We start from the raw sequence: 71068 nt of genomic DNA, 5'->3' as shown, positions 1-71068 counted from the left end.
CCAACCTCGCTGAAACCATCTTTGGAGTCCTGCTGGCGCTGCCGCGGCCTAACCTCGCTGAAACCATCCTTGGAGTCCTGCTGGCGCTGCCGCGGCCCAACCTCGCTGAAACCATCTTTGGAGTCCTGCTGGCGCTGCTGCGGCCCAACCTCGCTGAAACCACCTTTGGAGTCCTGCTGGCGCTGCCGCGGCCCAACCCCGCTGAAACCACCTTTAGAGTCCTGCTGACGCTGCCGCGGCCCAACCTCGCCGAAACCACTTTTGGAGTCCTGCTGGCACTGCCGCGGCCTGACCTTACGGAACCCCCCAGCTCGAGGATTGAGAGCTGTGCGTAGGGTATCCCCGTACCAGGCTGGTACTAAGACTGTCCCGCTACCCCTTTCCCCCCAGAACCAAGACTTTACGGATCCCTCGATCAGCTTGTACATATTGCCGAAAGAACCAATCTTTACTGTTGATAAAGACCCTAAGAAGTTATCCTTTTGTGTGGTGTACCTTTGTAGTGGTGTGATTGCTCTGCTGTTACGATTCGAGGAGAGGGACCTCTCCCAGGAGGCCTCTCTACAAGCGCTCGGTCATCTCCCAAAGGAGAGGGGGGTCCAGGGGTGGTCAGTCAGACATCTTCTGCCCCCCCCCGGAACCGCCTTTCTAACATATAGGTAAGACCTTTAAAAAGTCAATATACTGTCAGACCAACTGAATACACTGAAAGCCACAGTGCCCAAAAGAGGAAAAATGAAACAAAAATGCCAAATTGTTTACAGCACACGGGAGAGACAAATATTTATGTGTCGTGTGCGGGAGACGCAACATCACTGTTGCCTGCCTGCGCAGACAACAGTCCCTGTAACACCTCTTGGATTAGATCAATGGAGCAAAGGTGATCTTCTCTGGTTCCCACAGCCATTGGTGAGGAAGCTTTTGGTGCCTGTAAGCCTGGTGCAGAGCTGGTGTCCATGCCAACAGGAGCTGAAGTATCCTGTGGTGGATCTAAGAATGCCAACATCAGGATTGGAATATTCTGAGGATACTGCACGACGCGTTACTTTAACGGGTCCAGCAGTGCATCCACGTCCAGAGGCGCAACCGATAGAAGTGTGAGACAGATGTCTAGCATACATTCTTGTCTGCAGAATACGCAGCGGAGTACAGGCGAGACGCAGTCGACCCAGACTGATCTGAATGACGTAAACCAATGCTTGCTTAGGTCCCGAAGTCTAGTTGTGCCTAGATAGAGTAATATGCATTCACTGCAACATCGCTCCAAGATTGCTTTTTACATCTCCTTGGTTTTTAGGACGTCCATTGCTTAGCAAAACAAGAATTGGCATAGCCAATAGGTCTCACTTTTGGGACCTTTTAAGTATTTAGTTATGCAGCACAATATCCTTGATGCAACCACATCAAGTGTAAATAATCACTTATAAGGTCTCAAAGGCGAGACCTATTGGCTATGCGAAAGCTTGGTGTGGTTGTGTGTGTGGTTGTCGTTGTGTGTGTAGTTGATTGTGTGGTTGTGTGTGTGTGTGGTTGTGGGTGTGGTTGTGGGTGTTGTGTGTGTGTGTGGTTGAGTGTGTGGTTGTGTGTGGTTGCGTGTGGTTGTGTGTGTGTGGTTGTGTGTGTGTGGTTGTGTGTGGTTGTGGTTGTGTGGGTGCGGTTGTGGGTGCGGGTATGGTTGTGGGTCTGAGTGTGGATGTGTGGTTGTGTGTTTGGTTGAGTGTGTGGTTGTGTGTGTGTGTGGTTGTGTGTGTGGTATGTGGAGTGGTTGTGTGTGGTTGTGTGTGTGGTTGTGTATGTGTGTGGTATGTGGTGCAGTTGTGGTTGTGTGTGGTTGTGTGTGTGGTTGTGTGTGTGGGTGTGCTTGTGTGTGTGGTTATGGTTGTGTGTGGTTGTGTGAATGGTTGTGGTTGTATGTGGTTGTATGTGGTTGTGGTTGTGTGAGGGTACAGTTGTGGGTGCGGGTTTGGTTGTGGGTGTGGATGTGTGGTCGTGTGTTTGGTTGTGTGTGTGGTTGTGGTTGTGTGTATGTGGTTGTGTGTGTGTGGTTGTGTGTGGTTGTGTGTGTGGTTGTGTGTGTGTGTGGTTGTTTGTGTGGTTGTGTGTGTGACGCTGTGTGTGTGGCAGTGTGTGTTTGGCTGTGTGTGTTTGGCTGTGTGTGTGTGTGGATGTGTGTGTGTGGCTGTGCGTGTATTTAGTTATGCAGCACAATATCCTTGATGCAACCACATCAATTGTAGATAAACACTTATAAGGTTGCAAAGGCGAGACCTATTGGCTATGCCAAAGCTTGGTGTGGTTGTGTGTGTGGTTGTGGTTGTGTGTGTGGTTGATTGTGTGGTTATGTGTGTGTGGTTGTGTGTGTGGTCATGGGTGTTGTTGTGTGTGTGTGTGTGGTTGAGTGTGTGGTTGTGTGTTTGGTTGTGTGTGGTTGCGTGTGGTTGTGTGTGTGTGGTTATGTGTGTGGTTGTGTGTGGTTGTGGTTGTGTGGGTGCGGTTGTGGGTGCGGGTATGGTTGTGGGTCTGAGTGTGGATCTGTGGTTGTGTGTTTGGTTGTGTGTGTGGTTGTGTGTGTGTGTGGTTGTGTGTGTGGAATGTGGTGTGGTTGTGGTTGTGTGTGGTTGTGTGTGTGTGGTATGTGGTGTGGTTGTGTGTGGTTGTGTGTGTGGTTGTGTGTGTGGGTGTGGTTGTGTGTGTGGTTATGGTTGTGTGTGGTTGTGTGTGTGGTTGTGGTTGTGTGTGGTTGTGTGAGGGTATGGTTGTGGGTGCAGGTTTGGTTGTGTGTGTGGTTGTGTGTATGTGGTTGTGTGTGGTTGTCTGTGGTTGTGTGTTTGGTTGTGTGTTTGGTTGTGTGTGTGGTTGTGTGTGTGGCTGTGTGTTTTTGGCTGTGTGTGTTTGGCTGTGTGTGTGTGTGTGTGGCAGTGTGTGTGTGTGGCTGTGCGTGTGTTTGGTTGTGTGTGTGTGGTTGTATGTGTGGTTGTGTGTGTGGTTGTGTGTGTGGGGTTGTGTGTGTGGCTGTGTGTGTGGTTATGTGTGTATTTGTGGTTTTGTGTGTGTGGATGTGTGTGTGGTTGTTTATGTGTGGTTGTGTGTGTGGTTGTGTGTGTGGTTGTGTGTGGTTGTTTGTGTGGTTGTGTGTTGGTGTATATGGTTGTGTGTGTGGTTGTGTGTGGGTGGGGTTGTGGGTCTGTGTGTGGTTGTGTGTGTGTGGTTGTGTGTGTGGTTGTGTGTGGTTGTGTGTGTGGTTGTGTGTGTGTGTGGTTGTGTGGTGTTGTGGTTGTGTGTGGTTGTGTTTGTGGATGTGTGTGGTTGCGTGTGTGTGTGGTTGTGTGTGTGGTTATATGTGTGGTTCTATATGTGGTTGTGTGTGGTTGTGTGGGTGGTTGTGTGTGTGTGGTTGTGTGTGTGGTTGTGTGTAGCTGTGTGTGTGGGTGGGGTTGTGTGTGGGTGCAGTTGTGTGTGGGTACGGGTGTGGTTGTGGGTCTGTGTGTGGATGTGTGGTTGTGTGGTTGTGTGTGTGTGTGTGTGGTTGTGTGTGTGTGTGGTTGTGTGTGGGTATGGTTGTGTGTGTGGTTGTGTGTCGTTGTGGTTGTGTGTGGTGCTTTTAATTATGACCTGGTGTTAGTGATTTTTAGTTTCTGCGCACTTTAACACTGTGTCCCAGGGTAACGCGCGTGTGTGTGGTAAGGTTGGCCTGCCCTTCGATAGGAATACATGAGGAATGTATGTGTCCCTGGTAGTTGCTGATGCGTGGGGAGTGCAGGTGTGAGTTTGGTATGTGCGGACTCGTGTGATCAAATGCTGTGCGATGATGTGTGCGGCATAAATGTGTCTAGTGTGGAAGTGCCACTTCTAGAAGTTGGTGTGCCTGTGCAGTGAATTTGCTGGCTTGTAATTGGCTGGAGCTGGCTGGTGAGCCTGGCTCCATGAGTCAGGATGGGTCTGCCCCGGTGTTGAATGGGAGATCTGCATGTCGATGGCTGGGGAGGAGTGCACCTGGGACCTGAATAGGGCTGGCTTCCCCCACACAATGCTGGCTCTGCCCCCTGTGGTGAGTCTGATGTCCCTGACCCATCCTGTGAATAGGGCTGAGCAAAACAAAGTGCTCAGGAACCAGTTGTATCTGGTTCGCCCCTTGTTGGACACGGCCTCGTGGCGTGGTCCGACCCCGTCCGCATGGAGGGCCCAGGACGACATCGGCCCTCCATTTACCTACTATCGACCCCCCTGACACGCACATTCACGAACCATCGGCGCGAGCAGCCTCCCCGGCCACCTACAGCTCTCCCCCTCCCGGGTACCCCGGCAGAACCTGCTCGCCAACGCTGCCAGCCTGGCACCCTGACCAGGCCACCCTTTCCGGCCCGACTCCATCTTGGGACCCTCACGCCCCGAACACGTGGCAACAGCCATCCCGGGCCCGGCCCCAGCGAAGCCCAGACATTGAGGCACCAGGATCCTCCTAGGTGGTAAATTGGCCACTCGACCAGATCCCGGAGGAGGAGAGTCTCGATGGGCCTTCCACCGCCCCCGGACGCCTGGTATCGATCGCTCTCCCGGCTCCCTGGGCGCTGGCTCCGCCCCCTGCTGGGTGTCTGGACCCCTTCATCCCGGCCCCTCTGACCCCCAGGCGCGAGGGTCCGGACATCAAAGCCCTCCAGTCCTATATCTGGGCCAGCCCTGGATTAGGGCGGCAGTTGTATCTTGGAGTCGAAGCCCTGCTGACCTCGTCGCGGCTGATCCTGATCCGAACTCTTGCACCTGGAACTACCTTCGAGGCCCTGCTGACTCTGTCGCGGCCTGACCAAGCTGAACCACCTTCGAGGCCCTGCTGACTCTGTCGCGGCCTGACCAAGCTGAACCACCTTCGAGGCCCTGCTGACGCTGTCGCGGCCTGACCAAGCTGAAACACCTTCGAGGCCCTGCTGACGCTGTCGCGGCCTGACCAAGCTGAACCACCTTCGAGGCCCTGCTGACTCTGTCGCGGCCTGACCAAGCTGAAACACCTTCGAGGCCCTGCTGACGCTGTCGCGGCCTGACCAAGCTGAAACACCTTCGAGGCCCTGCTGACGCTGTCGCGGCCTGACCACGCTTAACCACCTTCGAGGCCCTGCTGACGCTGTCGCGGCCTGACCAAGCTGAACTATCTCCGAAGCCCTGCTGACGCTGTCGCGGCCTAAACCCTTGAACTATCCACGCACCAGTGGGTGCCAAGACTGTCCCGCTACCCCCTTTCCCCGAGACCACGACATTATGGATCCCTCGATCCTTGCTGCTACCCTGCCAAGAACTTGCGTTGATTACTTATATAAAGATTCTTGTGAATATCCTTCCTGTGTGGTGTCTATCTGTAAGTAGTGTGATTACTCTGCTGGTACGATTGTAGGAGCGGAGCCTCGCCAAGGAGGCCTCCCTACGGCGCTCGGCCTATTCCACAGAGAGAGGTGGGACTCGGGCGGACAGTCAGACACCTTCTGTCTCCCCTGGGGTCGCCTTTCCAACATTGGTGGCAAGCGACGGGATCCGAGCCCACGCAAATCGTACAGCGAGTAACACGTCACTACTGACAGAGACCCACAGCCACGATGACTACTAAGGAAGCCGGAACGACCGCAGAATTCCAGAAAGACCTGTTAGAGGAGTATACCCATAAAGAACTTAAACAATTTTGCAAAGACTTGGGTATCGCTACCACCGGACTAAGCACAAAGGACGATTTCAAAGAAGCGCTGCAAACCTGGGTGGAGACCAGAGAGACCCCACCCCAAACGGACGATGACATTGTCCGAGAAGTACCCGTGAGTACCGTCATAGACCCCATAGAGGAAAGAACCGCCAACAGGGACCCGGGCCTCTCCCACGAAGACGCCCGGGAGCGGGAGAGGAGTCGGCTCCATGAACTAGAGCTCGCCCGACTCCGGCTGGACAGAGAACTTCAATTAGCCGAAAAGAAAATGGCACTTGAACAACTGCGATTAGAGGGAGATCTGGAAGAGAGGCGGCGGCAAAGAGAGTTAGAAGAAAAAAAACTCGCATACGAACACGAGCGTGGCCTCAAAGAACTCGAAATCAAAGCCAAACTCGAAGAGGCTGGCGCCACGGTAGCCCGGAACCCCCCACCTCCTGCCGACACAAAGGTCCACATCCCGAAGGATATCGTCAAGGAGTACTACAAGAATGACGATATCCAGCAATGGTTCAAGGCGTACGAAGTTGCCATGACCGCGCACCGCATTCCGCGAAAGGACTGGGGTGCCGGCTTATGGGGGAGATTCGTCAGCGAAGGAAGAGACACCCTGCTGGAGCTGGCCGATGACGTAATGTCCTCCTATGACCACATGAAGGACGCCCTGCTTGTCCGGTATGGCCTCACCCCCGAGATGTACCGGCAGAGATTCAGAGATTGCAAGAAAATCCCCGGTACCACGTGGGTCGAGTACGTGAACTTTTATAGCAGGGCCCTGGAAGGATGGATAAAGGGCAGCAAAGTGTCCACCTACGAGCAGCTGTTCGACCTCATCGTTTGGGAACACCTCTCCAACAACTGCTTTGTCGAGCTCAGACAGCATCTACTCGACAGCAAGCTAACCGAGCCCCGGAAACTCGCCGTCGAGGCGGATCGATGGGTGAACACCCGGGTCCCCCGAACACCGATAGGAGAAACCGGTCCGGGCGGCCGGGGGCACCCCCGCCAGCGGGGAGGCGGAGGAGGACAGAACCAGAGCCGAAGCTTCCCGCCGGCCTCGGGCCGGGGCCCCCTTCCAGGGTCCCCCCCGAGTAACACGTTGCCGTCCCTGAAGAGGGACACCCCGGCCCGGCCGGGGCCCCACCCGAACATTACTTGCCACAGGTGCCAGCGGACCGGTCACTATGCCAGTGACCCCCTCTGCCCCATGAACCAGCGTCCCGGCACCACTGGGCCTCCGACCCGTCAGTTCGCTGCTGCAGCTCTGGGAGAAGAGGGAGAAGAAGACGTAGGGATCTACGAAGAAGATCAAACCGAGTATGAACCGGCCGCCATGGCCCTAGCCTGCCTGGGCAGTAGAGACCTGGTCCCCCAGGCCCCGCTACCGAGCAACACTCGTAAATACCGTCAGTGGGTCCACATCAATGGACAACGGACCGAAGCCCTCCGAGACACGGGAGCCAGTGTGACGGCCGTCCGCGGCCACTTGGTGACCCCCGAACAGATCATCCCGAACATACGCTGCCCCGTGAGGGCCGCCGACAACTCCGAAACTCTATGCCAGATGGCCCGAATTCCCTTCGAATGGGGGGGAGTGTCGGGCACCCTCAAGGTAACCGTCCGGGACGACGCCCCCGTGGACTGCCTCCTTGGGAACGACCTCGAGAGCTCTCCCTGGGCCCAAGTCGAGCGGAGAGAGCACCTGGGAATGATGGGATTACCAGAGTGGGTCTGTGCAACGACCCGATCTATGGCGGCCCGAGCCCCGGCGGCGACCGAGGCCGCCCCGACCGAAGAGCCGGAGTGGCCCGAGCCACCACCCTCTGCCATCCATGAAGAATGCGACTCCGAGACCAGGCCCTCGGAGCCCGGAAACCACCACGAGCTCAGCGACATCCCCGAACTCGCCCAATGGCGCCAAGAGGGTGGTCCCACCCGAGAACAGTTTCGGCAGGAACAGAAGACCTGCCCTTCCCTCGAGGGGACCCGCCAACAAGCCGCTGCCCAAGCTACCGGGGACACCTCAGGGTCCCACTGGGTCTACTGGGACCACGACCTCCTATATAGTGAACAGAAAATTGCCGAGCTGGGGGCCAGCCGAGTGTTAGTGGTTCCCCTGCGATTCAGAGACTTCCTTTTGAACCTGGCGCACGATGTGCCCCTCGCAGGGCACCTGGGACAGGACAAAACTTACAGCCGCCTGGTGACCCATTTCTACTGGCCGAAAATGCGCAACGATGTGCATAACCACTGCCGCACCTGCCCGACATGCCAAGCCAGCGGAAAGAGCGGGGGGAAGGTGAAGGCCCCGCTCCAACCTTTTCCCGTAGTGACCACCCCCTTCGAGCGAGTGGGAATAGACATTGTGGGGCCCCTGGACCCTCAAACCTCGCAAGGGCATCGCTTCATACTTGTCCTGGTGGACCACGCCACCCGCTATCCTGAGGCCATCCCCCTCAGAACCATAACCGCTCCCGTGGTGGGGCGAGCCTTGATGGGGATCTTCTCCCGAGTAGGATTCCCCCGGGAAGTCGTGAGCGATCGGGGCACGAACTTTATATCTAAGTATATGCGGTCCCTGTGGCAACAGTGCGGGGTCACATACAAGTTCACCACCCCGTATCATCCCCAAGGGAATGGACTTGTGGAGCGGTTCAACCGGACACTCAAGGGGATGATCCAGGGTCTAGAAGAGCCACTACGACGCAAATGGGATGTCCTGCTGCCCTGCCTCCTGTTTGCCTATCGGGAGGTACCACAGAAATCCCTGGGGTTCAGCCCCTTTGAACTCTTGTATGGACACCCTGTCCGAGGTCCGCTCAGCCTAGTCAAAGAAGGCTGGGAAACTACCGTCCAAGGCGCACCACCGGATGTCTACCGGTACCTCCTGACCCTCCGAAACCAGACTCGGAAGTTCCGGGCCCTTGCAGAGGCCAACCTGGAGGCCAGTCAGGAGGACATGAAACGCTGGTACGACCAGCACTCCTCCTCCATCGAGTTCGAGCCGGGCCAGCGGGTCTGGGTCATGTCCCCGGTCGAACCATGTGCCCTCCAGGACAAATGGTCGGGGCCCTTCAAGGTGATCGAGCGCAAGAGCCCCGTCACTTACCTCGTGGATATGGAGTCTCCCCGGAACCCCCTCCGGGTTCTGCACGCCAACCGGCTCAAACCTCATTTTGCCCGCACCGAACTGAGCCTGCTACTCGCTACCGACGATGGGACCGAAGACGACTCCGAGCCCTTGCCCGACCTCCTAAAGTGCACTGAGAAGGACGGCTCTGTCGAAGGGATCTCTCTCTCCCCCGACCTGACCCTCGCACAGCGCCGAGACTGTCAAGAACTGTTGGGACAATTCACAGATCTGTTCTCCCTCACCCCCGGGGTTACCCAATGGTGTGTCCACGATGTCGACACCGGGGACAGTCAGCCAGTACGACACCGGGCCTACCGGGTCCCCGACCGAGTTCGGGCCTGCATCCAGAGGGAAGTCACCAAGATGCTGGCCCTGGGGGTAGTCGAACCCTCCGACAGTCCCTGGGCCAGCCCAGTGGTCCTGGTCCCCAAGGCCACCGCGCCTGGCACCCCGCCAGAACTCCGGTTTTGCGTCGACTACCGGGGGCTGAATGCTGTTACGAGAACCGACGAACATCCCATCCCCCGGGCCGATGAACTGATCGACCGCCTGGGGGCCGCCAAGTACCTCAGTACCTTCGACCTCACCGCCGGGTATTGGCAGATCGGCCTCACCCCTGGCGCCCAGGAGCGCTCAGCCTTCTCCACGCCCGACGGCCACTTCCAGTTCAAAGTGATGCCCTTCGGCATGAAAAACGCCCCGGCCACCTTCCAGAGACTAGTAAACAAAGTACTGGCGGGGCTAGAAGAGTTCAGTGCCGCCTACCTAGACGACATTGCGGTCTACAGCCTCCACTGGGCTGAGCACCTGAAACACCTCTGGGAAGTCCTGACAGCCCTCCGCCGGGCCGGGCTAACTGTGAAGGCCAGCAAATGCCAGATAGGCCAAGGGTCCGTGACCTATCTGGGACACCAAGTGGGGAGCGGCCAAGTGGCTCCCCTCCAACCCAAGATCGACGCCATCCTAGCCTGGGAACCTCCTGTCAACCAGACCGCCGTCCGAGCCTTCCTGGGGCTCACGGGGTACTATCGGCGTTTTATCAAGGACTATAGGAGCATTGTGGGGCCCCTCACGGAACTGACCTCGAAGAACCGGCCACAGAAAGTGCAGTGGACACCCTCGTGTCAGGTGGCCTTCGAGACCTTGAAAGCAGCCATGTGTACCGCCCCTGTGCTCCAGGCCCCCGACTACAGCCGAGAGTTTGTGGTCCAGACCGACGCCTCAGAACACGGCATCGGGGCGGTCCTATCGCAATTGGACTCCGCGGGAACTGACCATCCTGTGGCCTTCATCAGCCGGCGGCTGCTGGCCCGAGAACAGCGATGGAGCACCATCGAGAGAGAAGCGTTCGCTGTCGTGTGGGCCCTCAAGAAACTCAGGCCCTACCTCTTCGGCACCCACTTCCGGGTGCAGACTGACCACCGGCCCCTCAGATGGCTGATGCACATGCGTTTGCCGAAAATCCCAAACTGCTGCGATGGTCCATCTCCCTCCAAGGCATGGATTTCACTGTGGAGCATCGCCCTGGCAGTGACCACGCCAACGCGGACGGCCTGTCCCGGTTTTTCCGCCTCGACGAAGAGAGCCCCCAGGAAGATGGGTGACTCTCCCCGCCTTCAGCTGGAGGGGACGTGTGTTGGACACGGCCTCGTGGCGTGGTCCGACCCCGTCCGCATGGAGGGCCCAGGACGACATCGGCCCTCCATTTACCTACTATCGACCCCCCTGACACGCACATTCACGAACCATCGGCGCGAGCAGCCTCCCCGGCCACCTACAGCTCTCCCCCTCCCGGGTACCCCGGCAGAACCTGCTCGCCAACGCTGCCAGCCTGGCACCCTGACCAGGCCACCCTTTCCGGCCCGACTCCATCTTGGGACCCTCACGCCCCGAACACGTGGCCACAGCCATCCCGGGCCCGGCCCCAGCGAAGCCCAGACATTGAGGCACCAGGATCCTCCTAGGTGGTAAAGTGGCCACTCGACCAGATCCCGGAGGAGGAGAGTCTCGATGGGCCTTCCACCGCCCCCGGACGCCTGGTATCGATCGCTCTCCCGGCTCCCTGGGCGCTGGCTCCGCCCCCCTGCTGGGTGTCTGGACCCCTTCATCCCGGCCCCTCTGACCCCCAGGCGCGAGGGTCCGGACATCAAAGCCCTCCAGTCCTATATCTGGGCCAGCCCTGGATTAGGGCGGCAGTTGTATCTTGGAGTCGAAGCCCTGCTGACCTCGTCGCGGCTGATCCTGATCCGAACTCTTGCACCTGGAACTACCTTCGAGGCCCTGCTGACTCTGTCGCGGCCTGACCAAGCTGAACCACCTTCGAGGCCCTGCTGACTCTGTCGCGCCCTGACCAAGCTGAACCACCTTTGAGGCCCTGCTGACGCTGTCGCGGCCTGACCAAGCTGAAACACCTTCGAGGCCCTGCTGACGCTGTCGCGGCCTGACCAAGCTGAACCACCTTCGAGGCCCTGCTGACTCTGTCGCGGCCTGACCAAGCTGAACCACCTTTGAGGCCCTGCTGACGCTGTCGCGGCCTGACCAAGCTGAAACACCTTCGAGGCCCTGCTGACGCTGTCGCGGCCTGACCAAGCTGAACCACCTTCGAGGCCCTGCTGACTCTGTCGCGGCCTGACCAAGCTGAAACACCTTCGAGGCCCTGCTGACGCTGTCGCGGCCTGACCAAGCTGAACCACCTTCGAGGCCCTGCTGACGCTGTCGCGGCCTGACCACGCTTAACCACCTTCGAGGCCCTGCTGACGCTGTTGCGGCCTGACCAAGCTGAACTATCTCCGAAGCCCTGCTGACGCTGTCGCGGCCTAAACCCTTGAACTATCCACGCACCAGTGGGTGCCAAGACTGTCCCGCTACCCCCTTTCCCCGAGACCACGACATTACGGATCCCTCGATCCTTGCTGCTACCCTGCCAAGAACTTGCGTTGATTACTTATATAAAGATTCTTGTGAATATCCTTCCTGTGTGGTGTCTATCTGTAAGTAGTGTGATTACTCTGCTGGTACGATTGTAGGAGCGGAGCCTCGCCAAGGAGGCCTCCCTACGGTGCTCGGCCTATTCCACAGAGAGAGGTGGGACTCGGGCGGACAGTCAGACACCTTCTGTCTCCCCTGGGGTCGCCTTTCCAACACCCCTTGCCTGCCTCTTTAGGCAAAGGAATTGTGTGTATAAAAAGAGGCTGTGACCTCTTGTAAAATGTTCTTGTTTCTGACTGGAATCTATCAGGGGCGTGCTGCTGCTGGGGCCCAGGGGAAGACTTGCCTCCCTGGGCCCTGCCCAGCCCCTGGATTGCTGATGGACTTTGTTTTGGAACCCCTCTGCCTTGCCTTGGTGCTGGAGGACTTCCTTTGGACCCTCCTGCCCTCTGCTCCTAGGAGGACCTTGTTGCTGGGGCCCTGGTTGCTTAAGGGGGTCATTCCTGAGGGGCCTGGTGCTGTCTGTGCCCCCAGCGCCTTGAGAGCGCATTATCTTTTTATCCCTGGGCAGAGCGCTGTCGTTTTCACTCAGAGGGAAGCGCTCCTGCCCTTTGTGTGCCCCGAGTGCGCAGGTGCCCACCCTGCGTCTTTATTTGCATTTTTATTATTATCACAGGTGCCCACCCAGTGTTTGTGTGCCTTAGCGAGTGCCCACCTCGCTTCTACATTTTACTTGCCTACCGAGTGTGCCCACCCCTCATTTGCCGCCCCGATTGCTGCCACCGTCCTCGGCCCGCCTGGTTGTGGGCTGGGCCGCTGGATGTAAGTGACACCGGCACCAGGAAGTGCGGCCGGAAGTTGTTGCCTCAATGGAGGAGTGCAGGAGCCCACCCCGCCCCCTCGAGCTCCGGAGAAGAAGACAAGTCCTCCCGCGGCCCAGGGCTCCCGTGAGCTGTGGAGAGCCCCGGGGCCGCCAGCACGGAGGAGAAGCCTGTGTCCCGCCTTTCTGGTTGCGCGGCCGGAAATGGAAGCAGGTGTTGCGTGGGGAGGCCGGGAGCCTCCCCCACCTCCCCGAGTGGCAACAGACAGACCTGGAGCCTTGCGGGCTCCATTGGAAAAAGCCCGGTCCCGAGATGGGGACCGGGTGAAGCGGGCCGGGTGCATTGTGAAGGCAGGGCTCTCATGTGGTGAGAGAGCCCCGCAAAGCGCTACGGCCGCCCAAGGAAGAGGAGCCTCCCCTAAAGCCCGGTGAGTGTTTAAAGGCTGAAGGGGGAGGAAGCTCTTTGCGTGTGTTGGTGCCTGTGTAAGGCACAGCGTCTTGGTACATTTAGGGCAGCCCCAGATGGCAGTGGGCCGCCCCAATGTTTTGTTTAACGATTTTGCCGAGCCTCAAATGGCTCCAACGATGGGGGCATTCTTATTCAAGGAGCTAGGTAGCTCCCCCGCCCCCCCATGAGTTGTTCAGAGCACCATGGCTTCAAAGTCCTGGGGGCAGTTTGTTTCAAGCCCCCGAGGCTCCAGATGGGCCCGTGTTCTGCCCCTGAGGGCCCCCATTGTTTTTAGAGCCTGGAGGGCTCCCAAAAATGCACATGTGTGTGCAGAGCCTAAAGGGCTCCACCGTTTGCATCCTATGCATTGTCAGAGCCCCGTGTGGCTCCCAGTTGGCGCAGTTTTGGTTCCTGAGGGGCTAGTGAGAGCCCCTGTCACAATTTGCTTCCCAGCTGCCCACCAAGTAGTGGGCAGCTGCACCGTTTAGGCTTTTATTTCTATGGACTTGTACTTTGGACTCAGGAGTGAGTCGCACTCCTTCAACCCTACATTGGCCTTCCCCAGCTGCGCAGCACTTAGTGCCAGCTGCAGGGTTTAGGCCCCTTGCTAGTGTCCCCAGCTGCCCAGCAAGTAGTGGGCAGCTGCTACGTTTAGGTTTTGGCACAGTGACGCAACCTGGACTTTGAGGTGAGTTATGTGCTACATGTGATTTCTGCGCTAAAATGTGATTTATGTGCTTCCTAGGGTGCTAGGAAATGTACTACGTGTAGAATGTTCTGCGCATCTTGTCCCTACACCGCTGAATGTGTTTAATGCATCATGTGCTTTACCTACACCGCTGAATGTGTTTTTATGCATCATGTTCCTTTCCTACACTGCTGAATGTGTTCTTATGCATCATGTGTGAAGCCTCTGATTGTTATATGTTCTAAGTGCTAGTTCTACCAAGTGCTCATTCCTGACAGTGGTCCATGTGGCCCTGTCCTATATGTACCTAATCCCCTGTAAATTCTGCCCATGCTTCTGGCACATTGTAAAGTGTGTGTTTACTATCTAGTGTGTTTTGTAATACAAAGGCTATTTTTACATATACCTTGTGTGGAGTTCCTTTTGTGGGGGCCCTCGGATGTTGTTGCTGGAGGTGTGTGCGCAAATGCTTTACACATTGCCTCCGAGATAAGCCTGATTGCCAAGCTACCAAGGGGGTGAGCAAGGGTTATCCTTGGCGGGTGACTTCCTTGCCCTGACTAGAGTGGTGGTTTCTGCCTGGCTTTGGCGCAAGCCTTAGCCAACCAGAAATCCCATTTCTAACATTGGTTGTCAGCGGTGGGAAATGGACGTGTGTTTGCGCAGTACCACAGCGACAACTGGCCTCACTACAAAACTCTGCATTTTAGATAGTCACATGGAAAGGGATTATTGTTTTTTAAGTTTGTTCTAAAAATTTCATTTCTTTGGAAATGTGCTTCTTGTGCACTCTGAGTTAGGTATCCCTAGCTCAGGAGGGTAGATCATCCCCTAAGTGCAGTGTGTTTTCTGGATTCACCAGTGTGTGGGATCCAGTGGTGGCAGCGAAAATGTGTCCAGTGCATGTGTTCCATGTCCCTTTCCCGGAGTGATGGTACCTGTGTCACGTGTGGTCTGGGTGAGAAATCAGGGGTGGTAGAAACTGCCTTACCAGTCTGGGGGGGTGAGTGTGTGGATGAATGTTGTGTTGCACTGGACAAGTGGTGTGAGTCCTCTGGGGTGGGGAGCTTGCTGAATACGTTGTGAATTGTGGACTACTGTTTTAGCTCAGACACCTAGGTTCCTTGTGTTAAACTTTTCCCAAGAACGTCTGCATAAGTGGAGCCTGCTTTTGATTTCTGTGGTCTGTTTAGATACAGTATGTTGGAGTTGGTAAGGTTCTGGGAAGAGAGGGACATAGGGGATTGAGTGATTCCAAAAGGAGTGTCTGAGGTGTCTTCCAGCCCAGTGTGGTGGATGAGGTTCAGTGTAGCCTAGCTAGGTCTCGGTGTAGGGGCTCATGTCCTGTCTCAGAGGAAAAGGAGTGGGTGGGACTGCGTTTCTAAAGGTGCCCGAAACCCAGTCTCAGGGCCTGGAGTGTTTCTGAAGGGAACATCAGGTCGGGGGCCTAGGCTGTACTAATAGGCCATTTGAGGAGGATCTCCCAGAGTGTCTAAATGACGTGGAACATCTGTAAACAGAGTTTCAGTAGTTCTGGTGTCTGGCAGTACCGCTCCAGTTGGGAGGGTGCAAAACTCTGGAAGGGGGTCAGAGGGAAACTGACCCCTGTGCATCCGGTGAATTTGGATCCCAGGTGGTAGACCAGTGGAGGGAGAGAGGTCCTGAACTGGTGGGAGAGTTGTGTTCTGGAGGGTGCTTTTCCTGGGAGAGTGCGCAAACCCAGAAGTAGAGGTAGGGTGGGGCATTCTTGCCCGTGACCTCTGGTCAGCCTGAGGGTACGGACCCTAGGTTGAAGGATCAGTGTTAGTTAGGAACTACACTGAGAAAGGGAGTGGAGAATGTTTATTGTATGCCAGGGGTTACCACCCCCCACTCTGGATTGGCAAGGGCCAGTGGTATCTGGGTGGCCTAGGGCCTGGTCCTAGCTCTGGACAGCTAAGGAGTACCTGTGGGGTAGCCTAGTTGGGCCTGAATATGTTTTTTAAGTGTGCTTGTTTATGGATCAATGTTGGAAAGGCGACCCCAGGGGAGACAGAAGATGTCTGACTGTCCGCCCGAGACCCACCTCCCTTTATAGAATAGGCTGAGCGCCGTAGGGAGGCCTCCTTGGCGAGGCTCCTCTCCTACAATCGTACCAGTTTGAGCAATCACACTACTTACAGAAGGACACCACACAGGAGGAATGTTCACAAGAATCTTTATATAGGTAATTAAGGCTAGTCCTTGATCGGTGAGCAGGTAAGGATCGAGGGATCCGTAAAGTCTTGGTTTCGGGAAAAGGGGTAGCGGGACAGTCTTGGCACCAACTGGTGCTTGGATAGTTCAAGGGGTCAGGCCGCGACAGCGTCAGCAGGGCCTCGGAGGAGGATCAGCGTGGTCAGGCCACGACAGCGTCAGCAGGGCCTCGAAGGTGATTCAACTTGGTCAGGCCGCGACAGCGTCAGCAGGGCCTCGAAGGTGGTTCAGCTTGGTCAGGCCGCGACAGCGTCAGCAGGGCCTCGAAGGTGGTTCAGCTTGGTCAGGCCGTGACAGCGTCAGCAGGGCCTCAAAGGTGGTTCAGCTTGGTCAGGCCGCGACAGCGTCAGCAGGGCCTCGAAGGTGGTTCAGCTTGGTCAGGCCGCGACAGCGTCAGCAGGGCCTCGAAGGTGGTTCAGCTTGGTCAGGCCGCGACAGCGTCAGCCGGGCCTCGAAGGTGGTTCAGATTGGTCAGGCCGCGACAGTGTCAGCAGGGCCTCGAAGGTTCCAGGTGCAAGAGTTCGGATCAGGATCAGCCGCGACGAGGTCAGCAGGGCTTCGACTCCAAGATGCAACTCCCGTCCTGATCCAGGGCTGGCCCAGATATAGGTCTGGAGGCATTTGATGTCCGGACCCTCGCGCCTGGGGGTCAGAGGGGCCGGGATGAAGGTGTCCAGACACCCAGCAGGGGGGTGGAGCCAGCGCCCAGGGAGGCTGGGGGCGATCGATACCAGGCGTCCGGGGACGGCTGGAGGGCCCTCAAAACTTCCCGCCTCTCGGATCTGTTAAGTGGCCACTCGCCCACCCGGGAAGCTCTTGGTGCCTCGATGTCGGGGCGTCGCTGAGGCCGGGGCCAGGGATGGCTGCGGCCACGTGTCCGGGACGTGATTGGCCCAAGATGGAGTCGGGCCGGACATGGTGGCCTGGCATGGTCGCCAGACCGGCAGGGATGGCGAGCGGGGTCCGCCGGTGTCCCAGGGGGGGAGAGCTGGAGGTTGCCAGGGGGGCTGCTCTTGTCAAGGTTTCGTGAAGGTTCGTGTCAAGGGGGTCGACAGCGAGTCGACGGAGGGCCGATGTCGTCCTGGGCCCGCCATGCAGGAGGAGTAGGCCCACGCCACGAGGCCGTGTCCAACACACGTCCCCTCCAGCTGAAGGCGGGGAGAATCACCCATCTTCCTGGGGACTCTCTTCGTCGAGGCGGAAGAAGCGGGACAGGCCATCCGCGTTGGCGTGGTCGTTGCCAGGGCGATGCTCCACAGTGAAGTCCATCCCTTGGAGGGAGATGGACCAGCGCAGCAGCTTTGGGTTTTCGCCACGCATGTGCATCAGCCACCGTAGTGGCCGGTGGTCGGTCTGCACCCGGAAGTGGGTGCCGAAGAGGTAGGGTCGGAGTTTCTTGAGGGCCCATACGACGGCGAAGGCCTCCCTCTCGATGGTGCTCCATCGCTGCTCTCTGGCCAGCAGCCGCCGGCTGATGAAGGCCACAGGATGGTCAACCCCCTTGGGGTCAATCTGGGATAGGACCGCCCCGATGCCATGCTCCGAGGCGTCGGTCTGGACTACGAACTCCCGGCTGTAGTCAGGGGCTTGGAGCACAGGGGGGGTGCACATGGCGGCTTTCAACGTCTCGAAGGCCACCTGACAAGCTGGTGTCCATTGCACTTTCTGTGGCCGGTTCTTCGAGGTTAGTTCTGTGAGGGGCACCACAATGCTCCCATAGTTTTTGATGAAGCGCCGATAATACCCAGTGAGCCCCAGGAAGGCTCGGACGGCGGTCTGGGTGACCGGGGGCGCCCAGGCTAGGACGGCGTCAATCTTTGGTTGGAGGGGAGTCACTTGGCCGCTCCCCACTTGGTGTCCCAGATAGGTCACGGACCCTTGGCCTATCTGGCACTTGCTGGCTTTCACAGTTAGTCCGGCCCGTCGGAGGGCCGTCAGGACCTCCCAGAGGTGTTTCAGGTGCCCGGCCCAGTGGAGGCTGTACACTGCAATGTCGTCTAGGTAGGCGGCACTGAATTCTTCTAGCCCCGCCAGCACTTTGTTCACTAGTCTCTGGAAGGTGGCCTGGGCGTTTTTCATGCCGAAGGGCATCACTTTGAATTGGAAGTGACCATCGGGTGTAGAGAAGGCCGATCGCTCCTGGGCGCCCGGGGTGAGGCCGATCTGCCAATACCCGGCGGTGAGGTCGAAGGTACTGAGGTACTTGGCGGCTCCCAGGCGGTCGATGAGTTCGTCGGCCCGGGGGATGGGGTGTGCGTCGGTTCGGGTAACAGCATTCAGTCCCCGGTAGTCGACGCAAAACCGGAGTTCTGGAGGGGTGCCCGGTGCGGCGGCTTTGGGGACCAGGACAACGGGGCTGGCCCATGGACTGTCAGAGGGTTCGACCACCCCCAGGGCCAGCATCTTGGTAACTTCTGTCTGGATGCAGGCCCGAACTCGGTCGGGGACTCGTTAAGCCCGGTGTCGCACTGGCTGGCTGTCCCCGGTGTCGACATCGTGGACACACCACTGGGTAACCCCGGGAGTGAGGGAGAACAGGTCAGTGAACTGCCCCAACAGCTCTTGGCAGTCTCGGCGCTGTGTGGGGGTCAGGTCGGGGGAGAGAGAGATCCCTCGACGGAGCCGTCCAGCTCCGCGCACTTTAGGAGGTCGGGCAAGGACTCCGAATCGTCTTCGGTTCCATCGTCGGTAGCGAGCAGCAGGCTCAGTTCTGTGCGGGCAAAATGCGGCTTGAGCCGGTTGGCGTGCAGAACCCGGAGGGGGTTTCGGGGTGACTCCATGTCCACGAGATAGGTGACAGGGCTCTTGCGCTCGATCACTTTGAAGGGGCCCGACCATTTGTCCTGGAGGGCACATGGTTCGACCGGGGTCATGACCCAGACCTGCTGGCCCGGCTCGAACTCGATGGATGAAGCGTTCTGGTCATACCAGCGCTTCATATCTTCCTGACTGGCCTCCAGGTTGGCCTCGGCAAGGGCTCGGAACTTCCGGGTCTGGTTGCGGAGGGTCAGGAGGTACCAGTAGACATCCGGCGGGGCGTCTTGGATTGTTGTTTCCCAGCCTTCTTTGACCAGGCTGAGGGGACCTTGGACAGGGTGTCCGTACAAGAGTTCGAAGGGACTGAACCCCAGGGACTTCTGCGGTACCTCCCGATAGGCGAACAAGAGGCAGGGCAGCAGGATGTCCCACTTGCGGCGGAGGGGCTCTTCTAGGCCCTGGATCATCCCCTTGAGTGTCCGGTTAAACCGCTCCACAAGCCCATTTCCTTGGGGGTGGTACGGGGTGGTGAACTTATATGCGACCCTGCACTGTTGCCACAGGGACCGCATATATTTCGATATAAAGTTTGTGCCCCGATCACTCACGACCTCTCGGGGGAATCCTACTCGGGAGAAGATCCCCATCAGGGCTCGGCCCACCACGGGAGCCGTGATGGTTCGGAGGGGGATGGCTTCAGGATAGCGGGTGGCATGGTCCACCAGGACAAGGATGAAGCGATGCCCCTGCGAGGTTTGGGGGTCCAGGGGCCCCACAATGTCAATCCCCACTCGCTCGAAGGTGGTGGTCACTACTGGAAAAGGTTGGAGCAGGGCCTTCACCTTCCCCCCGCTCTTTCCGCTGGCTTGGCATGTCGGGCAGGTGCGGCAGTGGTTATGCACATCGTTGCGCATTTTCGGCCAATAAAAATGGGTCACCAGGCGGCTGTAAGTTTTGTCCTGCCCCAGGTGCCCGGCGAGGGGCACATCGTGTGCCAGGTTCTAAAGGAAGTCTCTGAATCGTAGGGGGACCACTAACACTCGGCTGGCCCCTAGCTCGGCAATTTTCTGTTCACTGTATAGGAGGCCGTGGTCCCAGTAGACCCAGTGGGACCCTGAGGTGTCCCCGGTAGCTTGGGCGGTGGCTTGTTGTCGGGTCCCTTCGAGGGAAGGGCAGGCCTTCTGCTCTTGCCGGAACTGCTCTCGGGTGGGGCCACCCTCTTGGCGCCACTGGGCTAGTTCGGGTATGTCGCTGGGCACGTGGCTGCTTTCGTGGTCGGGCTCCGATGGCCTGGGCTCGGAGTCGGCCTCTTCATTGTCGGCGGGTGGTGGGGGCGCAGGCCACTCTGGGTCTTTGGTCGGGGCGGCCTCGGTCGCCGCCGAGGCTCGGGCTGTCATGGATTGGGTCGTCGCGCAGACCCACTCTGGTAGTCCCATCATCCCTAGATGCTCTCTCCGTTCGACTTGGGCCCAGGGAGAGCTCTCGAGGTCGTTTCCGAGGAGGCAGTCCACGGGGGCGTCGTCCCGGACGGTCACCTTGAATGTACCCGACACTCCCCCCATTCGAAGGGTATTCGGGCCATCTGACACAGAGTCTCGGAGTTGTCGGCGGCCCTCACGGGGCACTGCACGTTCGGTATGATCTGTTCGGGGGTCACCAAGTGGCAGCGGACAGCCGTCACACTGGCCCCCGTGTCTCGGAGGGCTTCGGTCCGTCGTCCATTGATGAGGACCCACTGACGGTATTTCCGAGTGTTGCTTGGTAGCGGGGCTTGGGGGACCATGTCTCTTTGGCCCAGGCAGGCCAGGGCCATGGCGGCCGGTTCATATTCGGTCTGATCTTCATCAAAGACTTCTTCATCCTCTCCTCCCCCCTCTCCCAGGGCTGCGGCAGCGACCTGGCGGATCGGAGGTCCAGTGGTGCCGGGACGCTGGTTCATGGGGCAGAGGGGGTCACTGGCATAGTGACCTGGCCGCTGGCAAGTAATGTTCGGGCGGGGCCCCGGCCGTGCTGGGGGGGTCCCTCTTCTGAGCAGGGATGGTGAAGTGTTATTTTGGGGGGACCCCCGAGGCGGACTCCGGCCCGGGGCTGACGGAAAGTCTCGGCTCCTGTTCTGGCCCCCTCCGCCGCCACGCTGGCGGGGGTGCCCCTGGCCGTTCCGCCCCGCCTCTCCGATCGGGGTCCGGGGGACCCGGGTGCTCACCCATCGATCGGCCTCGATGGCGAGTTTCCGTGGCTCGGTCAGCTTGCTGTCAAGGAGATGCTGTCGGAGCTCGACAAAGCAGTTGTTGGAGAGGTGCTCCCAAACGACGAGGTCGAACAGCTGCTCGTAGGTGGACACTTTGCTGCCCTTTATCCATCCTTCCAGGGCCCTGCTATAAAAGTTCACGTACTCGACCCACGTGGTACCGGGGATTTTCTTGCAGTCTCTGAATCTCTGCCGGTACATCTTGGGGGTGAGGCCATACCGGATGAGCAGGGCGTCCTTCATGTGGTCATAGGAGGACATCACGTCCTCGGCCAGCTCGAGCAGGGTGTCTCGGCCTTCGCTGACAAATCTCCCCCATAAGCCGGCACCCCAGTCTTTTCGCGGGATGCGGTGTGTGGTCATGGCCACTTCATACGCCTTGAACCATTGCTGGATATCGTCATTCTTGTAGTACTCCTTGACGATATCCTTTGGGATGTGGACCTTCGGGTCGGCAGGAGGTGGAGGGTTCCGAGTTACTGTGGTGCCAGCCTCTTCGATCTTGGCCTTGATCTCTAGTTCTTTGAGGCCACGCTCGTGTTCATACGCGAGTTTTTTCTCCTCCAGTTCTCTTTGCCTCCGTCTCTCTTCCAGATCTCCCTCTAATCAGAGTTGCTCAATGGCCATTTTCTTTCCTGCTAATTGAAGTTCTCCGTCCAGCCGGAGTCGGGCGAGCTCCAGTTCATGGAGCCGACTCCTCTCTCGTTCCCGGGCGTCCTCGTGGGGGAGGCCCGGTTCTCTGTTGATGGCTCTTTCTTCCACGGGGGTTATGATGGTACTCACGGGTACCTCTAGGACAATGTCCTCGTTGGCTGGGGGTGGGGTCGCTTCGGTCTCTACCCATGTCTGTAGAGCCTCTTTAAAATTTTCTTTGGTGCTTAGTCCGGTGGAAGCGATACCCAGGGTTTTGCAGAACTGTTTGAGTTCTTTATGGGTGTACTCCTCTAGTCGCTCCTTCTGGAATTCTGCGGTCGTTCCGGCTTCCTTAGTACTCATGGTTGCTGTGTGTCTCTGTTAGTAGTGGCGAGTTACTCGCTGTCCGATTTGCGCGGGCTCGGATCCCGTCGCTTGCCACCAATGTTGGAAAGGCGACCCCAGGGGAGACAGAAGATGTCTGAATGTCCGCCCCGAGACCCACCTCCCTTTATAGAATAGACCGAGCGCCGTAGGGAGGCCTCCTTGGCGAGGCTCCTCTCCTACAATCGTACCAGTTTGAGCAATCACACTACTTACAGAAGGACACCACACAGGAGGAATGTTCACAAGAATCTTTATATAGGCAATTAAGGCAAGTCCTTGATCGGTTAGCAGGTAAGGATCGAGGGATCCGTAAAGTCTTGGTTTCGGGAAAAGGGGTAGCGGGACAGTCTTGGCATCAACTGGTGCTTGGATAGTTCAAGGGGTCAGGCCGCGACAGCGTCAGCAGGGCCTCGGAGGAGGATCAGCGTGGTCAGGCCGCGACAGCGTCAGCAGGGCCTCGAAGGTGATTCAACTTGGTCAGGCCGCGACAGCGTCAGCAGGGCCTCGAAGGTGGTTCAGCTTGGTCAGGCCGCGACAGCGTCAGCAGGGCCTCGAAGGTCGTTCAGCTTGGTCAGGCCGCGACAGCGTCAGCAGGGCCTCGAAGGTGGTTCAGCTTGGTCAGGCCGCGACAGCGTCAGCAGGGCCACGAAGGTGGTTCAGCTTGGTCAGGCCGCGACAGCGTCAGCAGGGCCTCGAAGGTGGTTCAGCTTGGTCAGGCCGCGACAGCGTCAGCCGGGCCTCGAAGGTGGTTCAGCTTGGTCAGGCCGCGACAGCGTCAGCAGGACCTCGAAGGTTCCAGGTGCAAGAGTTCGGATCAGGATCAGCCGCGACGAGGTCAGCAGGGCTTCGACTCCAAGATACAACTCCCGTCCTGATCCAGGGCTGGCCCAGATATAGGCCTGGAGGCGTTTGATGTCCGGACCCTCCCGCCTGGGGGTCAGAGGGGCCGGGATGAAGGTGTCCAGACACCCCGCAGGGGGGTGGAGCCAGCGCCCAGGGAGGCTGGGGGCGATCAATACCAGGCGTCCGGGGACGGCTGGAGGGCCCTCAAAACTTCCCGCCTCTCGGATCTGTTAAGTGGCCACTCGCCCACCCGGGAAGCTCTTGGTGCCTCGATGTCGGGGTGTCGCTGAGGCCGGGGCCAGGGATGGCTGCGGCCACGTGTCCGGGACGTGATGGGCCCAAGATGGAGTCGGGCCGGACATGGTGGCCTGGCATGGTCGCCAGACCGGCAGGGATGGCGAGCGGGGTCCGCCGGTGTCCCGGGGGGGAGAGCTGGAGGTTGCCAGGGGGGCTGCTCTTGTCAAGGTTTCGTGAAGGTTCGTGTCAAGGGGGTCGACAGCGAGTCGACGGAGGGCCGATGTCGTCCTGGGCCCGCCATGCAGGAGGAGTAGGCCCACGCCACGAGGCCGTGTCCAACAATCAACGTGGCGTAGAACCGGAGGGTGTCCCTGCTGTGCGGGCCCGTGTCCATGTTCTATCGCCCAAAGCCGGGAAGTCCATCACAATGGTGATTGGTCTGTCCTGCGTTTTGTCTGGAAGGGGGTTGTGTTGGACTTGGCCCTTCTGGCAGGTTCACACCTGAACTTTTTGCTTTTAAGTATGACCTGGTGTTAGTGATTTTTGGTTTCTGCGCACTTTACCACTGTGTCCCAGGGTAAAGCGCGTGCGTGTGGTAAGGTTGGCCTGCCCTCCCATAGGAATGCATGGGGAATGTATGTGTCCCTGGTAGTTCCTGATGCGTGGGGAGTGCAGGTGCGAGTTTGGTATGTGCGGACTCGTGTGATGAAATGCTGCGCGATGATGTGTGCGGCTTAAATGTGTCTAGTGTGGAAGTGCCACTTCTAGAATTTGGTATGCCTGTGCAGTCAATGTGCTGGCTTGTAATTGGCTGGAGCTGGCTGGTGAGCCTTACTCCATGAGTCAGGATGGGTCTGCCCCGGTGTTGAATGGGAGATCTGCATGTTGATGGCTGGGGAGGAGTGCACCTGGGACCTGAATAGGGCTGGGCTTCCCCCACACAATGCTGGCTCCGCCCCTGTGGTGAGTCTGATCTCCCTGACCCATCCTGTGAATAGGCAGAGGGGCTGAGCAAAACAAAGTGCTCAGGAACCATTTGTTTCTGGTTCGCCCCTTGCCTGCACCTTTAGACAAAGGAATTGTGTGTATAAAAAGAGGCTGTGACCTCTTGTAAAATGTTCTTGTTTCTGACTGGAATCTACCAGGGGCGTGCTGGGGCCCAGGAGAAGGCTTGCCTCCCTGGGCCCTGCCCAGCCCCTGGATTGCTGATGGACTTTGTTTTGGGACCCCTCTGCCTTGCCTGGGTGCTGGAGGACTTCCTTTGTACCCTCCTGCCCTCTACTCCTAAGAGGACCTTGTTGCTGGGGCCCTGGTTGCTTAAGGGGGTCATTCCTGAGGGGCCTGGTGCTGTCTGTGCCCCCAGCAACTTCAGAGTGCTTTATCTTTTTATCCCTGGGCAGGGCGCTGTCGTTTCCCCTCGGAGGGAAGCGCTCCTGCCCTTTGTGTGCCCCGAGTGTGCAGATGCCCACCCTGCGTCTTTATTTGTATTTTTATTATTATCATGGGTGCCCACCACTTGTTTGTGTGCCTTAGCGACTGCCCACCTCGCTTCTACATTTTACTTGCCTACCGAGGGTGCCCACCTCTCATTTGCCGCCCCGATTGCCACCGCCATCCTCGGCCCGCCTGGTTGTGGGCGGGGCCGCCGGATGGAAGTGACACTGGCACCAGGAAGTGCGGCCGGAAGTTGTTGCCTCAACGGAGGAGGTTGGGAGCCCAGCCTGCCCCCTCGAGCTCCAGAGAAGAAGACAAGTCCTCCCGCGGCCCGGGGCTCCCGTGAGCTGTGGAGAGCCCCGGGGCCGCCAGCACAGAGGAGAAGCCTGTGTCCCGCCTTTCTGGTCGCGCGGCCGGAAACGGAAGCGGGTGTTGCGTGGGGAGGCCAGGAGCCTATCCCGCCTCCCCGAGTGGCCACAGACAGACCCGGAACCTTGCGGGCTCCATTGGAAAAAGCCCTGGTCCCGACATGGGGACCGGGTGAAGTGGGCCGGGCGCATTGTGAAGGCAGGGCTCTCATGTGGTGAGAGAGCCCCGCAAAGTGCTACCGCCGCCCAAGGAAGAGGAGCCTCCCCCAGCAGCCCGGTGAGTGTTTAAAGGCTGAAGGGGGGAGAAGCTCTTTGTGTGTGTTGGTGGTTGTGTAAGGCACAGCATCTTGGTGCATTTAGGGCGGCCCCGGATGGCAGCGGGCAGGCCCAACATTTTGTTTAACGATTTCGCCGAGCCTCAGATGGCTCCAACGATGGAGGCATTCTTATTCAAGAAGCTAGGTTGCTCCCCCGCCCCCCCATGAGTTGATCAGAGCCCCATGGCTCCAACGTCCTGGGGGCAGTTTGTTTCGAACCCCCGAGGCTCCAGATGGGCTCGTGTTCTGCCCCTGAGGGCCCCATTTGTTTTTATAGCCTGGAGGGCTCCCAAAAATGCACATGTGTGTGCAGAGCCTAAAGGGCTCCACTGATTGCGTCCTATGCATTGTCAGAGCCCCGTGTGGCTCTCAGTTGGCGCAGTTTTGGTTTCTGAGGGGCTAGTGAGAGCCCCTGTCGCAATTTGCTTCCCAGCTGCCCAGCAAGTAGTGGGCAGCTGCACCGTTTAGGCTTTTATTTCTATGGACTTGTACTTTGGACTGAGGAGTGAGTCGCACTCCTTCATCCCTACATTGACCTTCCCCAGCTGTGCAGCACTTAGTGCCAGCTGCAGGGTTTAGGCCCCTTGCTAGTGTCCCCAGCTGCCCAGCAAGTAGTGGGCAGCTGCTACGTTTAGGTTTTGGCACAGTGACGCAACCTGGACTTTGATGTGAGTTATGTGCTACATGTGATTTCTGCGCTCATATATGAGATTTATGTGCTTCCTAGGGTGCTAGGAAATGTACTATGTGTAGAAGGGTCTGCGCAACCTGTCCCTACACCGCTGAATGTGTTTTATGCATCATGTGTTTTACCTACTCCGCTGAATGTGTTTTTATGCATCATGTGTCTTTCCTACACCACTGAATGTGATCTTATGCATCATGTGTGAAGCCTCTGATTGTTATATGTTCTAAGTGCTAGTTCTACCAAGCGCTTATTCCTGACAGTGGTCCATGTGGCCCTGTCCTATATGTACATAATCCCCTGTAAATTCTGCCCGCGCCCCTCGCACATTGTAAAGTGTGTGTTTACTATCTAGTGTGTTTTGTAATACAAAGGCTATTTTTACATATACCTTGTGTGGAGTGCCTTTTGTGGGGGGGCCTGGGATGTTGTTCTTGGGGGTGTGTGCGCAAATGCTTTACACATTGCCTCCGAGATAAGCCTGACTGCTCGTGCCAAGCTACCAAGGGGGTGAGCAAGGGTTATCTTTGGTGGGGGACTTCCTTGCCCTGACTAAAGTGCTGGTTTCTGCCTGGCTTTGGCGCAAGCCTCAGCCAACCAGAAATCCCATTTCTAACAGGGTGCAGTTGTGGGTGTGTGTGGGTGTGTGTGGGTGTGTGTGGATGTGTGGTTGTGGTTTGATTGTGTGTGTGTGTGTGTGTGGTTTTGTGTGTGTGGTTGTGTGTGTGTGGTTGTGGTTTTGTGTGTGTGGTTGTGTGTGTGTGGTTGTGTGTGTGTGGTTGTGTGTGTGGTTGTGTATTGGTTGTATGTGTGGTTGTGGTTGTGTGTGGTGCTGTGTGTGGTTGTGTGTGGTTGTGGTTGTGTGTGGGTGCGGGTGTGGTTGTGGGTGTGTGTATGGATGTGTGGTTGTGTGTTTGGTTGTATGTGTGGTTGTGTGGTTTGTGTGTGGTTGTGTATGTGGTTGTGTGTGTGTGGTTGTGTGTGTGGTTGTGTGTGTGTGTGGTTGTGTGTGTGGTTGTGTGTGTGTGCTTGTGTGTGTGTGGTTATGTGTGTATGGTTGTGTGTGTGGTTGTGTGTGGTTGTGTGTGGTTGTGGATGTGTGTGTGGTTTTGTGTGTGTGGTTGTGTGTGTGGTTGTATGTGTGGTTGTGTGTGTATGGTTATGTGTGTGGTTGTGTGTGTGGCTGTGTGTGTAGTTGTGTGTGATTTTGGATGTTTCTTTGTGTGGTTGTGTGTGTGTGTGGTTGTGTGTGTATGTGGTTGTGTGGTTGTGTGTGTGTGTGGTTGTTTGTGTGGTTGTGAGTGTGTGTGGTTGTGTGCATTTGCGTGTGTAGTTGTGTGTGTGGTTGTGTGTGTGGTTGTGGGTTTGGTTGTGGGTGTGGTTGTGAGTGTTTGTGTGTGTGGTTGTGTGCATGGTTGGGTGTGGTTGTGTATATGTGGTTGTGTGTGTGTGTGATTGTGGTTGTGTGTGTGGTTGTGTGTGTTTTTGGATGTGGGTGTTTGTGTGTGTGGTTGTTTGTGTGTGGTTGTGTGTTTGGGTGCGGTTGTGTGTGTGTGTGGTTGTGGTTGTGTGGTTAGGTGTGTGTGTGGGTGCGGTTTTGTGTGTGTAGTTCTGTGTATGTGTGGTTGTGTGTGGTTGTGGTTGTGTGTGTGGTTATGTGTGGTTGTGGTTGTGGTTGTGTGGTTGTTTGTGTGTGGTTGTGTGTGTGTGGTTGTGTGTGTGTGTGTGTGTGGTAGTGTGCATTTATTTGTGTGTAGTTGTGTGGTTGTGTGTGTGGTTGTGTGTGTGTGGTTGTTTCTGTGTGGTTGTTTGTGTGTGGTATTGTGTGTGGTTGTTTGTGTGTGGTTGTATGTGTGGTCGTATATGTGGCAAAATGTGTGGTTCTATGTGTGGTTGTGTGTGTGGTTGTGTGTGTGTGTAGTTGTGTGTGTGGTTGTGTGTGTGGTTGTGCTTGTGTGTGGTTGTGGTTGTGTGTGGTTGTGGTTGTGTGTGGGTGCGGTTGAGGGTGTGGGTGTGGTTGTAGGTTTGTGTGTGGATGTGTGGTTGTGTGTGTGGTTGTGTGTGTGTGGTTGTGTGTGTGTGGTTGTGTGTGTGTGTGTGGTTGTGTGTGTGATTGTGGTTGTTTGTGGTTGTGCTTGTGTGTGTGTGGTTGTGTGTGTGCTTGTGTGTGTTGTGTTTGTGGTTGTGTGTGTCATGTGTGGTTGTGTGTGTGTGCAGTTGTGTGTGTGGTTGTGGTTGTGTGTGTGCTTGTGGGTGTGTGTGTGTTTTTGTCTGTGTGGTTTGTGTGTGTGGTTGTGGCTTTGTGTGTGTGTGGTTTTGTGTGTGGTTGGGTGTGTGGTTGTGGTTGTGTGTGTGCTTGTGTGTCTGTGGTTATGTGTGTATGGTTGTGTGTGTGGTTGTGTGTGGTTGTGGTTGTGTGTATGGTTGTGGTTGTGAGTGTGGTTGTGTGTGTGTGGTTGTGTGTGTGGTTGTATGTGTGGTTGTGTGTGTATGGTTATGTATGTGGTTGTGTGTGTGGCTGTGTGTGTAGTTGTGTGTGGTTGTGGATGTTTCTTTGTGTGGTTGTGTGTGTGTGTGGTTGTGTGTGTATGTGGTTGTGTGGTTGTGTGTAGTTGTGTGTGTGTGTGGTTGTTTGTGTGGTTGTGAGTGTGTGTGGTTGTGTGCATTTGTGTGTGTAGTTGTGTGTGTGTGGCTGTGTGTGTGGTTGTGGGTTTGGTTGTGGGTGTGGTTGTGTGTGTGGTTGTGTGTGTGGTTGTGTGTGTGGTTGTGTGCATGGTTGGGTGTGGTTGTGTATATGTGGTTGTGTGTGTGGTTGTGTGTGTGTGATTGTGGTTGTGTGTGTTTGTGGTTGTGGGTGTTTGTGTGTGTGGTTGTTTGTGTGTGGTTGTGTATTTTGGTGTGGTTGTGTGTGTGAATGGTTGTGGTTGTGTGGTTAGGTGTGTGTGTGGGTGCGGTTTTGTGTGTGTAGTTCTGTGTATGTGTGGTTGTGTGTGGTTGTGATTGTGTGTGTGGTTATGCGTGGTTGTGCTTGTGGTAGTGTGGTTGTTTGTGTGTGGTTGTGTTTGTGTGAGTGGTTGTGTGTGTGTGTGTGTGGTTGTGTGTGTGGTAGTGTGCATGTATGTGTGTGTAGTTGTGTGGTTGTGTGTGTGGTTGTGTGTGTGTGGTTGTTTGTGTGTGGTTGTTTGTGTGTGGTATTGTGTGTGGTTGTTTGTGTGTGGTTGTATGTGTGGTCTTATGTGTGGCAAAATGTGTGGTTCTATGTGTGGTTGTGCGTGTGGTTGTGTGTGTGTGTAGTTGTGTGTGTGGTTGTGTGTGTGGTTGTGCTTGTGTGTGGTTGTGGTTGTGTGTGGTTGTGGTTGTGTGTGGGTGCGGTTGAGGGTGTGGGTGTGGTTTTAGGTTTGTGTGTGGATGTGTGGTTGTGTGTTTTTTGTTGTGTGTGTGTGTGGTTGTGTGTGTGTGTGTGTGGTTGTGTGTGTGTGATTGTGGTTGTTTGTGGTTGTGCTTGTGTGTGTGTGGTTGTGTGTGTGCTTGTGTGTGTTGTGTTTGTGGTTGTGTGTGTCATGTGTGGTTGTGTGTGTGTGCAGTTGTGTGTGTGGTTGTGTGTGGTTGTGTGTGGTTGTGGTTGTGTGTATGGTTATGGTTGTGAGTGTGGTTGTGTGTGTGTGTGGTTGTGTGTGTGGTTGTATGTGTGGTTGTGTGTGTATGGTTATGTGTGTGGTTGTGAGTGTGGCTGTGTGTGTAGTTGTGTGTGATTGTGGATGTTTCTTTGTGTGGTTGTGTGGTTGTGTGTGTATGTGGTTGTGTGGTTGTGTGTGGTTGTGTGTGTGTGTGGTTGTTTGTGTGGTTGTGAGTGTGTGTGGTTGTGTGCATTTGCGTGTGTAGTTGTGTGTGTGTGGTTGTGTGTGGTTGTGGGTTTGGTTGTGGGTGTGGTTGTGTGTGTGTTTGTGTGTGTGGTTGTGTGCATGGTTGGGTGTGATTGTGGGTGTGGTTGTGTATATGTGGTTGTGTGTGTGGTTGTGTGTGTGTGATTGTGGTTGTGTGTGTTTGTGGTTGTGGGTGTTTGTGTGTGTGGTTGTTTGTGTGTGGTTGTGTGTTTGTGTGTGTGGTTGTGTGTGTGTGGTTGTTTGTGTGTGGTTGTTTGTGTGGTCTTATGTGTGGCAAAATGTGTGGTTCTATGTGTGGTTGTGCGTGTGGTTGTGTGTGTGTGTAGTTGTGTGTGTGGTTGTGTGTGTGGTTGTGCTTGTGTGTGGTTGTGGTTGTGTGTGGTTGTGGTTGTGTGTGGGTGCGGTTGAGGGTGTGGGTGTGGTTGTAGGTTTGTGTGTGGATGTGTGGTTGTGTGTTTTTTGTTGTGTGTGTGTGTGGTTGTGTGTGTGTGTGTGTGGTTGTGTGTGTGTGATTGTGGTTGTTTGTGGTTGTGGTTGTGTGTGTGTGGTTGTGTGTGTGCTTGTGTGTGTTGTGTTTGTGGATGTGTGTGTCATGTGTGGTTGTGTGTGTGTGCAGTTGTGTGTGTGTGGTTGTGTGTGGTTGTGTGTGGTTGTGGTTGTGTGTATGGTTGTGGTTGTGAGTGTGGTTGTGTGTGTGTGGTTGTGTGTGTGGTTGTATGTGTGGTTGTGTGTGTATGGTTATGTGTGTGGTTGTGAGTGTGGCTGTGTGTGTAGTTGTGTGTGATTGTGGATGTTTCTTTGTGTGGTTGTGTGTGTGTGTGGTTGTGTGTGTATGTGGTTGTGTGGTTGTGTGTGTGTGTGGTTGTTTGTGTGGTTGTGAGTATGTGTGGTTGTGTGCATTTGCGTGTGTAGTTGTGTGTGTGTCGTTGTGTGTGGTTGTGGGTTTGGTTGTGGGTGTGGTTGTGTGTGTGTTTGTGTGTGTGGTTGTGTGCATGGTTGGGTGTGATTGTGGGTGTGGTTGTGTATATGTGGTTGTGTGTGTGGTTGTGTGTGTGTGATTGTGGTTGTGTGTGTTTGTGGTTGTGGGTGTTTGTGTGTGTGGTTGTTTGTGTGTGGTTGTGTGTTTGTGTGTGTGGTTGTGTGTGTGTGGTTGTTTGTGTGTGGTTGTTTGTGTGTGGTATTGTGTGTGGTTGTTTGTGTGTGGTTGTATGTGTGGTCGTATGTGTAGCAAAATGTGTGGTTCTATGTGTGGTTGTGTATGTGGTTGTGTGTGTGTAGTTGTGTGTGTGGTTGTGTGTGTGGTTGTGCTTGTGTGTGGTTGTGGTTGTGTGTGGTTGTGGTTGTGTGTGGGTGCGGTTGAGGGTGTGGGTGTGGTTGTAGGTGTGTGTGTGAATGTGTGGTTGTGTGTTTTTCGTTGTGTGTGTGTGTGTGGTTGTGTGTGTGTGGTTGTGTGTGTGTGTGATTGTGTGGTTGTGTGTGTGTGATTGTGGTTGTTTGTGGTTGTGCTTGTGTGTGTGTGATTGTGTGTGTGCTTGTGTGTGTTGTGTTTGTGGTTGTGTGTGTCATGTGTGGTTGTGTGTGTGCAGTTGTGTGTGTGGTTGTGGTTGTGGGTGTGCTTGTGGATGTGTGTGTGCTTTTCTCTATGTGGTTTGTGTGTGTGGTTGTGGCTTTGTGTGTGTGTGGTTTTGTGTGTGTGGTTGTGTGTGTGTGTGGTTGTGTGTGTGGTTGTGGTTGTGTGTGTGTGCTTGTGTGTGTGTGGTTATGTGTGTATGGTTGTGTGTGTGGTTGTGTGTGGTTGTGGTTGTGTGTGGTTGTGGTTGTGTGTGTGGTTGTGTGTGGTTGTGTGTGTGTAGTTGTGTGTGTATGGTTATGTGTGTGGTTGTGTGTGTGGCTGTGTGTGTAGTTGTGTGTGGTTATGGATGTTTCTTTGTGTGGTTGTGTGTATGTGTGGTTGTGTGTGTATGTGGTTGTTGTTGGACCTGGCCTCGTGGCGTGGTCCTACCCCTCCCGCATGGTGGGCCCGGGACGACATCGGCCCTCCGTCGACCCGCCGTCGACCCCCCTGAACACGAACCATCGACGAGAGCAACCCCCCTGGCAACCCACTCCTCGCCCCCCTGGAACCCCGGCAGACCCTGCTCGTCAACCCTGCCGGTCTGGCGACCATGCCAGGCCACCATTCCCGGCCCGACGCCATCTTTGGCCCGTCACGTCCCAAGCACATGGCCGCAGCCATCCCTGGCCCCGGCCCCAGCGAAGCCCCGACATCGAGGCACCAAGATCCTCCCAGGTGGTAGAGTGGCCACTTGATAGATCCCGGAGGAGGGGAGTTTCGATGGGCCTCCAGCCGTCCCCGGACGCCTGGTATCGATCGCCCTCCAGCCTGGGCGCTGGCTCCACCCCCCTGCTGGGTGTCTGGACACCTTCATCCTGGATTAGGACTCCAGTTGTATCTTGGAGTCGGAGCCCTGCTGACCTTGTCGCGGCTGATCCTGATCCGAACTCATGCCCTGGAACTTTCGAGGCCCTGCTGACGCTGTCGCGGCCTGACCAAGCTGAACCATCTTTGAGGCCCTGCTGACGCTGTCGCGGCCTGACCGAGCTGAACCATCTTCGAGGCCCTGCTGACGCTGTCGCGGCCTGACCAAGCTGAACCATCTTCGAGGCCCTGCTGACGCTGTCGCGGCCTGACCGAGCTGAACCATCTTCGAGGCCCTGCTGACGCTGTCGCGGCCTGACCAAGCTGAACCATCTTCGAGGCCCTGCTGACGCTGTCGCGGCCTGACCGAGCTGAACCATCTTCGAGGCCCTGCTGACGCTGTCGCGGCCTGACCAAGCTGAACCATCTTCGAGGCCCTGCTGACGCTGTCGCGGCCTGACCGAGCTGAACCATCTTCGAGGCCCTGCTGACGCTGTCGCGGCCTAAATCAACGCTGAACTACACCAAGGCCCTGCTGACGCTGTCGCGGCCTGACCCCTTGAACTATCCACGCACCAGTTGGTGCCAAGACTGTCCCGCTACCCCCTTACTCCCGAAACCAAGACTTTACGGATCCCTCGATCCCTGCCTGCTAACCTGCCAAGAACGTGCCTTCATTTTATTATATAAAGATACTTGTGAATATTCCTTCGTGTGGTGTCCATCTGTAGTAGTGTGATTGCTCAGCTGTTACGATTGTAGGAGAGGAGCCTCGCCGAGGAGGCTTCCCTACGGTGCTCGGCCTATTCCATAGAGAGAGGTGGGTCTCGGGGTGGACAGTCAGACATCTTCTGTCTCCCCTGGGATCGCCTTTCCAACATTGGTGGCAAGCGACGGGATCCGAGCCCGCGCAAATCGTACAACGAGTAACTCGCCACTACTAACAGAGACCCACAACCACGATGACTACTAAGGAAGCCGGAACGACCACAGAATTCCAGAAGGAATGATTAGAGGATTACACCCATAAAGAACTCAAACAATTCTGCAAAGCCCTGGGTATCGCTACCACCGGACTAAGCACGAAAGACGATTTCAAAGACGCGCTGGAAACGTGGGTGGAAACCGGAGCGACCCCACCCCAAGCTAACGATGACATTGTCCTAGAAGTACCCCTGAGTACAGTCATAGCCCCAGTGGAAGAAAGAACCGCCAACAGAGAACCGGGCCTCTCCCACGAAGACGCCCGGGAACGAGAGAGGAGTCGGCTCCATGAACTAGAGCTCGCCCGACTCCGGCTGGATGGAGAATTTCAACTAGCAGAAAAGAAAATGGCCATTGAGCAACTAAGATTAGAGGGAGATCTGGAAGAAAGGCGGAGGCAAAGGGAATTGGAAGAAAGAAAGCTCACGTACGAACACGAGCGCGGCCTCAAAGAACTCGAGATCAAAGCCAAGATCGAAGAGGCTGGCGCCGCGGTAACCCGGGACCCCCCACCTCCTGCCGACCGAAAGGTCCACATTCCCAAGGATATCGTCAAGGAATACTACAAGAATGACGATATCCAGCAATGGTTCAAAGCGTATGAAGTGGCCATGACCGCGCACCGCATCCCGCGAAAAGATTGGGGTGCCGGCTTATGGGGGAGATTTGTCAGCGAAGGAAGAGACACCCTGCTCGAGCTGGCCGAGGACATGATGTCCTCCTATGACCACATGAAGGACGCCCTGCTCACCCGGTATGGCCTCACCCCCGAGATGTACCGACAGCGGTTCAGAGACTGCAAAAAGATCCCCGGTACCACGTGGGTAGAGTACGTAAACTTTTATAGCCGGGCCCTGGAAGGGTGGATAAAGGGCAGCAAAGTGTCCACCTAAGAGCAGCTGTTCGACCTCATTGTTTGGGAGCACCTCTCCAACAACTGCTTAGTGGAGCTCAGACAGCACCTCCTCGACAGCAAGCTGACCGAGCCTCGAAAACTCGCCGTTGAGGCCGATCGATGGGTGAGCACCCGGGTCCCCCGGACCCCGATAGGAGAAACGGGACGAAACGGCCAGGGGCACCACCGCCAGCGTGGCGGCGGAGAAGGCCAGAACAGGAGCCGAGACTTCCCATCGGCCCCAGGCTGGAGTCCGCCCCGGGGGCCACTCCAGAATAACACTTCGCCATCCCTGACCAGAAGTGGGCCTCCTCCAACACGGCCGGGGCCCCGCCCAAACATTACTTGCCACAGATGCCAGCGGCCCGGTCACTATGCCAGTGACCCCCTCTGCCCCATGAACCAGCGTCCCAGCACCACCGGGCCTCCGACCCGCCAGTTCGCTGCTGCCGCCCTGGGGGAAGGGGGAGAAGAAGACGAAGAGGTCTACAATGACGATCGGACCGAGTATGAACCGGCCGCCATGGCCCTAGCCTGCCTGGGCGAAAGAGACATGGTCCCCCAGGCCCGCTACCGAGCAACACTCAAAAATATCGTCAGTGGGTCCTCATCAATGGACGGCGGACCGAAGCCCTCCGAGACACGGGAGCCAGTGTGACAGCCGTCCGCTGCCACTTGGTGACCCCCGAACAGATCATACCCAACGTGCAATGCCCCGTGAGGGCCGCTGACAATTCCGAGACTCTGTGTCAGATGGCCCGTATCCCCTTCGAGTGGGGGGGGGTGTCAGGCACACTCAAGGTGACCGTCCGGGACGACGCCCCCGTGGACTGCCTCCTCGGAAACGACCTCGAGAGCTCTCCCTGGGCCCAAGTCGAGTGGAGAGAGCATCTAGGAATGATGGGACTACCAGAGTGGGTCTGCGCTACGACCTGATCTATGACTGCCCGGGCCCCGGCGGCAACAGAGGCCACCCCGACGGAAGAACCGGAGTGGCCCGCGCCACCACCGCCCGCAGTCAATGAAGAATCTGAGCCCGAGCCACCGGAGCAGGACCGAGAAGGCAGCGCCGAACTCAGCGACATACCTGAACTAGCCCAATGGCGCCAGGAGGGTGGTCCCACCCGAGAACAATTCCGGCAGGAACAGAAGACCTGCCCCTCCCTCGAGGGGACCCGGCAGCAAGCCATAGCCCAAGACACCTCGGGGTCCCACTGGGTCTACTGGGACCACGGCCTCCTATACAGTGAAAAAAAAATTGCCGAGCTGGGGGCCAGCTGAGTGTTGGTGGTCCCCCTACGATTCAGAGACTTCCTCTTGAACCTGGCACACGATGTGCCCCTCGCCGGGCACCTGGGGCAGGACAAAACTTACAGCCGCCTGGTGACCCATTTCTACTGGCCGAAAATGCGCAACGATGTGCATAACCACTGCCGCACCTGCCCGACATGCCAAGCCAGCAGAAAGAGCGGGGGAAAGGTGAAGGCCCCGCTCCAACCCTTTCCAGTAGTGACCACTCCTTTCGAGCGAGTGAGGATCGACATCGTGGGGCCCCTGGACCCCCAAACCTCGCATGGGCATCGCTTCATCCTCGTCCTGGTGGACCATGCCACCCGCTATCCCGAAGCCATCCCCCTCCGAACCATAACGGCTCCCGTGGTGGGCCGAGCTCTGATGGGGATCTTCTCCAGAGTGGGGTTCCCCCGAGAAGTCGTGAGCGATCGGGGCACAAAATTTATATCGAAGTATATGCGGTCCCTGTGGCAACAGTGCGGGATCACGTATAAGTTCACCACTCTGTATCACCCCCAAGGGAATGGACTTGTGGAGCGGTTTAACCGAACACTCAAGGGGATGATCCAGGGCCTAGAAGAACCCCTCCGCCGCAAATGGGACGTCCTGCTGCCCTGCCTCTTGTTCGCCTATCGGGAGGTACCACAGAAATCCCTGGGCTTCAGCCCCTTTGAACTCTTGTACGGGCACCCTGTCCGAGGTCCCCTCAGCCTGGTCAAAGAAGGCTGGGAAACTACCGTCCAAGATGCACCGCCGGATGTCTACCGGTACCTCCTGACCCTCCGAAGCCAGACTCGGAAGTTCCGGGCCTTTGCCGAGACCACCCTTGAGGCCAGTGAGGAGGACATGAAACGCTGGTATGACCAGAACTCTTCATCCATCGAGTTCGAGCCGGGCCAGCAGGTCTGGGTCATGGCCCCGGTCGAACCTTGTGCCCTCCAGGACAAATGGTCGGGCCCCTTCAAAGTGATCGAGCGCAAGAGCCCCGTCACCTATCTCTTGGACATGGAGTCACCCCGAAACCCCCTCCGGGTTCTCCACACCAACCGGCTCAAGCCTCATTTTGCCCGCACAGAACTGAGCCTGCTGCTAGCTACCGATGATGGGGCCGAAGACGACTCCGAGCCCCTGCCCGACCTCCTAAGGTGCGCCGAGACAGACGGCTCCGTCGAGGGAATCTCTCTCTCCTTCAACCTGACCCCCGCACAGCGCCGAGACTGCCAAGAGCTGTTGGGGCAATTTACGGACCTGTTCTCCCTCACCCCCGGGGTTACCCAGTGGTGTGTCCACGATGTCGACACCGGGGACAGCCAGCCAGTACGACATCGGGCCTACCGAGTTCCCGATCGAGTTCGGGCCTGCATCCAGAAAGAAGTTACCAAAATGCTTGCCCTGGGGGTGATCGAACCCTCCGACAGTCCCTGGGCCAGCCCAGTTGTCCTGGTCCCCAAAGCCGCCGCACCTGGCACCCCTCCAGAACTCAGGTTTTGTGTCGACTACCGGGGACTAAATGCTGTGACCAGAACCGACGCACATCCCATCCCCCGGGCCGATGAACTAATCGACCGCCTGGGAGCCGCCAAGTACCTCAGTACCTTCGACCTCACAGCCGGGTACTGGCAGATCGGCCTCACCCCTGGCGCCCAGGAGCGATCGGCCTTCTCCACACCCGATGGCCACTACCAATTCAAGGTGATGCCCTTCGGCATGAAAAACGCCCCAGCAACCTTCCAGAGACTGGTGAACCAAGTGCTGGCGGGGCTAGAAGAATTCAGCGCCGCCTATCTAGACGACATTGCAGTGTACAGCCTCCACTGGGCCGAGCACCTGAAGCACCTCTGGGAGGTCCTGACGGCCCTCCGACGGGCCGGACTAACTGTGAAAGCCAGCAAGTGCCAGATAGGTCAAGCGTCCGTGACCTACCTGGGACACCAAGTGGGGAGCGGCCACGTGGCTCCCCTCCAACCCAAGATTGACGCCGTTGTGGCCTGGGAGCCCCCGGTCAGCCAGACAGCCGTCCGAGCCTTCCTGGGGCTCACTCGATATTATCGGCGCTTCATTAAGAACTATGGAAGCATTGTGGGCCCCCTCACTGAACTGACCTCGAAGAACCGGCCACAAAAAGTACAATGGACACCCACGTGTCAGGTGGCCTTCGAGACTTTGAAAACAGCCATGTGCACCGCCCCTGTGCTCCAAGCCCCTGACTACAGCCGGGAGTTCATAGTCCAGACCGACGCCTCGGAGCACGGCATTGGGGCGGTCGTATCCCAGATTGACCCCGAGGGGATGGACCATCCGGTGGCCTTCATCAGCCGGCGGCTGCTGGCCAGAGAGCAGCGATGGAGCACCATTGAGAGAGAGGCCTTTGCCGTGGTGTGGGCTCTCAAGAAACTCCGGCCCTACCTCTTCGGCACCCACTTCCGAGTCCAGACTGACCACAGGCCCCTGCGGTGGCTGATGCAGATGCGTGGCGAAAACCCCAAGCTGCTACGATGGTCCATCTCCCTGCAAGGGATGGACTTCACTGTGGAGCATCGCCCTGGCGACGACCACGCCAACGCTGACGGCCTGTCCCGCTTCTTCCGCCTCGACGAGGAGAATACCCAGGAAGATGGGTGACTCTCCCCGCCTTCAGCTGGAGGGGACGTGTGTTGGACCCGGCCTCGTGGCGTGGTCCTACCCCTCCCGCATGGCGGGCCCGGGACGACATCGGCCCTCCGTCGACCCGCCGTGGACCTCCCTGAACACGAACCATCGACGAGAGCAGCCCCCCTGGCAACCCACGGCTCGCCCCCCTGGAACCCCAGCAGACCCTGCTCGTCAACCCTGCCGGTCTGGCGACCATGCCAGGCCACCATTCCCGGCCCGACGCCATCTTTGGCCCGTCACGTCCCGAGCACGTGGCCGCAGCCATCCCTGGCCCCGGCCCCAGCGAAGCCCCGACATCGAGGCACCAAGATCCTCCCAGGTGGTAGAGTGACCACTTGACGGATCCCGGAGGAGGGGAGTTTCGATAGGCCTCCAGCCGTCCCCGGACGCCTGGTATCGATCGCCCTCCAGCCTCCCTGGGCGCTGGCTCCACCCCCCTGCTGGGTGTCTGGACACCTTCATCCCGGCCCCGCTGAACCCCAGGCGTGAGGGTCCGGACATCAAAGGACTCCAGTCCTATATCTGGGCCAGCCCTGGATTAGGACTCCAGTTGTATCTTGGAGTCGAAGCCCTGCTGACCTTGTCGTGGCTGATCCTGATCCGAACTCATGCCCTGGAACTTTTGAGGCCCTGCTGACGCTGTCGCGGCCTGACCAAGCTGAACCATCTTCGAGGCCCTGCTGATGCTGTCGCGGCCTGACCGAGCTGTACCATCTTCGAGGCCCTGCTGACGCTGTCGCGGCCTGACCAAGCTGAACCATCTTCGAGGCCCTGCTGACCCTGTCGCGGCCTGACCGAGCTGAACCATCTTCGAGGCCCTGCTGACGCTGTCGCGGCCTGACCAAGCTGAACCATCTTCGAGGCCCTGCTGACGCTGTCGCGGCCTGACCGAGCTGAACCATCTTCGAGGCCCTGCTGACGCTGTCGCGGCCTGACCAAGCTGAACTATCTTCGAGGCCCTGCTGACACTGTCGCGGCCTGACCGAGCTGAACCATCTTCGAGGCCCTGCTGACGCTGTCGCGGCCTAAATCAACGCTGAACTACACCAAGGCCCTGCTGACGCTGTCGCGGCCTGACCCCTTGAACTATCCACGCACCAGTTGGTGCCAAGACTGTCCCGCTACCCCCTTACTCCCGAAACCAAGACTTTACGGATCCCTCGATCCCTGCCTGCTAACCTGCCAAGAACGTGCCTTCATTTTATTATATTAAGATACTTGTGAATATTCCTTCATGTGGTGTTCATCTGTAGTAGTGTGATTGCTCAGCTGTTACGATTGTAGGAGAGGAGCCTCGCCGAGGAGGCCTCCCTACGGCGCTCGGCCTATTCCATAGAGAGAGGTGGGTCTCGGGCGGACAGTCAGACATCTTCTGTCTCCCCTGGGATCGCCTTTCCAACAGTTGTGTGGTTGTGTGTGTGTGTGGTTGTTTGTGTGGTTGTGAGTGTATGTGGTTGTGTGCATTTGCGTGTGTAGTTGTGTGTGTGTGGTTGTGTGTGTGGTTGTGGGTTTGGTTGTGGGTGTGGTTGTGTGTGTTTGTGATTGAACGCGTGTGTGTTTGACAGTCCTGAGGCGAAAAGCCGGGACTTGTGTGCAGAGGTGAAGTGAATACTGCTTTTACATTGCACTGTAAATAATTTGTAAATTACTCGTTTTTGGCACTAATTTGATTTTAATATATTTCCTGACTGCTAGGATTTATTTTTCTGTTACCCTCATTTAGCGCCTACCTATCTAGACATCTTGCCCACTGCAGCCGAGTAGCTGCTGCCGGGGGGTGTGACTCGCCTCTGCTACCGCCATCTTAGGGGTGAATTTAGCAGCGGTCCAGTGTTCGGCCCCTCCCTCGCCCAACAGTACAAAATGGCCCCCACATACAGGGAGCGCAGCGGACGGGCGCAGCGGGCGCGCCGGTGGCGCGCCGAAGGCGCGCCAAAGGCAAGCCCGTCTGCGCCCGTCCGCGCCAGCTCTGCGCCCGGCGCCGGAAATCATGGCCTTTTTCCTAAAACCCCTAAAGTCCATTATTCAAGTACTCAATTGTTAGAGCTGAACCAACATCTTTGTAAACCGATACAAAAAGCTAACCCAATAGAGCTCTCCTCTAGATCTAGTTGTGCCTCTTGTGGCCAGCTGCTGCTCAAAAATCTCCCCCACCAACCCCACAAACCATGTGTCTTACCTCCAGCAAGAACTGACTGCCCCGCTACCAATACTTATCTGCTAGCTAACAATAATAATCATAACAGTAAATCCAGCCACTCGAGGAGCGAGAAAATAACCATAAAATGCATTCTACTGAACGCTAGATCTATGGTCAAACATAAACATGAAATTTCAGCCCTTATCACAGACCATGACGTTGATCTAATGTTTTTAACAGAAACTTGGGCATCCGAAGCCTCAGGACCAGACTGGAATGATGCAGTTCCAGAAGGATACCTTGTAGAGTTTGTAAATCGACCAGGTGCAGTGGGAGGGGGTATTGGGATTATATACAAATCCCACCTCAAAGTACTCTCATTACCAGAACTGGATCTTAACGCAGAAGCCATGAGCTTTAAAATTAAAAACAATAATTGCCTAATATTAACAGGCCTGCTTGTGTACCGCCCCCCCGGTCTAAGAGCACCCTTCATCAGGGCATTAAATACCTTTCTTGAATCTATTTTTGATTCCACTACCTATACTATCCTGGGTGACTTTAATTTTCATTTAGAAGCAAACAATGACCCTGACTCGGCCACCTTAACGGACAACTTTCTGAGCCTTGGAATGACTCAGTTAATCTCTGGCCCTACCCATACGGCGGGCCACACCCTTGATGGCATTTTTACAAACAATAGCCATATTAAGGCTACTTCAATCCAAGCAGTCCCCTGGTCGGATCATAGCGCCATCTTCTTCAACCTGCTTCAGAACAACCTGCCAAATCCCCGTAGGGCCCTCACACTTCCCCAAAAAACACGTCCCTGGAACAAACTAGAACCTGCCCCTCTGGCCAATACACTTGCTAATAACCTGCCTGCTCTCGAAACTGGCAACGTAAACGTGGGAGCTATCAAATTCCAAAGTTGGATCAGCCAGGCGGTTGACCTACTGGCGCCTATTGAAATAAAAAAAGTAAGAAGGAGATCAGCAACTGCGCTGTGGTACTCCGCAGAGGTGAAACACGTAAAAATGAAATGTCGACGACTTGAGCGGTTGTGGCGTTCGGATTACAGTGCTCCAAACAAAATAGCATATAACACAGCCCTGCAGGAATATAAGACAGCAATAGTTCAGGCCAAATCAACATATTTTACCAACAAAATCAAGGCAGCCACTAGCACTACAAAAGAACTATTCAAAACTGTCGCCCAGCTGACCAAGAGCCCCCGCGATAGTATTTTCAGCCCTGACCAGAACCTCGTTACCAACATTGCAACCTTTTTCCAACAAAAAGTCCAGACAGTCTATAATGACCTTAGCTCCTCTGCTTCAACTACGCCCAACGATAACAACGATACTACTTCCCGAACCGGGCCTAGCTACTCCTGCTTTCCCTTATTAGAGGAGTTACAGGTCACAGACCTTATTCTACAGATGAAGTCAGGGTCCCCATTAGATCCTTGTCCACCACGCATATTACACATGATCCCACAGACGGTTGCAGCCGTCCTGACCCCTCTGATAAATAACATTGTCACGTCGGGGGTTTTCCCCAGCAGCTGGAAAAAAGCTTGCATTCGACCAATCCTTAAGAAGGATTCTCTAGACCCTACGGTACTCAAACATTACCGACCAATATCCTGCTTACCCTTGCCAGCTAAGATTTTGGAAAAAGCCATAAATCAAGAAATGATGCGATATGTTGACCACAACAAGCTCCTAGACTCCTCTCAGCATGGCTTCCGCCCCCTTCATTCAACAGAGTCTGCCCTTATCATGGCAACCGAGAACATTCGAAGGAAAATGGACGAGGGTGTTAGAACGGCCCTGATTCTACTAGATCTCACGGCGGCGTTCGACACCGTGAACCACTCGATTCTATTAAACAGACTAAAAACTCTAGGTTTTACTGGTACTGCCCTAACTCTTCTAACATCCTTCCTGGATTCTCGAATCCAACAAGTACACTGGGAAGGCTTACAATCAGATGAGTTCTCCCTCCCAGGTGGGGTCCCTCAGGGTTCGGCGCTGTCGCCCACCCTGTTTAATCTATATGTAACCCCCCTAGCTGCCTTAATCCAATCTCATGGCCTGCAATTAGTGTCTTACGCAGATGACACTCAAATAATAGTGTCAGTATGCCAGTCCATTGAAGCAACGGCAGAGTGTTTTAAGAAATGCCTTCTCGATGTAAAAAACTGGATGAGCTGTAACTTTTTAAAATTGAATACGGACAAAACCGAGATAATCGAATTCGGTCAGAAATCATCCGTCTGGAGCGACCTTTGGTGGCCTTCGGAGGCAGGCATCTGCCCTAGTCCTGCTGACAAGGTAAGAAATCTTGGCTTCCTGATAGATAAAGATCTCTCCTGTAAAGCCCAGATTAACCAGGTTACCTCCGCCTGCTTCTACACCCTCAAGGTTCTTAAGAAAGTTTTACCTTACATCCCTCCAACACTAAAAAGAACGGTACTGAGTGCATTAGTAATGTCCCGAGTGGACTATTGCAACTCACTCTATCTGGGCACAGGAGAAGGACAACTGAACAAACTGCAGGCAATCCAGAATGCCGCAGCCAGGGTCCTGTTAAATCTACCCTACCGTCATCCAACATCCAATGCCATCAAGAAACTTCACTGGCTTCCAATCAGATCAAGAATACGGTTCAAGGCCCTTTGTTTAGTCCACAAATCCTTGTATGGCACGGGACCACAAGACATGTCCACACTCCTCCCCCGGTATCTGCCTTCACGTACGCTAAGGTCAGCCAGTCTTGATCTGATATGTCAGCCAAGAATAAAAAGAATGCGATGGGGCGGCAGGTCCTTTTCGTACCAAGCTTCCAGACTATGGAACTCCCTGCCCCCTGCGCTGCGCTCACAAAAATCCATGCTCTGCTTCAGAAAGGCGCTGAAGACCTGGCTTTTTTCCTCACATTAAAGATCTGTTCTCACCGCTCCCTTCATCACTGCAGCGCCAAGACGCCACGGCATTCGAGCGCTTTATAAATACTTCAGTCAGTCAGTCGGTGTGGTTGTGTGCATGGTTGGGTGTGGTTGTGTATATGTGGTTATGTGTGTGTGATTGTGGTTGTGTGTGTGGTTTTGTGTGTTTGTGGGTGTTTGTGTGTGTGGTTGTTTGTGTGTGGTTGTGTGTTTGGGTGCGGTTGTGTGTGTGTGTGGTTGTGGTTGTGTGGTTAGGTGTGTGTGTGGGTGCGGTTTTGTGTGTGTAGTTCTGTGTATGTGTGGTTGTGTGTGGTTGTGGTTGTGTGTGTGGTTATGTGTGGTTGGGGTTGTGCTTGTGGTTGTGTGGTTGTTTGTGTGTGGTTGTGTGTGTGTGTGTGTGTGTGTGGTTGTGTGTGTGTGTGTGTGTGGTTGTGTGTGTGGTAGTGTGCATTTATGTGTGTGTAGTTGTGTGGTTGTGGGTGTGGTTGTGTTTGGTTGTGTGTGGTTGTGTGTGTGGTTGTGTGTGTAGTTGTGTGTGTGGTTGTGTGTGTGGTTGTGGTTGTGTGTGGTTGTGAGTGTGGCTGTGTGTGTTTGTGTATGGGTGTGGTTGTGGGTGTGTGGATGTGTGGGTGTGTGTGTGGATATGTGGTTGTGTGTGTGGTTGTGTTTGTGTGCATGTAGTTGTGTGTGTGTGGTTGTGTGTGTGGTTGTGTATGTGGTTGCGTGTGTGTGGTTATGTGTGTGGTTGTGTGTGTGTGGTTGTGTGTGTGTGGTTTGTATGTGGATGTGTGTGTGAGTGGTTGTGTGTGTGTGTGTATGTCATTGTGGTTGTGTGTGCCATTGTGGTTATGTGTGTGTGGCTTTGTGTGTGGCTGTGTGTGGGGCTGTGTGTGTGTGATTGTGTGTGTGTGGTTGTGTGTGTGGATGTAAATGTGGTTGTATGTATGGTTGTGTGTGGTTGTGTGTGCGATTGTTTGTGTGGTTGTGCATGTGTTGTTGTTTGTATGTGTGGTTGTGTGTGTGCTTGTGCTTGTGTGTGCTTTTGCTTGAGTGTGCTTGTAGTTTTGTGTGTGGTTTTGTGTGTGTGTGGTTGTGGGTTTGTGTGTGTAGTTGTGGTTTTGTGTGTGTGGTTTGTGTGTGTTGTTGTGTTTGTGTAGTTGTGTGTGGTTGGGTGTGTATGGTTGTGTGTGGTTGTGTGTGTATGTGGTTGTGTGGTTGTGTGTGGTTGTGTGTGTGTAGTTGTGAGTGTGTGTGGTTGTGTGTGTTAGTGTGTGTAGCTGTGTGTGTGTGGTTATGGGTGTGGTTGTGTATGGTTGTGTGTGTGGTTGTGGTTGTGTGTGTGGTTGCGTGCATGGTTGGGTGTGGTTGTGGGTGTGGTAGTGTTTGTGTGGTTGTGTCTGTGGTTGTGTGTGTGGTTGTGGTTGTGTTAGTTTGTGGCTGTGGGTGTTTGTGTGTGGTTGTGTGTTTGGGTGTGGTTGTGTGTGTGTGGTTGTGGTAGTGGGGTTAGGTGTGGTTGTGTGTGTGTGGGTGTTGTTCTATGTGTGTAGTTGCATGTGTGGTTGCGTGTGTTGTCGTGTGTGTGGATATGGGTGTGGGTGGTTGTGTGTGTGGTTGTGTTGGTGGTTATATGTGTGTGTGTGGTTGTGTGTGTGTGGTTGTGTGTGTGGTTGTGTGGTTGTGGTTGTGTGTGTAGTTGTATGTGGTTGTGTGTGTTTGTTGGTGTTTGTGTGTGTGGGTGTATATTTGGGTATGGTTGTGTGTGTCTGGTTGTGGTTGTGTGTGGTTGTGTGTGTGGTTGTGTGTGTGTTGATGTGTGTGTGTGGCTGTGTGTGTGGTTGTGTGTGTGGTTGTGTGTGTGTGGTTTTGGTTGTATGTGTGGTTGTGTGTGTGGTTGGGTGTGGTTGTGGGTGTGGTTGTGTTTGTGTGGTTGTGTGTGTGGTTGTGTGTTTGGTTGCATGTGGTTGTGTGTTTTTGTGGTTGTGGGTGTTTGTGTGTGGTTGCGTGTGCGGTTGTGTGTGTGTGTGTGTGTGGTTGTGTGTGTTGTGTTTGTGGTTGTGTGTGTGTAGTTGTGTGTATGGTTGTGTGTGGTTGTGTTTGTGTGTGGGTGTGGTTGTGGGTGCGGTGTGGTTGTGGGTCTGTGTGTGGATGTGTGGTTGTGTGTATGGTTGTGGTTGTGTGTGTGTGTGTGTGGTTGTGTGTGTGGTCATGTGTTCATGTGTGTGGTTGTGTGTGTGGTTGTGGTTGTGTGTGGTTGTGGTGTGTGTGTGGTTATGTATGTGGTTGTGGTTGTGTGTGGTTGTGGGTGGGTGCTATTGTGGGTGGTTGTGTCTGATTTTGTGTGTGTGGTTGTGTGTGTGGTAGTGTGTGAGGTTGTGTGTGTGGTAGTGTGTGAGGTTGTGTGTGTGGTCGTGTGTGTGGTTGTGTGTGTATTTGTGGTTGTATGTGGTTGTGTGCGGTTGTGTGTGTGTGTGTGGTTGTGAGTGTGTGTGGTTGTGTGTGTGTGTGTGGTTGGGTGTGTGGTTGTGTGTGTGGGTGGTCATCTGTGTGGTTGTGGGTGTTGTGTGGGTGGTTGTGTGTGTGATTGTGTGTGGTTGTATATAGTTGTGTGTGTGGTTGTGATTGTGTGTGGTTGTGTGGGTTTGGGTACAGGTGTGGTTGTGGGTCTGAGTTTGGATGTTTGGTTGTGTGTTTGGTTTTGTGTGTGTGGTTGTGTGTGTGGCTGTGTTTGTTGTGGTTGTGGTTGTGTGTGTGGGTGTGGTTGTGTGTGTGGTTGTGGTTTTGCATCGGTGCGGTTGTGGACGTGGTTGTGAGTGTGGATGTGTGATTGTGTGTGTGGTTGTGTGTGTGGTTGTGGTTGTGTGTGTGGTTGTGTGTGTGGTTATGTATGTGGTTGTGTATGTAGTTGTGTGTGTTTGGTTGTGTGTGCGGTTGTGTGTGTGGTTGTTTGTGTGGTTGTGGCTGTCTGTGTGATTGTGTGTGTGTGGTTGTGTGTGTGTGTGGTTGTGTGTTTGTGTGTGTGGTTATATGTATGTGGTTGTTTGTGTGTGGTTATGTGTGCGGTTGTGTGTGTGGTTGTATGTGTGGTTATATGTATGGTTGTATGTGTGGTTGTATGTGTGGTTGTATGTGTGGTTGTATGTGTGGTTGTGTGTGTGGTTATATGTGTGGGTGGGGAAACATCCTTTACAATGCAACTTTTACCACGCAGTGCCTTTACGACGCAACTTTTACAACGCAAACCATTACAACGCATTGCGCTGGGGGGCGCTCTAGGATAGGGAATACATTTAATTTACTATCCAACACCTTCCCTAGTGTCCACGGGGACTGGAGTTGGAATAGTAAATTAAACTATTCACTATCCAGCACCCCAAAGCGCAATGCGTTGTAAAGGTTTGCGTTGTAAAAACCGCGTTGTAAAGGCATGCATGGTAAAAGCATGCGTTGTAATGTCATACATCCGTGTGGGTGTGGTTGTGGTTGTGTGGTTGTGTGTGTGGTTGTGGTTGTGTGTGGGTACGGTTGTGGGTGTGGGTGTGGTTGTCTGTGTGGATGTGTGGTTGTGTGTTTGGTTGTGTGTGGTTGTGTGTAAGTGAGTGTGTGTGTGGTTGTGTGTGGTTGTGTATGTGGTAGTGTGTGTGTGGTTGTGTGTGTGGTTGTGGTTGTGTGTGGTTGTTTTTGTGGTTATGTGTGGCTGTGTGTGTGTGGCTGTATGTGTTTGGCTGTGTGTGTGGCTGTGTGTGTGGCTGTGTGTGGTTGTGTGTGTGTGTGGTTGTGTGTGTGGTTGTGTGTGGTTGTGGTTGTATGTGGGTGCGGTTGTGGGTCTGTGTGTGGTTGTGTGTGTGTGTGTGTTAGAAATGGGATTTCCAGTTGGCTGAGGCTTGTGCCAAAGCCAGGCAGAAACCACCACTCTAGTCAGGGCAAGGGAGTTACACGCCAAAGATAACCCCTGCTCACCCTCTAGGCAACGTGGCGCGAGCAGTAAGGCTTATCCCGGAGGCTATGTAAGTTAAGTGTTTGCGCACGCACCCCCAGCAACAACACCCAAGGCCCACCACAAAGGAAACTCTACACAAGGTTATGTATAAAAATAGCCTTTGTATTATACCAAACACATTAGATAAAAAAACACACTTTACAATGTGCCAACAGGCACGGGCAATATTTACAGGGGATATATGTACAGGACAGGGTCACATGGACCACTGTCAGGAATATGCACTTTTAGACTTAGAATACTTGCTAGAAATAGCACTTTGTAGAACATAGAATAATAATCACTGTAGTACAAAATAGAAAATAGAGCACACAACCAGTAATCACTGGTAAAAGGTAAGTACCACCTACGCAACCCTAACTACCTTAGGAAAATATCACGCAGGGAAACAGGACCTCACTAGCAACACCTGTACTAGGAAGAACAACCACCTATATATAACTATACATTTAAGGGGTATAGGCATGAAAACATTATACATGATGCATAAAAACACATTCAGAGGTGCAGGAAGAACACATGAGGCATAAAAAAACATACAGAGGTGCAGGAAGAACACTTGCGCAGAAATCACATAGGCCACAACCTGTGATTGTCCCCAGGCCAACTGACCTCTCTGGGGCTAGGATGTCAGGGGGCCTAAACGGAGCAGCTGCCCACTAAGTGCTGTACAAAAGGGGGTGGTGATGGACGGAGCATCTGCACCAATCAAACACTCACACCCAGTCAAAAGATCTGGGTTTGATCCATCACCGTTCATTAGCCCACTCCGCCACCCCAGCTCAGACATGGCTATATGCAAATAAGTCTGACCCTGTGCCTCATGGGAACAGTCCAGCCCAAACTGCCAAGCCATGCCTTCCCTGGACCGGAAACAAGCTTCTGAGGACCGGTTTCTGGCATTGCAGCCGTCTTCAGCCCGGCATGCTTGAATCCAGTGGCAAAGTGAGCAAGGGACTCACGTCTGAGCATACCCTGCCACACTAATGGCGGCCAGAGCCGTACAAAAGGTGGTGGTGATGGACGGAGCATCTGAACCAATCAAACACTCACACCCAGTCAAAAGATCTGGGTTTGATCCATCACCGTTCTTTAGCCCACTCTGCCACCCCAGTTCAGACATGGCTATATGCAAATCAGTCTGACCCTGTGCCACATGGGAACAGTCCAGCCCGAACTGCCAAGCCATGCCTTCCCTGGACCGGAAACAAGCTTCGGAGGACCGGTTTCTGGCATTACAGCCGTCTTCAGCCCGGCTTGCTTGATTCCAGTGGCAAAATGAGCAAGGGACTCACGTCTGAGCATACCCTGCCACACTTATGGCGGCCAAAGCGGTACAAAAGGGGGTGGTGATGGACAGAGCATCTGAACCAATCAAACACTCACACCCAGTCAAAAGATCTGGGTTTGATCCATCACCGTTCTTTAGCCCACTCTGCCACCCCAGTTCAGACATGGCTACATGCAAATCAGTCTGAACCTGTGTCACATGGGAACAGTCCAGCCCGAACTGCCAAGCCATGCCTTCCCTGGACGGGAAACAAGCTTCAGAGGACCGGTTTCTGGCACTACAGCCGTCTTCAGCCCGGCTTGCTTGAATCCAGTGGCAAAGTGAGCAAGGGACTCACGTTTGAGCCTACCCTGCCACACTTATGGCGGCCAAAGCGGTACAAAAGGGGGTGGTGATGGACGGAGCATCTGAACCAATCAAACACTCACACCTAGTAAAAAGATCTGGGTTTGATCCATCACCGTTCGTAAGTCCACTCTGCCACCCCAGTTCAGACATGGCTATATGCAAATCAGTCTGACCCTGTGCCACATGGGAACAGTCCAGCCCGAACTGCCAAGCCATGCCTTCCCTGGTCCGGAAACAAGCTTCCGAGGACCGGTTTCTGGCATTACAGCCGTCTTGAGCCCGGCTTGCTTGAATCCAGTGGCAAAGTGAGCAAGGGACTCACGTTTGAGCCTACCCTGCCACACTTATGGCGGCCAAAGCGGTACAAAAGGGGGTGGTGATGGACGGAGCATCTGAACCAATCAAACACTCACACCCAGTCAAAAGATCTGGGTTTTATCCATCACCGTTCTTTAGCCCACTCTGCCACCCCAGTTCAGACATGGCTATATGCAAATCAGTCTGAACCTGTGCCACATGGGAACAGTCCAGCCCGAACTGCCAAGCCATGCCTTCCCTGGACGGGAAACAAGCTTCCGAGGACTGGTTTCTGGCATTACAGCCGTCTTCAGCCCGGCTTGCTTGAATCCAGTGGCAAAGTCAGCAAGGGACTCACGTCTGAGCATACCCTGCCACACTTATGGTGGCCAAAGCGATACAAAAGGGGGTGGTGATGGACGGAGCATCTGAACCAATCAAACACTCACACCCAGTAAAAAGATCTGGGTTTGATCCATCACCGTTCGTAAGCCCACTCTGCCACCCCAGTTCAGACATGGCTACATGCAAATCAGTCTGAACCTGTGCCACATGGGAACAGTCCAGCCCGAACTGCCAAGCCATGCCTTCCCTGGACGGGAAACAAGCTTCCGAGGACCGGTTTCTGGCATTACAGCCGTCTTCAGCCCGGCTTGCTTGAATCCAGTGGCAAAGTGAGCAAGGGACTCACGTTTGAGCCTACCCTGCCACACTTATGGCGGCCAAAGCGGTACAAAAGGGGGTGGTGATGGACGGAGCATCTGAACCAATCAAACACTCACACCTAGTAAAAAGATCTGGGTTTGATCCATCACCGTTCGTAAGCCCACTCTGCCACCCCAGTTCAGACATGGCTATATGCAAATCAGTCTGACCCTGTGCCACATGGGAACAGTCCAGCCCGAACTGCCAAGCCATGCCTTCCCTGGTCCGGAAACAAGCTTCCGAGGACCGGTTTCTGGCATTACAGCCGTCTTGAGCCCGGCTTGCTTGAATCCAGTGGCAAAGTGAGCAGGGGACTCACGTCTGAGCATACCCTGCCACACTTATGGCGGCCAAAGCGGTACAAAAGGGGGTGGTGATGGACAGAGCATCTGAACCAATCAAACACTCACACCCAGTCAAAAGATCTGGGTTTTATCCATCACCGTTCTTTAGCCCACTCTGCCACCCCAGTTCAGACATGGCTATATGCAAATCAGTCTGAACCTGTGCCACATGGGAACAGTCCAGCCCGAACTGCCAAGCCATGCCTTCCCTGGACGGGAAACAAGCTTCCGAGGACCGGTTTCTGGCATTACAGCCGTCTTCAGCCCGGCTTGCTTGAATCCAGTGGCAAAGTCAGCAAGGGACTCACGTCTGAGCATACCCTGCCACACTTATGGCGGCCAAAGCGATACAAAAGGGGGTGGTGATGGACGGAGCATCTGAACCAATCAAACACTCACACCCAGTAAAAAGATCTGGGTTTGATCCATCACCGTTCGTAAGCCCACTCTGCCACCCCAGTTCAGACATGGCTATATGCAAATCAGTCTGACCCTGTGCCACATGGGAACAGTCCAGCCCGAACTGCCAAGCCATGCCTTCCCTGGTCCGGAAACAAGCTTCCGAGGATCGGTTTCTGGCATTACAGCCGTCTTGAGCCCGGCTTGCTTGAATCCAGTGGCAAAGTGAGCAAGGGACTCACGTCTGAGCATACCCCGCCACACTTATGGTGGCCAAAGCGGTACAAAAGGGGGTGGTGATGGACGGAGCATCTGAACCAATCAAACACTCACACCCAGTCAAAAGATCTGGGTTTGATCCATCACCGTTCTTTAGCCCACTCTGCCAACCCAGTTCAGACATGGCTATATGCAAATCAGTCTGACCCTGTGCCACATGGGAACAGTCCAGCCCGAACTGCCAAGCCATGCCTTCCCTGGACCGGAAACAAGCTACCGAGGACCGGTTTCTGGCATCTCCTTGCTTGGTGGGCTTTTGGCTGGGTTCTGGGGGTTTGGGGTTATTTCCCCCTCCCTGTCTTTCGGGACGGGTTCTCGATCCTGTTCGGCTCCTGGGTTGTTGTTGCTTCCTGGGCCTCCTCGGCCGGGTTTCCACCTCTGGTCTCTTGGGGTCGAGTCCTTTGGTTTTGGGAGGTTGGCCGTTTTTTCTGGCCTGTGCTTTCTCCCTCCTTTTTGGTCTGGATGCTTGTGCCTGCGCTCTGTTGGCCGTTTCTTTCTTTGGCTTTCTTCCGGGATGTCTCGCTTTCCTTTTGGGTGTACCGGGTCCTGTGTGCCTTCCTGCTGGTTCTGGGCTTGGTGGCCTGCTCCGGTGGGTTGTTTTGGTGGGTCCTTTGTGTACTGGTCCCGGTCCCGGTTGCTAGTTTCTCAAGTTGGCGGCCTCCTTTCTTTTGGAACCATGGCTTTTTCTTTGTCTCCGGTCCTTGTCCCTGCTGTCCTGTTTTGGGTTGCGAGCCGGTTGTTTCCTGCGGTCTTCCTTTCCTCCTTCTCGGTGCTCCCTTGGTTTGCTGCATTGTTGTGGTTTCCTGGGTGTGCTTGTGCGTGCGGAAGGCCGGTTTTTCTGCTTTGATATTCTCCACTTTGTAATGAATGGGACGAGGACATAAGGGACCTGGGGCTAATGCTCTATTACTTACCGGTAATCTTCATTACTCCGGCTCTCGTTGTCCTCGTCCCATTCATACACCCCTCCCTCCCTCCCGGATGGCCGGCCTTCCTGTCTGGGCTTGTTAGTACAGGAGGGCTGCTGGGTAAGTACTGCTTATGTACTCCCGGGGGGAGGGGCAGTATTAGTGTCCCTGCATTCCACTTGTTTTTTTCTGTTGGGAGATGATCATCTCCACTTTTTAATGAATGGGACAAGGACAACGGGTCCCGGAGTAATGAAGATTACCGGTAAGTAATAGAGCATGTGTAAGTCCTGCCAGGAAATGGCAGTGTGTGGAATGTAGTGGTATATTACAAATATATATCTTTTTTTTATAAACAGTCCGAGGGTGGCGTGGCAGTCTTAATGGTCCTCTGTCTTTAATTCTAGCAATAAGGGCATTCACTCTGTCAGATGACCATCACATTTAAATTTGACAATTTCTCATAAATACTAGCACTGCATCCTTTTGCACAGCCTCTATTCCTATGCAAGAGGCAGGGCCATGGTAGATGTTTTTCCTCAATATACTGCTTTTGCAACTGTGAATGCATGCGCTCAAGATCATAAGGCTGCAAAATAGAGCAACATCCTGTTTCTGAAATGGATTTGTAAAGTATTCATTTTTCTGTAAACATCATGCACTCACAGAATAAATGGAAAAAGGATACAATGATATGTTACCGCTACTCGCTGATTCATAGGACCACTGCCTTATCCCTATCAGGTCTTCCCAAATGGGAATCATTGTTTTAATAAAAAGCTGCATCACTCATGGACATGGGCTCCTTTAAAAAATAAAAAAGGGGAGGGTGGGTTTAACATTTGGGAATGCAAATTCAGGGTGGAGGTCAGCTGCCCCTTGCCGGCCTCCATTCCTGCATTTGCAGCCAATCACACGGAGTCGCGAACTACGACCTGCCTTATTAATATTCATTAGGCAGCTTGTTTTGTGACCTCCTGCAAAAGTTAAACATGTGATGTGACCTGTTGCTACAGATATAGCATCACAATTTAATTTAGACTCAATCCCTGCGACCACCAGGGCCCAAGCCCACGGTCACCGCGGTGGCCGCCGGAGCCCAGATCACACAGTGCGCGGCGCCCCTGCTGAGCCGGGATTGCTGTCCAGAGCACATAGTGCGCGGCGCCGCTGCTGAGCCGGGATCGAAGCCCAGAGCACACAGTGCGGCGCCGCTGCTGAGCCGGGATCGAAGCCCAGAGCACACAGTGCGGCGCCGCTGCTGAGCCGGGATTGCAGCACAGAGCACACAGTGCGCGGCGCCGCTGCTGAGCCGGGATCGCTGCCCAGAGCACACAGTGCGCGGCGCCGCTGTTGAGAACTGAGCCGGGATTTGTGCCCAGAGCACAGTGCGCGGCGCCGCTGCTGAGTTGGGATTCCAGTCCCGGTGTTTCCTTAGGGGCGGCTCTTTGCAGCCAGGAGGACTCTCGGTGCTTCGATGGGCGCACAGCGGAGGTGAAGTAAAGGAGGCACGTGGGCGCCAGCGGGTAAGTAGCGCTTTAAAGATGCATGCAGCGCTTTTAATATGAGCGCCTCGGCTCGTGGTCGAGGAAAAACGAGCCTCAGACTTGAACCTTCCGGCCGAGCTCCGCCTCACCTCCCTCTGATCACGTACTGGAGGCATCTCTCTCTATGTATGATGTGTATGGCCGAGCTCCGCCTCACCTGTCTCTGATCATCTCTCTGTATGTATGATTCATCTCTCTCTATATGTATGATGTGTATTTCATCTCTCTATATGTATGATGTGTATGTCATCTCTCTGTATGTATGATGTGTATGTCATCTCTCTATATGTATGATGTGTATGTCATCTCTCTGTATGTATGATGTGTATGTCATCTCTCTATATGTATGATGTGTATGTCATCTCTCTGTATGTATGATGTGTATGTCATCTCTCTATATGTATGATGTGTATGTCATCTCTCTATATGTATGATGTGTATGTCATCTCTCTATATGTATGATGTGTATGTCATCTCTCTATATGTATGATGTGTATGTCATCTCTCTATATGTATGATGTGTATGTCATCTCTCTGTATGTATGATGTGTATGTCATCTCTCTATATGTATGATGTGTATGTCATCTCTCTGTATGTATGATGTGTATGTCATCTCTCTATATGTATGATGTGTATGTCATCTCTCTATATGTATGATGTGTATGTCATCTCTCTGTATGTATGATGTGCCGCTGGCGCTTCAGTGGGGACCAGTGCCCCGTCCTACCCTGCGGAGCTGCAGAGGACAGGACCGTCCGTCACGGACTATGTGCCCCCCCCCCGTGAGAGCAACGAATACTCACACATGCACGCCCTGCGGGGACCTTTAACCTTCAGCAGTGACATTCCCAAACCTGAGGCGGGTACCGGATATAACATTATTTAACGTTATTCCTGCGCCGGCGAGTATTGATTGTCTTTCTAGATTCTCAAACCTTTTTTTTAAACTGATTAATATTAAACAACGGGTTAGTAAGGTTCAATAACACTCTCGCTCCCTCACGTGTTTTACATCTGTCACATTAATATTAACACGATTTAAAAACGAGTCAGGGTGTGCAGATCTCTGCTGTGGCGGCTTCAGTTTCTGCCCTATTGAATCTCAACTACAAATTCCTTGAAAGCAAAGCGCTCACATTGCCCGAGGACTCCCTTTCAGTTTGGCGTTGAACCCTATTTACCTTCAGGGCACACCCTCATTTTGAAGAAAAACAATTGTTTGTTATTTAATCATTGAGAACACATATTAGCAGTTACTTCATTGGACTATATGGCGATTCTCCAAGGTAAATGGACCCTCGTGGGATGTCCTATGGCAGTGTTTGTGCAAGCCTTTTATTCACCCCCCCCCCCCACTTGACCCCCAGTTCGGTTCACAGCAGGCTGTAAACCGAACTGTCGCAGCGCGCCTGGCAGTTTAAGTACAATACTAGTGTCAGTCTCAGCAGGGCTTTAAGTGGGATGAAAAAAGTGTGGGGGGTGGGGGGGTCTGTCAAAGGGGCGTGACCAGTGTAATTAAAGGGATGTCTTACAAAATGTACACTAAAAATCTGTGCTTAGCATAGAGTGCAGCCTGAATTTTATTTTGCTGTTTCTGTCATTGCATCCAAATACATCATACAAGTAACATCATACCTACAACAAGTCAGGGCTATTGGCTTTGTCAAAATGGTTGCTAGTTCCATAAGATAAATAATCACCAACTATGGCTTGTATATAATAATAAAAATGCTTCCACTTAATGCCCTGGTGACACCACAACAATGTTGCTGCTCCCGAGTTTCAATAGGAGAAGGGAAAACCAGAGAGAAAATTACTCTCTTTAAAGGATTTCCCTTCCCCTTCAACGCTCACCTGGCATGACCTCATGCTGTAACTTCTCCACTAGTGAGAAGTGAGCAGCGTGGGCAGCGCACATGGATGTGCGTTGTTATCACTGCAGTCCGGAAAAAAATGGACTGCCTGTGACAGATAGAGACCCGTTTCGAGCCCCCGTTTAAAATACTGCCGGTGCTCGGACCCGGTGAGACCCGACCCACTTAAAGCGCTGAGTCTCAGGCACCGAGTGTTACTAACCGGTCTCAAAAGTATAATTGCGCTTAGCACGGGGTCAGTCAGCTGCCTTCCCTGGTAGTCGATGTTGCCGTGACCTTGTATTCACGAGTCGCGCGATGGACTTGTAATAATGGGGAAAAGCAGCATATTTGGGGGAAGGGAAAACAATTCTACAAGTTCACCAAAAAGTAAGGGCAGAGCAGTAACAGTCCCACGCTGAGAAGTGTCGATGTGGGAGAGGGGCGGCAGTGGAACATCGCTGCCAAGGTTTCAGACTGTTATGTGTAGCATTTTCATCACTTCAGTGCAATTATGAGTGACATTTCAAAATTATGAGTGATATTTCAACGATTATGAGTGTCCCTTTCTTGGGAGCAAAACCAACACACTGAAATTCGCAGATTAACAGCCCTGTGGCAAACGGCTGCTGCCCCTCTTCCACCTCGACACTACTCGGCGTGGGGCAGTTACTGCTCTGCCCGGACCTTACTTTTTGGTGAACTTGTACAATTGTTTTCCATGAACTCCTGTGGTTTCGTGATGGTGAATTCAGGTGTGTCCTGGCCCATGTGAGACACAGGAAAACAAGAGAGGTCTGGGGAACTTCCTGGGCTAAGTCCAGTCTGCGGGTAACCCTGAGGGACCCCTCCCCCCACCACTTGTTCACCATGAGCGTTGGATAGAAAAATGAACTGTACCCACCGTCTAAACAATGCATGGCTGGTATAATGTCATAATCATAAGAAGGAGCGTTGTCTAAGTATACATCCTAATTTATTTAATTTTACTTGAAAAGCATTTAAACTCTCACGCCAGGACGTGCAGTTTTCGAAGTTCAAATAAAAACCAAGCGAATAAAACCACGACCATGCCCATTTCTTTATCTTCGGCGGTCTGCACTTTCTAACAAGAAAAAAATATTTCAATACTAAAAACGAATACATTTTTATATCACTCACCTCGGCTGATGGCTAGAATTGCTACAAAGCGCAAGAGAACCTCGAACAACTTCATTCTCTGGTGGTCCATAAAAGCATCTCTGTGCGCCGAGAAACGAGTTTCCAGCGCCTTGAAGAGACCTGTCTGGGACTTGTCCTTCTTCTATGCACACCACCCACAGACAGACTACAGAGAGCACGAACCTGCAGTCATTTATACCTGCCCGTGTGCCGTGACCTATGTGTGCCCACCCACCCCTAACCAAACCTTCCACTCACTTCTTCCCGTGAAGTCACTGCTGTGACACGGGGGTGGGGGGGCAGGGGGCGGGGAAGCTGTAGGCGTGGAAACTAGAGAACCAGGTTTGCTCCTGGCGTCTGTTCAACACCCTGCGATTCTGGGCAGATTTGAGTGTATGATCAGTGTTTTAAATGAAAATACAGAATTGCAGGTACTCGCTCTTTAGAGTACCTGTTTGCTCCTGGTAAATGCCGCTACTCTCCGTTAAATGTACTGTTGAGAAGTGCCGGTACTCTCCCTTTTGAATGAAAGAAGTGCATGTACTCGGTACCGGCACAATTAAAGCTCTGTATAATCAAGCGCTCCCTGCCCCGTTATCTCACTCTTTCAAGTCCGTGCCTTCTCTCTTCTGAGGGTTTTCCCCTCATTCTCTATCTCGCTCTTCCCGCTCAGTCTGCTTTTCCCTCTCTAGCACTGGGTAAATGTTTGATGTGGCAAAATAAGTGCCGGTGCCACCCCCCCGCCCCCGCCCTCCACCGGCAACACCCCATCTCAAATTAAGCACTGGTCTCAGTAACTCACTGGACGGGGGATTCCTGTCTCCGTCTATAATCTAATTTATCGGGAAACACTCCCGCCCATCTTGCTCGGTTGCAGGTTGACTCTGCACCCTGCCCAGCTCACTAGCAGATTTGTAATCGGATCTCTGCTGTTCTCTCCCCCTTCATAATTGTCAGTTTTGGTCTTTCTACAATCTTTATTTGACATGAAATGTTTTTCGGAAAGTCTCTAAGGTGTTTTCAATATAAGCTTGACCTGCACTTTATCCAGCTCACTAGCACATTCCTGATCGGATCCCAGCTGTTCCTTTTATCTGTTTGAACTTTTTGACTCTGGGGTTTGTACAATGTTTACTTAACATGAAAGGTTCTAGGAAAGTCTCTAAGGCGTTTTTAGTATAAGTTTTATAAGTGACTCATCCTATGACAGTATGCGACACCTTGCCCAGCCACACGAGGGAGCTACCGTAGCTCACCCCCTGTACTTGTATATTGTCTGCTAGAAGCTGGCCGCTGACCTTTGTTTAAACAAAAGTACTTGTTAGGTGATGTCATGGTGTCATTACGCATGCGTGTTTGATGCCATCAATTCCATATTACCAATGCGTAAACTGTTTGAAAGCGCCACATCATGTTCTATTTTTGTCTTCTATGAGCAAATTGTACTTAGTATTGCGATTGTAGTGGTTAAAATATTACAATTATTTTAATTAATCGCACAATACAGTCATTCATCTGAATCTTTTATAGAGTGCTCAACTGCTTTCGATCGAGGAAGCCCTATACTCTGGGTATTCCCCTATCTTTGCTCTGTTTATCAGTGGCCCTCCATTCGTGTACATGGGGCCAGCGTATTTTGGAAGAAACTCAAGGCCTCTCTACAAACATCCCGACAAATATTGAGCTTAAACCTGGTTGCCCTCTTGCTCCATTACTTTTCTCTCTATATATCTATGACCTGCCAGTGTCTCTTTCATTTCATAAAGGTGAACCTCCTAAAGTAGGGAGGAGTAAGTATTTTGTCTGTTACATGGGGACGATGTAGTTGTATTTGACCTGACCCCTAAGGGTTTGCAAAAAACTTGACCTACTCAAATCCGAAGCAATTGACATTTGTGTTTTTTTAAATACATCTAAAAGTCAAGTTCTAGTATTTCAAGGCAATTATCAACTAAGTACATTTTATTTGGCACCTGCTGAAGTTGCCAGTAGGTAGTTATACTTAGTACCTAGTGTCCATAGGAAAGGTGTTTTTTTGTTTTGCTACTAACTTTGGCGCTGTTTGATGAATCTTCATGACATTTTCTAAACTAATTCCCAGTCTCTTCAGCTCCTGTCTCGAAAGTTTTGGTGTAATCCGTCAAATGGGGGTGTGTGGGAGGGGGGAAACACATTTTCTCCATGTTAATTCCCATGGAGTTTTTGAACACTACAGACCAAACCACAGTACAGAATTACACCATATTTGGCAGAATGCTGGATCTTGTCCACAGTAGTACCTTTTGGTAATCTGTTCAGCACTTTTAGAGGTATTAACCGAAATCCACATTTGAATATCTAGGGGTGCAGCACCTCAGCGGATCTGACAGTCCCTGTGCTGTAAACTAATTGGCTGCCAATACTTAAACCAGGAAGTGTTGGCAGCCATCCTGGGACTCGACTTCAGCCAATTCTCACAACAACAAAAAATCAAAATATAGAAAAGGGGGCAGGGTAGGAATACCCTGCCACTCTAGATGTGGTGGTAGAGTCCCAGAGGGACCCGGCTGGGGTTTCTAAACATTTTGTTTTTCAATTGTGCCACAAAATCGTGAGTGGAGCTGCAAATTGCAGCAAAATTGGAAAAGAAAACAAGTGCCGTCTCCTGTGCTTATTTTCAATAGAGCACCTGATAAGACCAGGTCCCGGGGGCATGCCTTTTTTAATTAATTAAAAGGGGGGAAGGGGGCTGCACGTGGCCCTCCTCCATGGCCATGGTTAGACTCTGGGTCCCACCACCTCACCGGGAATACAAAATAAAATGCACTGTGGGCGGCACACAAACACCCCCAAAGCACACGGGACTGCCCTGGAACTTATGTTAAATTAAAATGCAGGGGGGCTCGCGGACTGCCCTGGGGCCACAACCTCCCTGGGGCAATAAATTAAATGAATACTGAGGGCCCTGCATACCCCACTAGTCCCAGAGGACCACCACCACGTCCGAGGGCTACAATTAACATTAAATAGGGGTGCAGTGCCACAAATTATGGTCTTGAGGACTGCACCTCTCACCCCCCCCCACCGCAAGGCTGGTTCCTGCTATGTCCCGGGGTGCCGACCCCTTGACATAGCTGATTACTTTTGCTTGGTGAGAGCTCAAAACTAATGCCAAGCAAAAGCACACACGCTGGTTCTAGTGGGCGAGAGCTGTCAAACTGCTGCCGCCCACTAGAACCAGAGGTTTAATATCTTTCCTGGCCCACAGACTCATGCATCCACTCCCCAACCCACATACTCACGCACACACTCATACACTAACGTACCCACTCACAGACCCACTCAGAAACTCGTACACCCAAAAAAACAATGTAGGGGTAAGTGGTAAATAAATAGTGAATGCCACTGAGCACTGGCCGCCAATGGAAGGGCTTCAGGGGCAAGGGGAGGAGTGCAGCTCTTGCCTGAGGGCGGAACCAGCTTCTATGTTGCTTCCGATTTACTGTCACACAAAGGTTGTTCCACTGTCTGTGTGAGCCACTGTGTAACAGGCTCGGCCACTGCGCCCACAGCTCTGCCTCAGTGCCTTGCAATGACCATAGGATGGCACATGTGACATACTGACGGTCACATTATATTGTATCTCCTCTTCCATTTCTCCTACATATTCTTTCCTTCCTTCTCCCTCTATTGTCTTTCCTTCTCTCCTATTGACCCCTTCACCCTTTTCCTTCCTACATTACTGGACAGCACTTTAAGGCGTTAAGCACTTTTCAAACATATGATATCACATCATGTAACACTTCCTGCAGTATAAGTGAAGAGTATCCGGCTGCAAACTACAGTGCCAGGCACCCCCTGCTGTACCCTGGTATCTCACAGCACGGGCACGTCTGAAAGATTGTCTGATGACTGGAATGCTTCAGTTTGAGTCTTGCTGCTCAAAAAGATGAGACTAGGGGCTAGATGTAGGTAAATAGGTTTTACCGATTCTAAAATACCCAATTTTACCGATTCGGTATTTTAGAATCGGTAAATCCTATGTAGGTAATTGTTCGGTAAAAAATACCGAATCATTAAGATTCGGTATTTACCGAATTGGTAATTACCGATTCGGCATTTCCCATTTATTCCCATGGGCCTGGAAGCCAATAGGAATGAATGTCAATTACCGAATCGGTAATTACCGATTCAGTAAAATTGCGAAAAATTCAAAGGTGGCAGGGGGTCACTTTGAGACCCTGTTGCACCCCTGATTAGTGCTGGTGTGCACATGGCACAGGTGTAAATGCACATTTATGCATTTACATAGGAATTCTTTATTTACCACCAACTAATAGTTGGTGGTAAATAACAAATTCTTAAAGCCCAGAAGCACTGTTTACAGTGCTTCCTACATCTCATTTACCGATTCGGTAAATACCGAATCGGTAAATGATGATTCGGTAAATACCGAATCGGTAAATACCGATTCGTTATTTATCGAATCGGTAAAATAGCCTCCTACATAGGAAAAGGCTTTAACCGGTCGGTAACGGCCGATTTCGGTCGTTACCGACCGGTAAAAGCCTACCTACATCTGTCCCTCACTTCTTACCATCTTGCCCACTCTACTTAAATACAAGAAATGCCATCTTCCTACCAATTTGATTGTAGAGTCAGGTGACATGGTATTTTATGTGAATATGCCTCAATTATATGATTAGCCTTCAATTTTGCTAACTAAGGTATCTTTACAGAGACACTTAGAGCAAAAACATGTCCTCTGAAGCTCTTTGGTGTGGCGTAGACACTTTCTAAGCATACAGATATCTGTGCTGCTTCTATTGACTGCATGGTGGGGGGTTTGCGAGAATGTAGTTATATTTGGTGGCAATGAGTTTATATTGTTATTGACTGCAATAGAAATGTACATATGTTTTATCTGTACATGTTTTGACTTTATTGTCCTATTTTAAAAATGAATCCTTAATATCTGCAGCTGAATCGGGTGGGAAGAATATTTGTGTTTTAAGCCTCTAATGAACACGTCGTATCCAGTGCTTTTCTGACTTTAACAAAAACACCTCAGAGCTGTCTCTATGTCCTGTCACTGTTTCTGAACTCCGTTTCTACTCATTTACTTTTCCCTCCAGTCCAATGGCCTAGTACACCAAGAAAACACATCACAGCAATGTTCAGCATCACATGTTTCTTTTCTGTAAAAATAATTTGGCAAAAACACTACTCTTTCTCTTGAAAAATATTCTTTCCATATTCCTTTTATAATATGTTTAAAAAAAATAGCACTTTCAAAGAGTTAAGTAGGGAGAGGCAGGAGGTTGTTTTTCAAGTCATTAGGTTCCCATCTCAGGCAAACACTTGGTCTCCTGTGAAGCAAATGGCCAGTAAAAGATCTTTATTGCTCAGCTCAGTGAGTGCCCACTGCGGTATTTCCTTCTAAATTCACAGCGAACCACCTGCACCTCAGAGCCCCTCGCACACAAGGCCTAAAAAACAGTGGGGGGGTTTATTAATATAGGTAATATGTAATGACATCAAGTCAATGACTTCCCAGTAACTTATGCCCCAGTCTTATCGGATCCCACCTATAAAGCTTAGAAGTGATTCAAAGGGTATAATCTATTTTACTATTGAAGTTGACATATAACATTTGCTTTCCATTATATATGAATGCAAATATATGTTTCCAGTGAGCAGCTGACTGAGAAGGAAAAGCAGCTCTGGCCAAATTGTTCCAACCCGTCCTGCTCCCCTAATACCTTTCCCTCTTTGCATTCACCCATCCTCTGTTTCCTCTCTCTTGTCTCCATCTTCTCTGATCTTTCTGCATCCTCTCTCTCTTTTTAGCTCGAAGCACGTCAGACAGCACAGCTGTCTGGTTTGCTAACAACATCTTGGGGAGATTCAGAAAGCTTCCTTGGGAATGCATTTTGCCCATTGCTTACCATTGACTTTGTGGTTTCTAACTAACATTTACTTGCTTTCTATTTGCTGGCTGTTTGTTTTAGGCTGCCTAGCGTGAGTTCTTCCCTTCCCTTGTCCAAACCCTGTTTACTGTATTCTTCCACCAGTACTGATATTTCTGTAATCAGGCCTTTAAATCTTGTTCTTATCTTGTCAGATTTGATGTGCATCCAAACATTGAGGTCAAATGTCACACTTTGTCTTTCATTGATCTTGATGTTTACTATTCTCTTCTGACTTCAAAGTGAAAGGATTTATGTGACAACTGTAATGTTTAGCCCAGCAGTGGGCCAGCCCATGCGGGAACTGTGAGTAGGGGTTTCTAGCCACACCCCCCCTCGTGCGTGTGAGCAGTGGGCCGACCCTGCGTCTGCGCGGGCAGCACGCTGCAGTGCCAATAAAAGGCCAGGGCTCTGGGCGTGGTGTCAAGGCAGTAGCCGGCCACAGTAACTCCAACACACTTGTCCTGTGCCTCATTTCATAGGGCCTGCTAAAACACCACATTGGCGATGAGGTGGTCTCGCCACCCCATCGCGTGTGCCAGGTCATCACGCTCTTGCCCAAGGAGCGGATCGCCGTAACCCCTGCGGCCTCCCTCCCTTCTGGCGGCTGTTCCTGCCCCCACGGAGCCACGTCGACGGGTGAGGCCCCAGCTGCTGTGGTGCCAGGTGCGCATTGACCAGACTCACCGCCTGCCTCTGTCATGGCCCCGGACGCGCTGGAGCACTCCCCCTGCCACGGCCCTGCCCTTCCTACCTGGCGGTGGTGCCACGTGGCCTCCGAGGTGGGCGCGCACAAGTCCAGGCACTCCTGCTGTTTCTCCCCGCCTGCCCACGCTCCCGGCGGCCCTCTCCAGGCCCAGCGACTGCCCCTCACCCGCCCGACAGGCTTCTGTCTCAGCGGAGGCTGCACGCACGTAGCTACGCGACTGCTTGCCATACCGAATGCATCTCGCGTGCAACGCGGCGAACCAGGCCTGCCGTTTCTCACGCATTTCGCGTGAGACACCGATTAGCCCGTTTAAGGCGCCTGTTGGACCCCCCCTGCCAGCCAAGAGGTCCTGGTCATCTGTACGGCCCGGAGAGCCCGCCGACCACACCAGCAGAGCTAGCACATCTCACCCTGAGGTGTACAGCAGAGGCCCTCGCCACCTGCGCCCATCCTCAGCAGCCATGACCAACGTGCCCCCTTGGAGCCGTTCACAGTCACCGGCACACCACCATCGCAGGCCGCGCTGTGGAAGAAATGTGTAGAACGCCTAGAAAACTACTTCGTAGCGGCAGAGATCGCGGTTGAGCGGCGGCGTGCCATGCTGTTGCACCTCGGAGGGGAGGCGATCCACGACATCTCGAAAGACGTGGTAGAAGGCAGCCCACCCAGAAACTATGCCACGCTGCGCGACGCAATTACCGCGTACTTCGAGCCCTTCGCCAGTGCCGACTACGAGAGGTTCCTACTCCGCCAAGCCCGCCAACTCCCAGAAGAGTCCGTTGACATCTTTTACGCGAGGCTGAAGAAACTAGCGAGCACGTGCACCCTCCCTGACGCCGACGACGAGATCCGCGCCCCATTCATACAGGGTTGTACATCTTCGAAGCTGCGTGAAAGGGTGTTGGAGGAAGACAATATGACCATGAGAGACATCCTCACGCTTGGACCGTCCAAGGAGCTGTCCAAGGCCAGAGGCGCGCATATGGAGGCCAAACCTACCGTCGCAGTAAAGACGGAGCCAGTGTGCGCCCTCCAGACCGACGCCCTGGATACCCGCCCAAAACAGCCCTCGGCGAGGAACTCCTAAACCGGCTCAGTCATCACGTGGCCGCGCCTGTGCGTGGTGTGGAGGCCTGACGCCTCACAATGGAGCCTGCCCAGCACAAGGCAAAGTCTTCAGCGCCTGCGGGAAGGCCAATTACTTGGCGAGTGTGTGCCGGTCAATGCCGAAGAGGAAACAAAGGGGCCCACCCAGGAGAGTAAGGGCAGTGGAACCGCTCCCGACTGCCCCACCAGCAGGGACATGGACGAGGACGAAGCCAACACCGCTTCCATACATGTCGTCCGGATGCTCAACACCCTCGTAGCCACGCCGACTGCAGCACCCATGTGCTCCTTCAACATACAGGACCAGAGGGTACCAACTCTAATCGATACAGGCGCGACAATCAATCTAATGGCTTCCAGCGTATTTCGGACACTGACGAACGCCCCGGCACTACACCACACCAGAGTGCAATTATACGCCTACGGCACCACCCGTCCACTCCGCCTGTGTGGAATGTTCTGGACAAACATATATCCCATGGTTCCACCAGCCTGCAAACCAAGATCTACGTGTCTCAGGAAGGTTCGGAATTCCTACTGGGATGCCGGACGGCGCAGGACCTAGGGTTGATCCACTTCGCCCTTACAGTCCAAGCCCACAGCCTCGACCACCTGGTGCAAGAATTCACGACCCTGTTCGACGGGATTGGGTGTTTGAAAGGACCAGCCATTCACCTCCACATAGACAGATCAGTCGCCCGGGTAGCCCTCCGGCACTGACGCATCGCGTTCCACCTGCGACCTAAAGTAGAAGCGGAACTACGGGTGCTTGAACGAGCAGGAATCATTGAAAGAGTGAGCGGCCCCACCCCATGGGTATCGCCCATAGTGGTGGCAAAGAAACCAAAACAGCCAGATGCAGTGAGAATCTGCGTGGACATGCGCATTCCCAACCTTGCTATCAAACGTGAACGACACCTAACGCCCACGATAGACGACATCATTGGGGAGCTATCTGGTTCGAAATGGTTCTCAAAGATGGATCTGAGGTCAGGATACCACCAAATTCCCTTACACCCAGATTCACGTCCGATTACCACCTTCTCTACTCACGCTGGACTCTGGCATTACACCCGGCTAAATTTTGGAATATCAAGTGCCGCAGAGGTTTTCCAAAACATCATCCAGAACGTCTTGCAAGGGCTGGATGGCGTCTTAAACGTGAGTGACGCTATCCTAGTCCACGCCCCAATCTTAGATGTACACATCCGGCGCCTCCACGCGGTGTTCGCCCGGCTCCAAGAACGAGGCCTGACCCTCCACCGGGAGAAGTGCGACTTCTTGCGCAAGGACATCAGTTTCTTTGGATACCGCTTCTCTGATCAAGGGATAGGCCCGGACCCAGACAAGGTAAAAGACATTCACGAAGCTCCCGCCCCAACATCGGTGACGGCCGTCCGCAGCTTTCTTGGAATGGTCACCTACTGTGGGCGATTTATCAAAGACCTGGCAGATCTCACAGGCCCCCTTCGCGACCTCACCAAATCCACCACCACCTGGGAGTGCTGCCCTGAACAACAGGAATCCTTTCGCAAGACTAAGGCTGCCCTGTCAGCAGACACAACGCTGGCCTACTTTGACCCCCGGAACGAGTCGCAACTAGTAGTGGATGCCAGCCCAACAGGTTTAGGAGCCGTTCTAGCCCAGCAGCAGGCCTGCGGGGAATGGGCCCCCGTGGCATATGCAAGCAGAACCTTCACGCCTACAGGGCAGCGTTACTCGCAAATTGAGAGAGAGGCCATCGCAATCCTGTGGGGGTGTCGGCATTTCCACATCTACTTGTATGGACACCTGTTTGTGGTGATAACGGACCACAAGCCCCTCATCCCTCTGTTTCAGGGGTCCTACACTCGTCCTCCTCCACGAATCGAGAAGTGGGTGCTTCAACTCCAGGAATTCCAGTTCACCGTGGAATATCGACCTGGCACCCGGAACCCCGCCGACTTCCTGTCGAGAAATGCCCGTCCAGTCACCACAGCAGAAGCGGCGGAAGCCACGGCTACAGAAGAGTATGTACGGATGATTGTAGAAAGGTCCAGGCCGCTGCCTATCTCTCTAAACAAAGTAGTGTGAGCTACCAAAGATGATGACTGTTTACAAATCGCTATCCAAGCCATCGCATCCGGAAACTGGAAACATCTCCAAAGCCCTGCTTCTTTCCGTAATCCTGGAGCTCAAGCAACGTTCAAAGCGTTATACCAGGTCCGCAACAAACTGTCTGTCTCCCCGGAAGGATGCCTCCTGAGAGGCCCTCGTCTGGTATTACTGGACTGCCTCACCCAACAAGCAGCACTCCTAGCTCATGGGGCGCATCAGGGCATCGTGAAGTCAAAGAACCGCTTTCGAAGCAAACTCTGGTTCCCGGGTCTGGATCAGATCGTAGAAGCCATCGTCCAGAGGTGCCCTGTGTGTCTGGCAACCAGCCTGCCTGACCACCCAGCTCCAGTAATCACCGAAGAAGGGCCGACATCCCCGTGGGAACGAGCCAGTGCAGATTTTGGTAGCCTCCCAGGAGGAAAGTAAATGTTCATCGTAGTAGACGATTTCTCACGGTATCCAGAAGTGGAGATCCTGTCCTCCACCGCCACCTCAGAAGTCATACCGAAATTGGAAAAGATCATCGCCACCCATGGCCTCATCGGTGAACTGCGCACAGACAATGGGCCCCCCTTCAATGGCACTGAGCTAAGCAAGTACCTGCTGTCTCATGGCATCAAACATCGACGCATAACTCCGAGGCGGCCCCAAGCGAATGGAGAAGTTGACCGGCTAATGAGGACACTAAACAAGACTATCCAGATATCTTTAGCTGACAACCAAAGTCTGGAGCTAGCCATCTATCAATTCCTGCGTGAATATAGACTGACACCTCTTTGCACGACAGGAATCCGGCCAAGCCGCCTCTGCTTTGGCTGGGTAGTCACGGATACCATCCCTCACCACCCAACGTGGGCAGCAGCCCCAGCCCCACCGAACCGATCCATGGAACGAAGATCAAAGACGAATGCCGAAGCATCCCGGCAGAGAAGAGCCACCGACAGCCCGATTGAAGTAGGTGACCGGGTGCTGGTAAAAGATAGTCACCCAAGGGGAATATTCCGACTGCCTTTTGAATTGAACCCATGGACTGTGGTCCACATCAATGGCACCATGGTCACCGCATCCCGGTGGGGAGAAAGAGTCACGAGAAATGTATCATTCTTCAAAAGAGTACCAACGGATGAAGACGGAGAATTCCCTGAGGCGAGAGAAAACCATCAAGACACTCCACAGAGCCCGAATGAAACGTCTAGAGGTGACCACCAGGACACTCCACAGAGCCCAAGGGAAGCGTCGAGGGATGATCTGCCACCCAGAGCCTCCAGCCCAAAAAGCGCAGTTTCCACGCAGGACCAGGGAGATGCCCCGTCACCAGGAGCACAGAGCAACCTGGACAGAGCAGAAAAAGACTGTTCAGAGGACATGTTCCAAACCCCGCCGAGCAGGGGCACTCAGAGCAGGTATCACTTGCGGCCCTGCCCGCAGCCATCTCAGAAGTATCGAGATTTTGTTGCCTGCTGCCGGCCGAGGAAGTATGACGGTACTGTTTAACAATCGAACTCAAGAAGACTGTTCTAATTTGTTTTTGTAAAAATGCAGAGACTGAAACGTTTTGACATGCGATTTAAATGTTTTGCTGTTTATGTAATGGGTTTTTACATTTCTGGGTAAAGGAGGAATGTAATGTTTAACCCAGCAGTGGGCCAGCCCATGCAGGAACTGTGAGTAGGGGTTTCTAGCCACATCCCCCTACTGCGTGTGAGCAGTGGGCCGACCCTGCGTCCACGCGGGCGGCACGCTGCAGTGCCAATAAAAGCCCAGGGCTCTGGGCGTCGTGTCATGGCAGTAGCCGGCCACAGTAACTCCAACACACGTGACCTGTGCCTCATTTCATAGGGCCTGCTAAACCACCACAACAACCATGCCGGCTAGTTGTGGTGTGCAGGTATGTTGGAATTTTGTTTCTAGCACAAAACTAAATTCAAATATCTGTAAATAAACTGTACATATATCTCAAAATATGGGAAGCAGAAATTAAGCACATTTTTGGGTAATTCTGAATTGTGGTGGAAACAAATATTTTAAAACGATCAAAACAAATCAATACACTAGGTGATGACACACTATTGTTTTTACGCTGTGTACTTTGATCAGTAAAACTGTCTGTTTGTGCAAATGTACTGGTCATTTAATGTAAGATGTGTTGTCTGTAATGGAACAGTGCTACTACACCTTGCATACTTAACTTTACCCCACTCCCCTCTACTCTACTCTGCACCATTCCAAAGCAATGCACTCTACTCTGCACCACTCCACACTACGCCACTCCACTCCACACTGCACTCTACTCTGCACCACTCCACTCTACACCACTTCACTGGACCCCTTTCTACTCTATGCCACTCTACTCTATGCCAATGCACTCTACCCAACACTACTCTAATATGCACCACCACAGGCTTCACCACTACACTCTACACCAATCCATTCTAAGCCACTCTAATCTACTCTGCACCAGTGCTTTACTACACTGCGCTCTATGACACTCTATTCTGTGCCACTGCACTATATGCCACTTCACTCTACTCTGAAACAATCTACTCTTCACCCCTAAACTCCAAGCCCCTCTGTTCCAATCTTCACCACTAAACTGTATGCCAATGCAATTTACCCTGCACAACTCCACTCCGCTCCCTTGCACTCTATGCTGCTGCACTCTACACCACTGCACTCTACACCACTGCTCTCTACACCATGGCTCTCTACACCACTGCACTCGACACCACTGCACTCAACACAACTGCACTCAACACCAGTAAACTCACTGCCACTGCACTCTATGCCAGTTTTCTCTGCACCTCTGCACTATACTCCACTTTACTCTACTCTGCAACACTATACTCCATTGTGCTCTACGTCACTTTACTCTACAAAACTCAATGCCACTGCACTCTACACTAATGCACTCTGTGCCACTCTACTCTAGAGCACTGCAATTTACAACACTCTAATCTGCAACACTGCACTCTCTGCCACTGAACTCGATGCAACTCTACTCTGTGCCACTGCACTCTACTCTATGCCACGCTACTGCACTTTATGCCAATGCACTCTGTCATCACTGCACTCTATGCCAATCCACTGTACGCCACTCCAATTTAATATACACCACTGCACTCTTCACCACTGCACCAATGTACTCTGTACCACCCTACGCCAATATACTGTAGGCCACTGCTCTCTATGCTACTGCACTCTAGGATATTGCACCCTACTAAACCACTCTCTGAAACTCTACTCTGCAAGACTGCACTCTCCACCACTAAACTCGGCACAATTCTACTTGTTACCACTGCGTTTTATGCCACTGCACTCTGTGCCACTGCACTCTACTCTGCACCACCCAACTCTACACCAATGCACTCTACGTCATTGCACTCTACTCCACTCTACTCTGCATCGCTCCAATCTATGCAAATCTAATCTATTCTGCACTCTATGCCAGTGCACTCAACTCTGCACCACTCAACTCTTCACCAATACACTCTACCCTACTCCACTCTATGCCAATATAATCTATTCTGCACTGCTGTACTCCTCACCACTGCATCTCCACAACTCTACGCCACTCTTCCCTACTCTACACCTCTGCACTCTGCCCTCTACCAGTCAGCATTACCCTGCATCATTCAATCAATCAATCAATCAATCAACAATTTGTAGAGCACGCTAAATACTCGTGAGGGTCTCAAGGCGCTGAGGAGAGGAGGGGGGACTCTACTGATCGAACAGCCAGGTCTTGAGAAGTCTCCTGAAGGTCAGCAGGTCTTGGGTCTGTCGTAGGCTCAGTGGGAGGGTATTCCAGGTCTTGGCGGCAAAGTGGGAGAAGGATCTCTTGCCAGTGGTTGTTCTTCGGATGCGCGGGACAGTGGCGAGTGCGAGGTCGGCGGAACGGAGCTGGCGGTTAGGGGTGTAGAAGGAAAGTAGTCTGTTGAGGTAGGCTGGGCCGGTCTCGTGAAGTGCCTTGTGTGCGTGGGTGAGGAGCTTGAAGGATATCCTCTTGTTGCCGGGCAGCCAGTGCAGGTTACTTAGGTGGGGGGTGATGTGGCCGTGGCATGGGACATTGATGATCAGTCGTGCTGAGGCGTTTTGGCTGCGTTGCAGTCGTTTGGCTCGGTCGGGGCTCCTGCGTAGATGGCTTTCCCTAGTCGAGTCTGCTGCTGACGAGGGCCTGGATGACTGTTCTTCATGTATCTGTCGGGAGCCACCTGTAGATCTATCGGAGCATGTGAAGGATGTTGAAGCAGGAGGGGGAGACAGCGTTGACTTGCTTGGTCATGGAGAGCGTTGAGTAGAGGATGATTCCCAGGTTGTGTGCGTGGTCGGTGGGTATCTGGGCTGCCCCCAGTGCCGTGGGCCACCAGGAGTCGTCCCAGGCTGCTGGGTTGGAGCCGAGGATGAGGACCTCCATTTTGTCCGAGTTCAGCTTCAGTCGGCTGATCTTCATCCAGTTGGCCACGGCTTTTATTCCTTCGTGGAGGTTTTCTTTGGCAGTAATGGGGTCCTTGGTGAGGGAGAGGATCAGTTGAGTGTCGTCGGCATAGGAGATTATGTTGAGGTCGTGCTGTCGGGCGACGTGTGCGAGCAGGGCCATGTAAATGTTGAGGTGGGAGAAGGATCTCCCGCCAGTGGTTGTTCTTTGGATGCGCGGGACGGTGGAGAGTGGGAGGTTGGTGGAGCGGAGCTGGCGGTTAGGAAAGTAGGAGGAGAGTAGTCTGTTGAGGTAGGCTGGGCCGGTCTCGTGGAGTGCCTTGTGTGTGTGGATGAGGAGCTTGAAGGATATCCTCTTGTTGACGGGCAGCCAGTGCAGGTTTTTCAGGTGGTGGGTGATGTGGCCGTGGCGTGCGACATTGAGGATCAGTCGTGCTGAGGCATTTTGGATGTGTTGCATTCGTTTGATGAGCTTGGTGGGGGCTTCTGCATAGAGGGCGTTTCCGTAGTCGAGTCTCCTGCTGACAAGGGCCTGGGTGACTGTTCTTCTTGTATCTGTCAGGATCCACCTGTAGATCT

Source organism: Lissotriton helveticus, chromosome 4_2 (assembly GCF_964261635.1).
Source record: "Lissotriton helveticus chromosome 4_2, aLisHel1.1, whole genome shotgun sequence".
In the NCBI taxonomy this organism is placed as follows: domain Eukaryota; kingdom Metazoa; phylum Chordata; class Amphibia; order Caudata; family Salamandridae; genus Lissotriton; species Lissotriton helveticus.
Note: the sequence above shows the minus strand (reverse complement) of the source record.